Genomic DNA, 72,089 nt, shown 5'->3' with positions numbered 1-72,089 from the left:
AAAAGCAGTCCAACCATACTTCCTCCGCCAGGCCAAAGGCTTATTTGCATCCCAAGTTGAACAGTAAGCACTAACCGCATTCAAGTCCCACCCAACATTCTGCGGGTTATATAAATGATATGTTGCACGAACGTTTTGCGCGCTGCCCCCTGGAGTTGGAATTGGTCCACTTCCACTACACTGGCTCTGGCAACCTTGGCTAGGTGAACAATATTCCGGTGTCGATCCACACCATCCGAATTGGCTGCAACACAAATTCCCCCCACATAACGCTCCGCCCCTTTGCCTTCCGCACTGCTGTGCGTTAGCAACTGCGCCTATGCTAATGAAGAGGACCACAGCTAGTAAAATAGTACTACTACTTAGCTTCTCCATTTTCAAAACAGTTGCTATACTATGATTTATTTGATGTACGTTTCATCAAATAGCTTTGGGGGTTTTTTATAGGACTTTAATTTATATTTATTTATTTATTTATTATTTTGCTTGTGTCCGTGAAATTTGGGTGCTAGTGGCTGCTTAGACTGGCTTTGTTTTGATAGGCGTTGATTATTTTTAAGTCAATGTCACGAATTAATGCAGTAGGGATAAGATCAATGGAGAGAACTTAAGAACATGTAAAGAATTTACTTGGCTGTTTATATAAAATTAATAATTATGATGATATATGTTATTAAATACAATAACAAGATCATTATCTTCAAAAAAATTCTTTACTATTTTTAAACATCAAGTCTAATCAAAATAGATTAAACAGATTAAAATAAAACGAGAAAGTAACAAGTCAGATCTCATAAGAGTATAATAAAAAGTTTGTAATTTGTTGCAAGCAGAGAGTACATGGAACATTTTTATTTGATATTAACTAATGGCGGCTTTTAGAAGTGCACGACATGAGGCGGCTATAAACAAAAAATGTTGGAGTGCGTCATTTTCTCTAAGTATCTACTATCTAGAAGGAGTCCTCTTCGTTGAATTAAATTAATTATCCTTAATTAATATGGATTGTGGTGTAATAGTAAAATTATTTCATTCTTAATTAAAGGTCTCGAATTTAAGTTTTGAATATGAAAAAATTCTATTGAAAGCATTACTCCTGAATGAGTCCTATATTATGTGATTCAAATTTAGTCAGACCGAATATCATATGAAAAAAAAAAAAAAAAATTAATGGCCCTTTAAGATGCACTTGGGTGTCCGTCCCTACCATGTTTCAGTTTACGGATATTTTTTCTTTTAATCCCTCAAAATATAAATTTTGATATTAGTCTTTGTAATTATCTCCATTCAAATATATCGCAACCTTCATTTCTGATTCATCGACTTTTTTAAAATTTAACGAATAATAATGTACTAAACCATTAAAGTTCTAATGTAGTATGTTGATAATTATTTATATTTGAAGATAATATAATTTTATAAAAAACAAAATATTATATATTTCCTATATATAATAAGAAAAAAACATATATATTTTAACTATTTTGAAAGTGGAATTAATATGCATCGGGGTGTATAATACAGACTCAAATTAAAATTTAATTAGTAGTAATAATTAAGAGACGAAAAGTACCTTTCTTAAGTTTATTTTTTCTTCTGACCCACAAATGCCAACACATAATAGTACGTACAGCTGAATAAATGAGTTCAGTCTACCAGTTTCTGTATGCCTATTCCATCACACAATAAATCATGAAATTTAATAGCACCTGCTCCTAAATTTGCATCTTATTCTATTTGCTTATCACTACATGACGGAGTTAGAATTTATGAAAAATATATGATTGCACCATTAAGAAATAAATTTGCTTCTTATTCTATTTGCTTATCTCTACATGACGGAGTTAGAATTTCTGCAAAATATATGAGTGGACCACTAAGAAAGAAGTAAAAAGAAAGTGTTAAATGAGAATTAATTTTTATTTTTTAAGATAAATAACTCAATATCCAATCAAATGCACCGTGCATTATTTTCAGAGCATGAGTATCGAGTATCGACAAATAATATTAGATCAATTCTATAGGAAATAATACCTAAAATATATAGTTTTGCGGAGAGACCATGAATTCTCGACAGCAATAAAAATCTATACTCGGTATTATCTCACAAATGAAGTTTGAGAGGATAGGTTGTGTGTACATCTTACCTCTACCGTTGCAGATAGAGAGGTTGTTTATAATAAACCATCGATTCAAAAGAAATGTAACTGATGCAAAAAAGAAAAAGAGATGATAAAATAGCAATGTTTAAAATAAGTGCCTTATCAAATGTCTTTTCTAGGTCAATGAACATCACGTATAAGTCCCTTTTTTATATCCCTATATTGCTCCAACAATCTAATCTTATTACAAGATGGATGACTTTTATAGTAAAATATCCAGACATGAATATGAATTAGTTCTCAAAGATAGACACACCCCTCCTTATTCTTGTCTCGATCACTCTCCCCAAACTTTTATATAGCTTAGCAATTTAATATTTTTAGAGATAAGTATTAAAAATACATTTAAACTATCCCTCTTTTTTGAGTTTCATATCTAAACTATTGAGAGTGAGAGTTTCATACCTAAACTATCACTTTTATATATTATTTTTAAAAAAAATTCTATCCCGCCACATCTCATCCTCCGCTTCTAATTTTTTTTCTTGTTTTGTGTTAGATACATACACATAAATGAAGGGAAAAAAGATAATTTAGATGTGTTTTTAACACTTATCTCATATTTTTATAATTATTACAACTCTAAATCTCAACCTTGTTCTTATACATCATCATAATGCTCCATAAAAGACCATCAATTCACGTGTACCTTAATTTGGGCCTGAATCTGCGCCTATCCTTACTTATCCAGCCTTACAACTACTAATCTTTTCACATGGAGTTACATGAACTTGAGTCTGCTAATTTTTTATCAGGCATATTTCAATACGTTTCTAATGTTCTTTCTTAACGCAGACAACTTTATTGTTTTATTTTCAGTTTATATGGCATTATGTCTAATTTTTGACATTTCAAAAATTGGAAAAACATTTTACTTGTATAGATACTATTTTAATTTTCAAGAATTCAATTTCCTAAGACACAAATTTTACATTTTCTCTATCAAACTAATTTGTCAATTTTACATTTATATTTTCTTCAAGTAATATATATACGCCATATTAACATCTTAATTTAGTGTTTGATTAAATATTACTATGTAAAATGAAACAGATGAAGGATTATTTAATCAATGGACCGAAATAACTTTTATTTTATTCATTTCATGTATACTTTTACATTTATTTGGGTAGAGGATGAATTTTACACTCATCATAATAAAGATGGCCATATATATAGCTTCTCATTGTGTGTCAGCTACACTAGATCATGACGACAGAGAAACATTCAGATTAATTATCACCACAATCAACAAACTGGTAGTTCACAATAAGATGGCCTTGTTGATTTCCAATTCCGTCTGTATCGATCTGCCGGAAAACGTTAACGTCTAAGTCTAGTCCGCCGTTGCTGCATTGATCCACGATTCTCACTGTTGTCTGAGCTCCTGTACGTGTATTTGTCACCTATATACAAATCCGTTAATTAATTATAGACCAAGGTTATCGTTATATAGTTCAATAGGGGAAAATTATCAAACTAAATTTTAGTCTATATAATAGCAAGATGTTATTATATAGAACATTTAATGTGATATAATATGAAAGTTAGTTCAAAAGAAATTTTTCATCACTATAAAAAAATATTGTTATAGCAGACGATTATTATAAAAAGATTCGTTACTGTAACATGATCATCATTAAAAAAATATATATAGTAAGTAGTCCATATATATCTTACCCTTAAGCACCTTCCGCATGAGTCTCGACCACGAGGTCCGACTGGACCACAGAAAGCAGTCCAACCATATTTCTTCCGCCAGGCCAAAGGCTTATTAGCATCCCAAGTTGAACAGTAAGCACTAACGGCATTCAAGTCCCACCCAACATTCTGCGGGTTATATAAATGATACGTTGCACGAACGTTTTGCGCGCTACCACTTGGAGTTGGGGTTGATCCACTGCCACTGCAGCGACTCTGGCAGCCTTGGCTAGGTGAACAATATTCCGCTGTCGATCCACACCACCCGAATTGGCTGCAACACAAGTTCCCCCCACATAACGCTCCGCCCTTTTGCCTCCCACACTGCTGTGCGTTGGCAACTGCGGCTACGGTGATGAAGAGGACCAAAGATAGCAAAACAGTACTACTACTAATTAGCTTCTCCATTTTCAAAAAGAGTTAATTAGTATAATTAATTTGATCTTACTACTGACGGGTTTTAACTTTTTATAGCACATTTTTTCAACTTTATGGAGTAATATTTATTTTGATTTGGGACAGAACCGTAAAAAACTACGTGCTGCTTGTGTCATTTAAATTTTAGCGCTAGCTAGATAGCATGCTGCTTAGACTGAATTAGTTTGACAACTTAATTGAGTTGGAAATTTGGGATATGAAATAAATTGAAACTAACTTTATAATGTATTCTAGTGGGGAAACATTTGCGAGTGTAAGGAGGACATCGGAATTCTAGAATACTTCACTCGATACCATGTGCTCTTTCAACTATGCAGACTCGAAAAAAAGGAAAAGAAATATGTCAAGTACTCCATTTTTTAAGGCAATGTCATTAACTCACGTCGTCATGATGCAAAGGTGGAATGAGCATTTTAAGTTTATCGATTTGAATTCTAACAAAAAAAAAATGCCAAATTCTTGATAGATTATTTATAAATTTTTTAATATAAGTATAAAATCTGTATCAAAATTATTAAATTTTGTCGATGCGAAAGGATAGCTCTGCCCGGGGGATTAAAATTCAACAGAGAGGACTTTAGGGGACGTATACACTAGTAAGGCTATTGGAATGCTTTTAAAGTGAGTACTGAGGAGGCGGCAATTGACAAAAATGTTGGACTCAGTCGTTTCTCCAGGCATAAGCTAGAGGTTGGACATGCTATATAAAAGTCTAATTTTGAATCAACGTTTTAAATAGTTATTTTGAGATTATGATTTTAAATTCTAAATTGCTATTGAATATCAGCATTTATTCTTTCCTTTTCGTTTGGTCTGGGATTATCTTTTAGATATTTCAAAATATTGGAAACCATTTTACTTATATACTACTTTGAGTATTTTCAAGAATTCAAATTCTTTTAACTATTCAAAGTTTTAAACCAATAAGTAATGTTAAGTCTATCAAACTAGTTTTTCAATTATTCATTTATATTTACTCCAATTCTTTTATTATAATACGTAAGTCAAAATAACATTTTAAACTTTTTGTTAAATTAAATTAAATATCATTACATAAAATGAAACAAATAAAGAATTATTTGCTGAAATGGTTCGACTTTGTTGGACGAGACTTGTCGAGATGTCTCAATTCAAAATTACCTTTCTAAAATGCACAAATGCCATAATTTTAATTATTTATGCATTAACGTTAGACCCGAAACAAAATACGTTGCCTTTTATTTTTGCGATTAGATAAGGTTTGGCAGATGTGGAGTATAGGCATCTAGATTAATTTCTTGATTATGACTTGCTTCTAATTGTTAAACTCTTGACCGCAGATTTAATAGAATATGCATTTTTTAAAAAATATACAAAGTAAAAGCGGATTTAAAATTCAAAATTAATTTTAAATTTATGTACCATAAAAGAAATTGGTTAACCGGATGATATTATATAGAAAGAAACTTAGTTAAGTAGCAATATTATAAATTTTTTAAATAAAATACAAAATCTGTATCAAAAATATGTGTGATTATCATTGGGAGAAAGCCTCAAATATTTGTAAAGATCCAATCAGATCTTTATTTTGTGATTCTCGAAATATTTTATTTTGTATTTTTTTTCATTATAAAAATATTATAATGGGCCTAGGAAGCCAAACATTGGTTTTTCATCAAAATCCATCCAAGCCCATACCCAATATTTTCTTAATTTCCAACAATTCTGAAGAGAAAACTTACAATGAACTTGTGGGCTTTTATGTCCATCTGGGAATAAGTTGGCATTTTGCTTACCAAATGCATAAAATTCGTTCAACTTGAATCTCATATATTACAACCTAATTTAAAATTTTATAAAATCGAGTTTGTTCACATTGTTGCTAAATGTATCGGTGGATTCAAAACTTATATTTGATGGGTTCAATCTTTATATTTTTCGCACTGAACTCACTATACTTTTTGAAATTATAGATTCAAAATTTAATATCTTTAAAAAAATGTTATGAGAAAATTGAAGATGATATAAAAATTACTGATATCTTTACACATATAGCCGGATATATTTATTGTATACGTTTTCGATCGTTAACAATGTTATCCCTTTGTAATTGTTTGTAAAGATAGCCATGTATAATTATAAATAGTTGGTAGATCATGCTTTGATATCAAGGGATAAGATCCATATTCAAGTCAAGAGTGTATTATCTATATGCATTCTTTTGTCCAATCTCGCGACACAATAAAAACTTACTCACATGGAATACTTACTATTTACATCAAACCAAATAATTTAATTTTAGCAGTTAAAATCATCTTTTTTTGATTAAATAGACTATACCCGGTAAATTATGGGAAGATGTGAAACCAATTGATTGTCGTGATTCATGAATATGTCTCACTCATATCTAGGGAGTAGATACAACTTTTATTTAACAAATTCAACTAAATTCAATAGTTTTCGACATAAAATATAATATATATGTAAAAAGTCACTAAAGTTTACAAAAAATATTAAATTCTAAACCCATAATACTAAAATTACAACATGTATAATACTGAAAAATTTAGAAATTGAGTTTATTGAGTTTAAATCTTGAATCTGGATATTCTCATGAGTCACATTCTACCAATAATGTCGAAAGTGTTGTTTGACTTGTTTGTAAAGTGTCGAGTGGATATAGTAGACCAAGTTAAATGTATCTACTTATTATAAGCTATTTCAAATTGATAGCTAAAAAGGAGCAGTCGGGCTTTAATATGAATGAAAGGACAGTACGGTTTTGTTACAAGTCTCCATGCATGCATGAAAAAGATATATGTTACAGATAATATAATATGGAATAGACTAATCTACTAAAAATTGATGAATGAGGAAAGAGACAAAACATATATAGACAGCTCAACATAATTTAGATTTTTTAAAATTTTGTTCAAGAAAATAAGCTAGTAGTATTCCCTCCGCCATCTTTACTTGTCCAGTAGACTTGGCACAAGCTCACATCCCTTATAAAGCAAAAATAGAATAGCAATTTCACTATATCATTATTCTTGGAATATATTGAATTCGATGTTTTGGAAAATTATTGGGAAAATAACAATAGTTAATAATAAAAGGTAAATTAGAAACTAAGTGATTTTTTGAAGCACTTCTATTTAACAGAAAATAATCTCATCACATGAACTTAATAATAAGAAATTTTAACACAAAAAGTATTGGCTCATTGCAATATAACTCTAGTATTGCCCAAAGAAGTCTCAAACTGTGATATAAATGTAAGAATTTCACAACATGAATGTCACTAACACAAAATTAAGGAATTTAATTTGTGATTATATAGTGAATGCCATTAATACGGCTGGAAGCAAGGATATTGACTTATCCAGTGGCAGATCTAACAATTGATTCGATAGAATATAGTGTTTTAAGGCTGAACCCTACATATATATGTGAACTAAAACAAGTACACATTATGTTAGGTATATGTGTATGAATTGTGAAGAAAGTTTTATATATACTTATAAGGATTGGATACTCTTAGTGTGAAGCCTTTAGAGGAAAAAAATGCATATTTAGCTCAAAACGAACAATATCACACTAGACTAAAAGTATTTTTAGGCTAAAACAATTGATATTAAAGCCACTAATTTCGTCACACAAGTATGGAGATGAGGGGAGTGATAGCTAGCATGACCATGGGCGGAGGTAGAAAGGGTTGAGGGTAGGGGCAGATTTACGTTGATTGGATCCACCATTTAAAAAGAGAGAGAGAGAAATAATGTTTATGAATATTATTGTCCTCATTATTTAAAATAGTTATTTCAAATTATTTATTAATTTATAAAATTAAAAGGAAATTAATATTTTTTTTCTAGTTGACTCTTATAATTAATTCTTTTTAAAGTGTAAATAAATATATAAAGTCCAAAAACATGAATTAATAAATTTTTATATATTAAATTTATGAATTCTTACGTGTAAAAAGAAAAGTGCACAATAAAGGATTAGAATACAAGTGTCCTAGTGAGAAGGGAACAAAAAAGGCATTAAATGCACACGTGTGGCATTTAAGAAGAGGGATTGGTGAAAATAAATAGAAAGTATTAATTTCATTTAGCGAAAAGTAAGTGATTTTTTGGACAGAAAAATATGGATGACTGTGAGCTGTTTATGGGCCCAAAAAAACACACACGAGGGCCTTTTTTATTGTTTGTGGGCCCAAATGGGCCTAATAGTCAACACTCCCCTTTGTCTTCTAGCGGAGACACTATTGTGGAGATATCCTTTTCATTTAAGTTTTCTCTTTCATTGAAATTAAAATGGCCCATTTATTTAAATAATAGATATACACGTAGAAAATTTAGAAAAACCTGAATTTTCGGTAAAAATAACTGAAATGTAGGCAATAATGATTGAATTTCATGCAAAATTGAATAAACTTCATTCACGTCTGTTTGAACTTCACTGATGTGAAATATCAGATATTTTGTCTAAAGTTAGGCTTGAACTTTATATAGTGAATATATGAAGTTTGCTCAAATTGATTTGTATTATTATCAAGTAGAACGTGTGCGTCTGCTTATTCAACTTTATATAAGTTTAATTATTTATTTGTGCATATTCAAAATTAGAGGACACAAATACTAACTGAATTCAAGGTAAAAGAAAATGTTTATATGTTTTATTTATAAACTATGTCTCTTGTATTATGGAAGTCTAATGTAGGTCATAGAATGTAAATTTGAAATTTGTAAAAATGGTGGTTCATGTTAAACGGGTTGAACTATATGATTCATTGATTAATTTATCTTCACTCAATTCATGTTTGTCCATGTAAATTGAGCAAAGTTAGACGATAATATATTTATTGATTCAATTCATTTTCACACGATCACTTATCAATCCTAAATTATACTGACAACGGAGACAAAGTAAATTTTTGATTAAGAAAAAGCAAAATATATTCATATGTCAATATAATTTAACATGTAATATATATATATAAAAAAAAGTTTTAGCACAATATAATCAATGGACTCTCCTTGGACCTTAGCTCCGCCACTAGTTTAAACCATAAAAAACATGTTTGACAACCGTTTTAGAGAACAGAAAAGTGGACGGAGAGTAGAGACGACGGACGGAAAATTGTGCCATATGATTGCAAGATTGTAAAGAAGAAAGAAGTCCAATTATAAGGTGTGTTTGCTATCGGGAAAATATTTTCATGAAAAATATTATTTTTTTATTTGATAAGTAAATAAAAAAAATATTTTAAAAATATTTATATATATTTTAGACAAATATTATGAAGGGTGAAGGTAAAGATAGGGGTGATGGGGATTAGGGGCGAATTTATGTGCAAAAATATGGGGTACATGAACCCGTAGTCTCTAGTAAAATTAGATATTTTATATATTTTTTTTAAAACACTCATGCTACAAGAAAATTAAATGATACATTTGATTAAAGATTGAGTTATATTGTTATACTCTGGAATTTATCAAAACACCCCTAGAGGATAGCGTGCTCGCATAACGTATCACCCCTAACCGCAAAATTGTAATTTCAGAGAAGTGTGCGACCAGTCTGCGTTGCGGATTTGCCAGCCCATAGTGCAATTTTTCCCCAAATCTGGATAGAAACCTTTTTTCACGCAAATAAGCCATAAAACGCATACGTCGAATGCAATTTATGTTTTGTATATAAAACGCATTTCACGAATGCGATTTATGTGTATTTTTTTCTTACGTTTTTCAGTTTCAGTGAGAGGCATTTCGGTCATTTCTCCACCCATCATATACTTAACCCACATCGTTTTGAGGCCATTTTCGACCCCACATAAAACGCATTCCACAAATGCGATTTATGTGTATTTCTTTCTTACGTTTTTCAGTTTCAGTGAGAGGCATTTCGATCATTTCTCCACTCATCCTATACTTAACCCACACCATTTTGAGGCCGTTTTCGACCCCATATCAGTTCCTAAGCGTGATTTTCCTATCAATTATGCTCTTAAACTTTGAGAACTAGGACTGAGGAGAAAAGAAAAGGCTAGAGTTCAAAAAAATCAAGTCGAATTTTCAACGTTTGATTGTCCAATCTTCATCCAAGGTATGTAAGGCTAAACTAAATCATGAACCTTGTTCTTTCATGTTCTCCGTGATTGTGATAGATTTATTTGTGAATAAATTGAATCCCTATTATTGTATTTTTTGAAAATTTCCTTAAATTTAACATATTCTACATAATATTGTGTAATTGATGTTTTCTATGAAATTGTTTCTTGAACAAATGCTACTTATTTCATAAACTCTACTAGTATTTTGACTAATATTGAATGTATATGCCTAAGAATTGAGTCTGAAGTCTTGAACTTGTGAATTGCATGATTGTGATTGAGATGTGAGCACGATCATAGTATGAAACTTGATAGTCATTTATATTTTCATAATTGAACCCAAGTGAATGGTCTCAACTGAATGTTGTCATAAATGATTGTACAAACTATTTTTAAATAAATAATTGGGAATGACTGATAATTGATTGGTTGAAAGGATTGACTGGCTAGAACTGATGAACTGATAAAAGTCCATATGAGACTTATTGATTAGTTATATTGTGATTGATTATCTTATAAGCATTAAATCTTGGGGAGAATAAAACGCGTCGAATTGGGTAAGAGTAAGTAACAACTTGAACTTAATAACTCTGTAGCCAAAGGTAATAGAGGATTGAACCGTTAAGTCAGATGTTTTTCTACTTTTTTGTCCTGACATGATAGGACTTGATAGATTGTTGGATCGATGATTGATTGATTCGTTCTTTATCCTGATAAAGTATTGAACGGGCGTGGCAATAATGTCGTCTTGTTCTACTATCACTGGCTCATAAATAATGGTTGTTGGTTAAGAAAAACTCCCATGTAGGTCTTGATAGTACTCTAATTGGGATTGGATTGGATCGAATCAAATTGTATATAATTGATCTCTGTTTAAACCTTACTCTTGCTTTAGACTTATGACATCATGATTGAGTTCCTTACTTTTGATTGGGTTACTTGAGTTAATGTTATTCTATCTTACGCATGTTTTACTCTGCTGTATTATATACTCGTGTATTTCATGTACTGCCGTCCATTTGGGCCTATATTCTTTAATGATGCAGGGACATGTAATAGTGATCATCAACCGGCATACCGCTGAAGATCCTTTCCACATTCCAGCTGATTGGTGAGTTCTCCTTTCTTTTTGGAGGATTCCATTCTTTTATCATCTACTTTTAAAGTTTAGACTTTTACTTTTATTTTGATTAAGGTAGTCATGAACCTATCATTGGTACCACTTAGACAGTTGATAGAGGCTTGATAGACTAGATTGTTGATGTATTGATTGGATATTGTCTTTTGGCTAGTTTCATTTATACTAGTCTTGTTGACTGGATTAGATAGATTGTTGGCATTTGGCCTTATTCTATAAGTTATCTATTTGATTATCATGTTGAGCTATTTTCTTGATGAGTTATGTCTTCCGTTGATGGAGTGTTGATTGAATGAATGTGTGAACAGGCCAAGTGGTTCGCTTGGTGACTAGCAATAGTCTCTGAGTGTCAGTAACGCCTAGAGTATTCTTCTGGGGAGTGACATATATACCTAAAGGACTAGGGATCAATTTCACAATATACATTTTTTCCTCTTTTTATAGTGTACTCACGACATAGAAAATCTAAAGTCACCCCTATGGATCACATGTATGGAATGTCATTTGTGTAACGTAATTTATTTTTTCTTTGATCAAATATGAAAAAAAAAATCGTACATTTTAACTATTACAAGAAAGAACCCGAATGCCTAAAATAAAAAAGATTACCTCGAGACCCAAACCAAAGGTCCAACTAGGCCAAATTAAACATTTTGGAGCTAATGATGCTGACGGAATTCTCATAGGACAAATAATTCTTTAATTTTTATCAAAGTCAACTCTAGGCCTTTAAGCTTTCCAACATCTTGTCTAAGTGCTCAAATTCACACCAAAAGCCTCGAGATCCAAACTAAAGGTCGTTCTAGACCAAATTCAGCATTCTAGAGCAACCACGCTGAAGGAATTTCAATATGAGAATGTTTACCAAAGTCAAACTTTTGTCAAAACTTCAAAGGAAAAATGCTTAATTGCACAAACTACGAATGAAAGCCTTGAAACCTAAAAAAATCATCACTCTAGATTTAAATGGCCTTCCGACGCTGATGGAACTGATAGAAATCCCATCAGACACTCAAAACTCCATTTTTTGACTAAAGCCAAATCTTTCACTTAACAACTTCCCAAGAGAAGAAACTCACATCCAACTCAAATGAATGAAGTGACGACTGAATGATCATTTCAATAAAGCCATAAATAACTTAGGGTCGCTACATGAAAGCTTTAAATGCTGAAAAAATTGAGAAATGGAAGAAATGACTTGGAGGGTCTTTACAGTTAGTCATTTACAAAATAAAATTCCTTACAAGAAATTTGGAAAAAGACCTTAAGAATTTTGGAAAGGTTATCCTTCTAATTTAAAATATTTGAAAGTGTATGGGGTGTTTCATGAACCAATCTAGGCCCTAGGAGTGACACGACAATTAGAATTCTCCAAGAAACCCCAACCAAGCCTCTTAGCATATCATAAGCATACATATGACATCAATAAAGCAGAAACTCATAAGAAATCAAGAATATTGCATAATAACAAAGAAGTAAGAAAACATAGACTCCATACACATATCCAACATGTCTCTTCATGAACTAACATAGGTGGGGACTAGAACATATTCCTAGATCACCCTCAATCGAAAAAGTAATGACATAATATGGATAGTCTAAATGTATCACCATAGTCTAGGAATGACAATACATAAAAAAATAGACTTGGCTTGCTCTCGAAGCATGAGGATTCACCATACTAGATCACCAACTAGCCTCGAGAATAGGATGGACCGTCCCTATATTGGTTGTCCACTTGCTGAGTACTGTGTTGTTTGATACTCACCCCTTGATTCTACACTTGTGCAGATTGTGAGCTCAAACCTGCTTGATCTCTTAGTATTTTCTACTACATCCGAGGCTATCAATCCGAGTGTTGAGGTAGCTGTTACATCCATCTAGCGGACATCTCTTACTCTTTTATTATGTTTTATTCCTATTCTAGAGACAAAGACATTGTAACTGTATTTTCTTTCGTACTTCGGTAATTTATTAGTGGCTTGTATATGTGACAACCAGTCTTGGGGAATTTTAAGATTATTTATTTATTTTTAACTAAGTTAAACCTTGTTTTATCTCAATTACTTCTGCATTTATTTTCTGTTGAGTTTTAGGCTGACTTATCTCGGTGGATTGAGATGAGTGTCAGCACACCCGGACTTAGTTCGTGACAGAATGGTATCAGAGCCCAGGTTGATAGGTCTCACGTATATATAAGTCGAGTCTAAGTAAAGTCTTAAGGATCGGTACGGAGACATCTATACTTATCTTCGAGAGGCTATGAAGACTTTTAGGAAATATCTTCACCTTTTGATTCTCTATTGTGCGTCCTTGATCCGATCTACTTTCTATTGCCTCACTCCATTCTCTCATATATAGTGGTGACTCTTGCCTGATTTTATGTGTGTGTAGTTAAAATGTCATCACGTGGTCTAGATCTAATTTGGAGGTGTAAGTAATAAACTTATGAAAAGGGTGTATGGTGAGACTTGTAATACACGGTAATTTTAAAAAAGTAAGTAAGGTTATGGTTCAATAATGTACTTTGAGGATATGGTATAGAATGAGGAACAATGGTTTGGAGGATTATATGAACGTCTTATATTTCTGGATAGTGGTTAAGCATCGAGAATGATGCTTGTTTGGCCTACCCGATGTTTGAAGTGGTTCTGCAATTGAGAATGGTATAATTAGGGGAATGACTATATTGTAAGCACTGTGCCCTCGGAGACTACAAACCGTGAAGTTCATCGTAAAAGAATGAGTTACATAGTGTGTGATGAGGATGATTTTGCGCTAATCAAGATCAGAATTTCTACAGCGGTTAAATAGGGTGGATGTATATTAGGAAGGGTTATTATAAGTCTACTACTGTGGTACTTGTGATTCTTTGGTTAGGATTACAGGTTGTGTTGCTTCTGCTATTGACCTTACCTACTGAAGGGTGATATCGATTTTGACCGGAGACTGAAATGTGTTGGTAATGTATGACAGTTACGTAATGGATAGGAAGGTGTAGACTATCTAGATATGATCTTTACGGTGGGTATGATGTATTCTAGTGGTGGATCTATCAAGCTTTCACGGTGTGGTACTATTGGTATACAAAAATAAATACATCGATTATCAAGTGTGATTACTAACTACTTAAGGAGTAATCAATTGTATCATGTTCTCATATGATGAGATTTGATGTTGCATTCACATTTGAAAATCTAACTAGTGTGTTACTACGGACGCTTGGGTTAAGCACTGTTTATAAGAAAGATCTTAGTGATGGATTTTGGTATGATTAATGCATTTAGATTGTGAAGTATATCCCAAGAATTCTAAGTGAGGACTTGTAATTTAATCTTAAACTCCAAGGGAGTGGATCGATATGAGAATGATAAACTTATGGATAAAAAAAGTAGCAGTGAGTATACTTGTGTGAAGGCAATTAACAATTTTAGTGAGAATGCGCATAAAATTGGGTTATTCTATTGGAGTTGGTTGGTATAACTGGGTTTAAGGTGTCTTGTCGATTGAGAAGGTTGACTTCCAGATGATGGCAATGGTTATTGATCATAACGGTAATAAGAAATTTATGATGGATTATGATCAGGACATAACCATACTTTAAGGATTTGGGGTTAAATAGATCCGATATGCTAATAATGACTTGCAGGTATCTAAATAGTAATTTTCTACTATTTGGTGAGTGGCGTGGTTGTATGGAAAGTCATAGAATGTGTTGAGACACCGCTCGAAAAGAATTGAAAGAATCTAGATTCATAAATAAAAATAATTAGTAAAATGTAGTTTAGCCTTCGAAACAAGGCGAGAAAAATTATATTTACTCTGGTTGTAAGGGCCGAATATATCTTTAGAGAGAGTGGAGAATTAAATTTAGTAACACGTGGTTCTGTTTATTTTGCTCTGTTTATGGTGCCAGTGTTATGTGTTATTCATATGGGTTAATGATTATTGGATAAGATTTAAGAAATAACTCTATAGGCATTTGACTCGAGTGTGGTAATAAGTTCATTTGTGGTTTTGAGTTTGATAACTGGTATAATTAAATTTTAACGAAGAATACAATAAGATCAATACAGAGGTGATCAATGATAGCTAAGATACGTGATTTCATAAAGGTCTTCAATGTATGAGCTAATATTGATAGATAATGGAATTGGGTTACATGAATGAAATTTGAAATTCAAGTTGTTCATTTTAAGTCTACATTATGGCGGTAGGTTTTGTCAAAGTATAGATCGGCAAGATGAAAATTGATCGATCACATGGTGTATTGAGCAGTTGAAAGAACTTATGCAGGGTTTGGATTGTAGAGTTTATTGCTTTTGATCATTAAAAGGCCTAAGAAAGGGCTTTACTTAAAATTTTGATTCAAAAGAATAAGGTTGGTAAATGAGTTAGCAAAAGGAATAAGAGTCTGGTATATTAAATAGTTTAAGGTATTTGGAATTTGCTTCATGGGAAGCATCTAAGAAATGATAAAAAATAGGACACCATGTGTAGATCCTTAGTTCAAAGTTGAAGATTGTACAAATTTTTGCCTTTCTGTTTAGATATGACTATATAATGTCGATTGGTTCGACACAGACTTATGAGGGATGTAACAATGACTTTTCTGAAGGTTTGGTTTTGGTTTGAATGACAAATAGTGAGGTGTCGAACATTATGTGTTTTATATAGGGTTAGACTCTCAAATTATAGTAGGTGACTTATGGATGTACTACAAGATGAGATATAGTTCTTCATGGTTATTAAAGATATCAAATTGGATTGATACTACTCTGTTGATGGGTTATACGAACTATTGTGATGCGTTACATAGGCACTAAAGGGTAAATAGAGGCTATGTGCTCATAGTATATAGAATTATTCAGGTGACCAAGAATTTCTCTAAGTTTTGGTATGGGAACAGACTGATTGATTGTGGGTAGCAAAAAATTAAAGCGATGGAATCAGATGAATGAAAATATTTGATATAAGCACTATGGGAGAAGTATCTTGTGTTATTCGATCTTGATTTCGTACATTCTTATGTAACTACCCATTTTGTTTCGGACATGATTTGAAGTATGATTCGCTGCCTATGCCCACACGTATTTTTACTTTGGTAGATGGATCCCTAGTGGTTAATCGGTGTACCGATCCTGTGATATCTTTTTGGTAGGGTAGGATGCTTTTGCAAACTTGGTTATTTCAGTTGTGATAGATTTGGTGTTGTTAGGGATTGTTGAAGTATAATAGTGATTTTACATGCACAATTCTTTTTATAAGAATTTGTAGAAGAGCTACAATGAATACTTACAATTGTCCGACAGTCTTAAGATTCAACTCTCGTCGGGGTCTCGTTCTGGCTATGTATGGTAGAATGTGAGGGGCCAATGGGTCTAGTGTTACTGCTCTTAAGGGTTGTTTACAATCACAACTACTGATCTACCATTTTCGAAAGGCTCATATTCAATTTAATTAAGGTTTAACCCTAATTTTGAAATTCAGAAAATATGGGAGTTGACATGTTAAGTGGCATCAAGATTAGGAACGTGTTTATAGATTTGCTTAAATTTTTGGGTCTAGGCTAGACATATGGTAATAAAGGTATTTTTAGTTTCGAAAATCTTATTGTGACTATTTATTTTTACTAGATTACGTTGATTTGGAGGCCCAACAAAAAGGTAAGACTCAAATCCCGGAGTGATTGCTTTATTAATTAAGGCAAGTGAATTTCTAAACCTCAGTTTAAGCTTGTAGATGTTTGTATTTACTTGTTATGTGTACTGGAGAGTAATGATAATTGGATTGGGTTATTGACTGTATGATTGGCCTTTTAAAAATGGAGAAAAGGGGTATAAAATGGTGATCTAATGACATGTATTGGTAGAATTGATATGTTGTAATTATAAATTTATTTTGGACATGTGAAATGATTATGTTGATGTGAGATAGAAAACAATATTATTGTTGTCATGTTATTATCGTGAATTATATGAACATGAATTGATTGCATTGGTTCTGACATATTATGTTGAAATTGAAAATGATATAAAATAAAAGGATCGGGCCACATGCTCCATCGTAGGTATTATGAAACAAAGGGGTCAGACCATACGCTCTGTGGCAGGTATTATGAAACAAAAGAGTCAGACCATACGCTCTGTGGCAGGTATTATGAAATAAAGGGGTCGGGCCACACACTTCGTGGCAGGATATATATATTGAGGGGACGGGCCACACACTCTGTGGCAGGTTACATGGATAGAAATGTCCCCCATGGGTTTCAGACTGTAATTCAGCGGATGTGTACTGATAGGAAAGACATGCATCATCTCATTGCATTGCATCGCATTTGGTTTATATTTGTGAATTTGTGTTTACCCCTTTATGGCTCTGTATATGCTGAACTTGACTTGATATGATTCATTGATGAAACTATTGATGAGTGTTCGTGGACTGTATTACTGTTATTATTGTACAAGTGTAGAGTTGGGCTGGTTTTATGTAGGCTGTAGTTAAGGATGTTCGGTTGGAAGGACAAAAGTACTTGTATCTATTGAGCTTTTCTTAGTTTTGGTTGTCCACTTGCTGAGTACCATGTTGTTTGATACTCACCCCTTGATTCTACACTTGTGTAGGTTGTGAGCCCGAACCTGCCTGATCTCTTAGTATTTTCTACTACATCCGAGGCTATTATTTCGAGTGTTGAGGTAGCTGTTACATCCATCTAGCGAACACATCTTACTCTTTTATTATGTTTTATTCCTACTCTAGAGACAAAGACATTGTAACTGTATTTTCTTTCGTACTTCGATAATTTATTAGTGGCTTGTATATGTGACAACCAGTCTTGAGGGATTTTGAGATTATTTATTTATTTTTAACTAAGTTAAACCTTGTTTTATCTCAATTACATCTGCATTTACTTTCCGTTGAGTTTTAGGCTGACTTGTCTCGGTGGATTGAGATGAGTGTCATCACACCTGAATTCGGGTTGTGACAGTAATGCATAATAAAACCATGTTGTGCAAATGACCATTTCAAATAACATGATTAAGGAGGTAGTAAAATCATAAGTAGACATGAGAAGGGTCAATGCACAATAAGCCATAAGAGTATCATGTAAAAGTAGCGGCTAGGATTAGTCAAGTAAATGATCATAAGGGACCATACATATGTGGGATATAACCATAATAGAAAATAAAACCATGCGAGATATAACATTGAATTTTGGTGTCTCATCATTCAATGGAAAAAGAAAAATCTACTTACCAAGGTAGAATCTACCCCCACTAAGCGGGTAATTATGAACATGTGCTATGTGTGGATCCACTGGCTAGGCCATATTAGAAATAATCCTACGGTGGCAACTCAGTTAAGGAACTAGAGATTGCTACTAAGGACCCCTTGGGTCGAGTCCCCACCTCAAAGTCCTCTCGGTGCTAAGTCAATATCCCATGGAATTCATATCATTATCATAAATCATACTTGTCATAAATCATAAAATTATCATGTGAAAAGACAATCAAAACCTATCAATCCAATTTATAAAATTTGTTCATAAGAGTCTTTCTTCATACCCGGCCACCAATATAGCCGTTTAAATCTTGGTACATCTTAGTCACTCTAGGGTGAATAGAGAAACAAGACTAACCACTTACCAATCCGTGAAGAGTTGTGAGCCTGAACAAAGTACGAGGAATGAATATATATCTATGCATAGAAGTTGATGGTTGGCTGTTGCTCAACTGTTCTAGCGCAATGCAGTGGTGTTTGTTTCGGTCCGACAAAGATAGAATGCTTGATCGAAGATTCAGTACAATAGGTAGGAGGCGTATCTTGGTTCGTGAATAAAAAGAGCAGCTCGGTGCACTAAAGCTCCCGCTATGCACAGAATTCGGGAAAGGGCTCGACCACAAGGGTCTATTGTATGCAGTCTTACCTTGCATTTCTGCCAAAGACTGTTTCCAAAGCTTAAACCCATGACCTCCTGGTCACATAGCAGCAACTTTACCATGAACACATCTATAATGACAATATTTGAATTATCTGCTAAAATTTAAGGTTGATATGTTTCGAAAGTTACCACTTACCACGTGAGTTATTTTGAAAAGGATATCTTAAAATAGCAGCGACTTTGTCTAACTCTCCGGCCAACAAGAAAGTGATCAATTTTAGTAAAATCACTTTCAAAATTATTAGATAATAAGGTTGACCTTATCATACATGATAACCATCATAGAATATGGAAATTAAATTGGTTGAAATTCTTTTAATCTTAATTAAATGTCTGAAATTTAAATTTTGGCATGAAAAACATATTGATGATTAGGAATACTTTATCTTCGTACATATATAGTAAATTTACTCAAAACGACTATCGAATTAATTGAGCCAGTAAGTTTCAGATATCGAATAATTAAATGGAAAAAAAATCATCACACATACAAGTTGATTTTGTTACGTAAATTTGAAATGTTATTTATAAAACTTATTTTTTCTATTTTCATTAAAAAAATTATTTTTTTATTATTTTTAATGAACTTATTTTTCTAAAGAAAATGCTTCCCAGAACATTGTGATCATCCAAAACTAAAAAAATTGAAAAATGTTTTCTCCATATACCAAACACACCAGAATCTCTTTAGCTTGAGAAACTGTTGTTTTAGCTGTTTAGGAGAGAAGATACAAAAATCTAGTTTGTATCTTCAGAAGAAATAGAAAAAATTCAGCTAATCAGTGAAGGATAAAAGTTTATTCGTACTTGATATTCACATTAAATAATTCAATTTATTACGATTCACGATTAAGTCATTTTTAAGGTGAAAGTACTTTAATTAACTATGATGATAAAAATGTATGTAAATTAGAGATATGTCATAAACATATGTATATATGATAAATACTTTTAATTAACTATGGTGTTATGATAGTAAATCTATTAGATTAGTGTGAAGAAAGATCATATGGTAAGGAATATCAGTGAATGTGTAAATGTACTAAAAAGCCAGATGGCAATTGCCTTTACTTCTACGATAATAATAATGGTATGAGGTCTTTTTAGGAAAACGATGTGAATTTGGTTCAAAGTAAATAATAGCAAATCATATGATAATAAAAAAAAGGACAGTCCGGTGCATTTAAGCTCCCGTTATGCTCAGGGTTCGGGGAAGGGCCCGACCACAAGGGTCTATTATACGCAGCCTTACCTTGCATTTCTGCCAGAGGCTGTTTCCAAGGCTTGAACCCGTGACCTCCTGGTCACATGGCAGCAACTTTACCAGTTACTCCAAGGATGATAATAGTATTTTTAAAATTATTTTAGTTCTAACGCATTATATTATGATATCGACGGTGTTTGAACTAGTTTTGAGAAACTAAATTTTAAAGAATTTCTTTTGGAAAATAATATTTGGGAATCTATACTGTGTTCGAGAAGAATTGAGAAAATTAATAGACATTCTGTGACATCCCCTTGAATTTTACCTTTTGACTGTTAGTTGATCACTATATATCATATTCTTTCACTTTCTAGTTTCCAGTATATATTCAACTAACTTAAGTATCAAAGTTTGAACATTTTGATGTTCACTCAAAATATATTAAAATCCGATTAAATTTGAATTTGTATATTGCATAACTCATTTATAAGATGACGCTCCTAGTAGTATTTTTTCATTCACGTGGCCTCAATCTAAAATACAAACAAACATGAGACTTTTGATTAAAGATAAGAAAACTCTAATCATTCTATCAGAGTCTATATGAAGTGGTTCTTGTGAAATACATTTTCTGCTCATGAAATTATAAGATATTAAAAGCTTGTTGATGACTATTATATATTTTAGAAATAAATCAGCCTAGATCTATCATATATTAGCAAAAGTTCCAGAAGCAGAATTGATAGTTTTTTTTCTTTCTAATTAGCAAACTGTCAATGACTATTATATTTTCCTGTGACCATTAGTTTCTGCTACTCTGATCAAAATATAATTTCAAGACACGTTCTGAGCAAGCCTACCACAAAAACAAAATGAATTTTAAATGAAAGAATATTATTACTAAATCGTAATTTTGTTGCTTGTCATAGGGACAGATCGAAGAAGACCAAAATAATTTTCTTTTTCTTAAAAATAAAAAGATTGTTCATCTAAGGATAAAAAAGAAAAGAAAAAAAAGAGGAACCTCCAATTTTAATGTATAACAATATTTTTTTAAAAAAAACAAACAGGAGAAGGTGGAGAAGATCTCTTTATTCTTAATTAAAGATCTCAATTATAAGTATTAAAATGCAAAAACCTATGATAGTAGGAGGCGGATCTACAATACATACTACAAGTTTGGTATAGAATTCATCATCTTTGATCCAAAAACTTGTATTTTTATTAAGAAATTTACTTAATATATGTAAATGATTTTTTCCAAACCTAATATTTTTTTCTTCATCTCAATTAATCCGAGTCACTTTTTTTTTAACTCTGTCTTAATAAGAACATTACATTTTTATAATTAGAAACACTTTTAAATTTCCCTTTATACTCTTAAAGAATTTTTTTTTATAGACACATAAATGCTTAATGTTTGTTTCACACAATAAATTTTGAAAGTTTTTCTTCCTTTTTTAAACTTTGAGCTATTGTGTCTAATTAAACAGTGTCATGTAATTCAAAACTCATAATTTTAAGATCCAGAATTCGTCTCTGATTAGTAGAAAATACTTCCTCTTTCAATATAAATCCTTATGCAACATAAATTTAAATTAATCAAAGTATGAGTTTTAAATATACACTAATGTTGTACCAAAAACATAAAAGAAAGATAGTAGGGCAAAGAAATGAAATATTTATTGATAGAGGAAAGTAGAAGGGGATTTCTTGAATTATATTTGTAGGAACATTAGCTAGCTAAGGTTGTTTGAAGGAAAGATGGCATAAGAGATGGAGTTGGGTAAAGTTGAGGCTGGCGCACATGCCTTTGAGGGTTTCGATTTCTTTTTTGGGCCCTCTATTTATTCTCTTTGCTTCAATAAAGCTTAGCACATGTTTTCTCCTCTGTCTTTAAGACTTTTTTTTATTTTAAAAAAAAAAATTAAAACAAGGGGGAGGGGGGTGAAGATTTAAAATAAAGAATTAAAAAAAAATTAATTTATGCGTATCAATTTGAAAAGATTTCTGTTGACTTTGGAATAGTAGTTATAACTTTGGATGAGAGTAATACTTTTTATTCCCAATATCTTTATCACTAAAGATATATATATATCTAATATAGTTTGAATTATGAAGCATAGAAAGAATAAATTAAATCTATGTATATATAGTAGAAAACAAGAAAATAAATAATCTAAGAAAAAGTCTCATTAAATATATATATATATATAAAGAAATCTTGCTAAACTAAATGGAGTTTGGCCTTAGATGCATCCATGAGAGAGTACAAGTGTCATACAAATTTTTTTTTTTGGTGAGGGGTGTTGATTGGGTGATTTCTGATGACGATATAAGTGTATCTCATAAAATATAAATGTGATACAGCGAAATACAATGTATTGTTCTCTCTTTGATTTCATCACAAGACAAATTAATTAAGTACCATATATAGTGTATTAATTGTACTAATTAAATCCACCATTTGTATGCACCAACCCCCCACGATTTATCTTAAGCAAATTTATCTTGATTCTCAGTGAATTGTCTTTGTTCAATTTTATGAACGTGTTTTAGTTGTCTCAGCAAAACTAAGATGCATGATTTGTCAAGTGTTAATGTAGCCCATCATGAGTTTATGACATATATTTTTTTTTATAGTGAGTAAGGTATATATCAGATACTAATATTCTTATATGTTATATTTGAACTTGAAAGTATTTTAAAGACTCTAAGTCACTGAACTAACCTTCAGTCTTGTTGAGACTATAACTCATAGAGAAGAAAATTGAGTTATGGATGAAATCAAATATGCAGTATTTACATTATTACATAGTACATTTTAGAAAAGTTTAATTCGAACAATCACAACTATGAATTATATATTTTATCATTCATTAAATCAGAGGACTTCAACAATCAACACTCCTATTATGTATATATGTATGTGTAGACAGTGGATAGCTCCCGTGAGTGCTATGATAATTGATACTACATAATTTTAGTTTCGATCGAATGAATTTAGAATATTTTGAAGTGTCTATATAGCTTAAGACATATTTGAATGAGTTAGTTTTTTGGTTGCACACTCAATTGGTGTATAAAACCCACTTTGAAGCTCGAGTAATTTGAATATTCACATTAAAAAATTCTATTTTAAAAATAAAAAATATCCTATATATCAAGGGTGATTTATTTCTGAAACATTTAATTAAGAATCGAGCTGAAAGATACTTACCAATACAACAACTTTAATGAGAGTGAACTGACAAACTAGGTTGTCATGAGCGCCTCATTTTGAATTCTGATATATATAATATATATCTTGAGTAAATCTTCTCTTTTCATTTATCTTTATATTTGAGAAAGGCATGGCAATAAACAGTGTACAAACATCTAGAAGTATGTTACATGGTATAAGTTATTTGAACACAAGAATTAAGACAGGCAATTTAGGGGACATCCAGGTAAAAAAAAGATAAAAGCGTCTTGGCTCTTTCCTCAATCTTTTTGTTACTTTTTGCCTTTTTTCTTTTTGATTATTTTACCCTTTAATTAATTACTTTTTGTTTGCTGATAAAAAAGTTGTCATTGTTGTCCCCTTTAATGTCTCATCATACTGTTTATCTCATGATTTTTAATTGATTATTATTACCGGAAATAAAAAAGAAGGAAAAGAACAACAATAAGTGGAGCCTATCAAACAAAAAGCAAACGCAAAAAATAGTTGCCAACTTGCTTAATCCATTATTCCAAACAACAAAACAATTTATTTTATTTACATTAAAAAAATATAAATTAATCAAAAATCACAACACGTCACTCATGACATAAACTATCCAACAACCCGAGCCCAACCCGTTTAATCATTCACTTCCACGTGGCAAAATCCTTGCCGTCTAAAAAACACCTCAATTAACCAACACACTCTTCACATATTATTTATTTCATATATAGCATGCTTTCTCATACTCATAATACCCTTCTTCTTACACTTTCATTTTCACCTTAAAAATCTTCAAAAACACCAACAAAAAAATACAAAGAAGAGAAGAAAAAAGAAAGGAAAATATTTTATCGTTAGTCTGAAGGATTTTCCACATAAAAATCTTGAACAGAAGTATGACGAGCGTATTGGGTGTAGAGTGTGACAAAATCAGATTGGATTATGAAGCGGAGACGGAGCTGAGACTCGGCTTGCCCGGAGCCAATGGAAATGAAGTCGAATCGACTAATAAGAACAATGGCAAAAGAGTTTTTTCAGAAACTGTTGATTTGAAATTAAACATTTCTTCAAAGGATTCTAAGATGGATAATATTAATCAAGTTGATAACCTGAAGGAGAAGAAGAATAATATTGTTGTGCAAACCCCTAATGATCCTTCTAAGCCACCAGCCAAGTAAGTTATTAATTAATATTTAATTTCTCATTATATTAATTAATTGTTGCAAATAATATTTTGTAGTAGTAGTATCTATAGCAATATGGTGATTAAATTTTAAGTTTCATGCTTTGAGTATGCTTAGAGTTAGTAGTTTGGAGCGGAGCTAGAAGTCTGGATATGTATTCAGTTGAATCCAATAGTGTTTGGTCAAATAATATATTTATGTTGAGAAATTCATTAAATAAATATGTATACACATTAAATTTAGAATTCAGGTATTTACACTTGACGTATCTATTTAAATTTTTTAACCCAAAACATTAAAATCCCGGTTTTACCAATGCTTGGTAGTTCTTAAATAATATTTATCTTTTATGCTGAAGAGTATATGATAATTTAACTCTTAGGATATATTGCAATAAAAAAGGTTCATTTTATGCTCTTTTTTTTTGTAGTTTGATTATCACTTTTATACATTTTGTTCTCGTGCAAATTATAATTACTCCGTTTTTTGTGTTATAAATTACTTGGTTTGCATTGTAGATCATGCTAGTTGAATATATGTATCTTACTAATCTATGTTAGGGATCAAATATTGCACTAATGTGCCGTTTGACCTTAAGTTCCTAAATATTTTTGTTTAAGTTTTACTATGCGTTTGACCACAAAAATTTTCAATGTTTTATTGAAGTTTTAAAAAATATCACTTTGTATTTATAAGTTCTAAAAATTATTAAAAATATCCATAAGTTTATGTTATCATTTTATTAAGAACATGTTCTTTTAAAAAAAGCCTTATTACATAATTGATAACAATCAACAATGACAAAATAACAATATTGTCAAGAGCAATATATTAATCGAATTAAAAAAATAAATATTTTTTTTCCAATCTTGTCACTCAAACTATTCTTTTTCGGAGAGGTAATAACAAACTTTTTTTTAATAAAATCTCTTCACATTTTACGAACAATCTTTTTCCGACAGTTTCATTTCTAGATCAGATGACCAAGAACACAATGCGATTGAGTAAGTTGTTAGATAAATATTTAGTTGGATTAATAAATGATGGATGTTTTTATAAAATATAAAAGTTTCGTATAATTTTTAAATTTTTAAATCTTTTCAAGTTTCCAAGATATAGTTTTTTCTAGAACTTGAGATATTTGCTAAATTTCATTTTTTTCTCAAAAACTACTGGGGTCAAACGTTTACTAAGAAAATTGTTTGGATATGCCACTAAAAATATTATTATTTTTATAATCAAGCATCTACAAATCCTCATTTATGAGTTCGACTAAATTCAATAACTTTCTAGGAATCTCATATTTATATTAAAAATTTAAATAATACATAGAAATATTTTATTTGAAACTCAATATAATGCCTTTCTTAGTTTAAGAATCTATAAACTCAATCTTAACCCTGTCCCGAATTATTAGGAAATTTATTGAATAGCCAAGGAAATAGTAACATTGTTTCGTATAAGAGTAAAATTGCTTTTAATTGTTTTTCTAAAAAAATGTTTAAAAATGGAAAAAAATCTAAATGTTAGGTGTCAGAAGTGTAAACTATCTTTTTGAGAAATTTGGAGTTTAGGATATGGCTGTGGTTGTGTCTGGATGATGGGGAAAGCAACAAAACATTTGGAATCTTTTACTTTCATCACCCAACATTTTTAGTGGAAAACACATGGACCTTTTATTTATTATTTTTTCTCCTTTTTTCCCTTGTTGAAAATGTAATTAATTATTTTAGGAAAACAAATGTAGAGGTACTTTACAAAGTAGTATATCTTTTGTTACCTTTTGATGAGGCAAGGCATGTGTGTGCTTAGAAACATAATAATTTCATAAATGCTACTCCTAGTAATAATGCTATATAAAAGTACTTTACATCTTAGCTAAATCACTTTATTATAGAGTAGTTATCTTTTTTTTTTCAACAATAATTACTATTTGTGTCTCAATCCAAATAAATTATCAGAAAAGAAACTAGAATTTCAATTTTAAAGATTTTTGAATTTTAGAACAATGATCGATTAAAAGAGTTAATAACTGAGTATTAAATTAAATTTAATACATGTAATTTTTTTAGTTAAACAAAAATTACTTGAGTTCGAGCAAAAGACTTTTACCTCTAGGTCTCTATTAATTTTATGAATTCTCAGTGTTTATGTCATTTTCATTTTATTGGCACTAAGTAATCATAGGAGTAAATTTAGGGATCTTTAATATAATTTTTGTGATAATTTGTGGAAATAATTAATTAAGTGCATGGGACTAATTAATGTTAATTATTTCCATAACTTAGGGCACAAGTGGTGGGCTGGCCGCCAGTGAGATCATTCAGGAAGAATGTAGTGACTGTCCAGAAGAACACCACCGGGGCCGGCGAAATCTCCGGCACCGGCGCAGCTTTTGTGAAAGTTAGTGTTGACGGTGCACCGTACTTACGTAAAGTGGACTTGAAGATGTACAAAAGTTACCAACAACTCTCTGACGCACTTGGCAAATTGTTCAGCTCTTTTACCATTGGTAAATACTACTCCCTCCATCCGTTTTGATTTGTTTATCATGTTTTATTTGACACAAAATTTAAGAAAGTAAATAATTTTTTTAAACTTTGTAAGTCTCAAATTAAAGATATGTCAAATTTACTAAAATATTTTTTAATCTTGTGAGCGTAAACATATAGATCATGTGGAAAAATTAAAATTAAAAAATTGACAAAAAATGAATTAAAAAGAAAGATAGAATAAACATTTAAATGGATTTTAAATTAACAAAAATTTAAATTTAAAATTTTTTAATTAAAAATAAATGGATTTTATCCCTAGGCCACCACACCTTTGGTGGTGGGAAGCTTTTGTCCATTAAAATTATGGAGCAAATATATTTATTTTTCTTGATTTTGTCTTGACATAACAATTATTTTTTCTTGAAATTTGTGTAGGAAATTGTGGGACTCAAGGATTTAAGGATTTCATGAATGAGAGCAAATTGATAGACCTCTTAAGTGGTTCAGACTATGTACCAACTTATGAAGACAAGGATGGTGATTGGATGCTTGTTGGTGATGTACCTTGGGAGTAAGTTTCTAAATTCATGAATCTCAAATATCCATTCATTCATTTATTTTTCATCACACTTTTATTTTGTTATGTCAATTTGGTGATTAACTTTATTTTCTTACTTTTATTTTAGGATGTTTGTTGATTCATGCAAACGCTTAAGGATAATGAAAGGATCAGAGGCCATTGGACTAGGTAATTTTTATAACATACTTTTCTATTTTTATTTTATTATGTAAATTTGGTAATTAACTTAACGATTTTCTTATTCAAATTCTTTCACTAAAATAAATGTTTATACTTTTTTCAGCACCAAGAGCAGTGGAGAAATGCAAGAGCAGGAGCTGAACTTGATGTTCCAATTAATTGTTCATTGTTTTTTTTTTCCATGGTCAAATTATATATTGACCTTGGAGTTTCTAAGTCTATTGTAATTTGAAGGTTTATATCTATCTATATATATATATATATATGTGAAAAAATTATGAAAAATGTTTTATCTATATAGATCTGAATAGTTGTCATCTGTGTATGACAGCCTCATATTAGTTGGAGCCCAATTTTGGGAATCTTGGAATTTATATTATATGTGTGGCCCTGTGTATAAGTGACACTTGAAGTTATCTAATAAATTGAAGACAAGTAACATGACACATTCAAAGTTATTGGGAGGCAAGGCCATGTGCTTTGCTAATGGGGACAAACTTAAAGGGATCGCAATTATTTCAATCACTAGTGTTTGTTGGCCATCAATTATTTATTTTGTGTGTCGCCATCCCCATTATTTAGTTTGCTACATTTTGAGGTCTTATATGTCATTTCTTGTTGTTTCGATGCATGCTCAAAATATTAAATTAAAACAAATATAGAGATGAAATTGTGAGGATTAGTTCCAATTTATTTTTTATAATCGTGGTGTGCGGATTAGTTTGCATACACCTTAATAGATGATCAGTTTGTATACATTTTAACAGATGATCAGTTCGCATACATTTTTGCATATACTTTTACACAAGTCATCTCTCATTAACAATAAGTACCTAAAAATCCAATATCATCCAATATTACTACTTAGATCTACGTTGCCACGATATTATTCTATAGAAGCGGGCGGTTTAGAAGTTCGGCCCGGTTTTTTTTTATCAACTTTGAGAGAAGGAATAATAGTACTTGATGATGATTTTTGAGATGCAATGTATCCTATGGCTGAGCCATTATTACCAAGGAATTTCAATTGATATCCTTACATTTGAAAAATTACGCTATATTGTAATAAGTAAACAAAATAATTTACATATACTTATTGAATTCTCTTGATATCTTTTTGTATTTATTTTTTATATTTTAGTTCTTACTTGTGAAAATACTAATTATGGATAAGAATAAGAATAAGTAGAGAAACATCAGAAAATTTTAAATTTGTCATCTTAAATACAATGTGAATTGTGGCTATGTTTTAAAAAAAAGAGACATTTAGCGGCTACCTGGATAAATTTTCTAGAAGATTGGGTCATTTTACTAGAACTTGCCTATTAAAAGTCCAAGAAATTGAATTGTTCACAGGCTTGATGGTTTGTTGGGCTGATCTGATCCGATCCATAATATAATAGGGCTGGATTAGAATTAGACTTTTTAAAAAGTCCGATCTGAATAAGTTCACTGGCCTGTGAGGCTTGAACAAGAAAAAATTATTTGATTGAGTGTTTTTTAAAAATTAATTATTGATTTTAGTGATATTTTTTATTTATTATCATTTATAGCAATACATAGCAATATTATGATAAATCTACACTTGTATTAAAAGTGAATTATGCATACAATATAAATGTATTATAAGTGTTTTAAAATATATATTATGTTTGTGTAGTAAGAAACTAACATAATGTATTATAAATCTATTAAAGTATGTGATAAATATATTATCCATCTATAAAACTTGTATTATATATGTTTTATAAATAGTTCTCTGCAATATGTATTAAAACTGTATTATAAGTGTTCAGTGAAAATTTTTTTTATTGCTATAGATGGTAAATATTTTCTTAATATCGTATATTTATGTAAGTTTCCCCTTGTTCTGGGGTAGATTGATTAACAACTTGCCTTTTGATTAAATATTTTATTTAAGTTGTTGTGGTATTTTTATTTTGTCATTTATGTTTCCATTGACATATATGTTTTGCTCATGTTGGTTTTATTTAAACGGAAAAGGTTCAAAATTATCCCTGAACTTTGAAAAATAGTTTATTCATGCCTTCGTTATACTTTAGGGCCAATTATACCCTTATTGTTATATTTTGGGCCAAATATGCCATTGAGTATAACAGAGTGCCACGTGTCGGCCTCTCGGTGGACAACTTATTTTTCCTTTTAAATATGTTTTTTTATTTATTTTTAAATCTGTTTTTTATTTGTTTTTAAATCTGTTTTTAAATTATTATTTTTTAAATCTATTTTTTAAAATATGTTAATTTTAAAAAACAGATTTTTTTTTTAAAAAAAGATAAAAAAACAGATTTTTAAAAAAAAGATTTTTTTTAAAAAAGATAAAAAAACAGATTTTAAAATAAAAAAGATAAAAAACAGATTTTTTAAAAAAAAGATTAAAAAAGATTTTAAAATAAAAAGATTTTAAATCTGTTTTTAAAATTTATTTTTTAAAATATGTTTTTTTTATTTGTTTTTAAAATCTTTCTTTTTTTTAAATCTTTTTTTTATCTTTTTAAAAAAAAATCTGTTTTTTAAAAATTAACATATTTTAAAAAATAGATTTAAAAAAATAAATTTTAAAAACATATTTAAAAACAAATAAAAAACAGATTTAAAAACAAATAAAAAACACATTTAAAAGGAAAAATAAGTTGTCCACTGAGAGGTCGACACGTGGCACTCTGTTATACTCAAGGGCATATTTGGCCCAAAGTATAACAATAAGGGTATAATTGGCCCTAAAGTATAACGAAGGGCATTAATAAACTATTTTTCAAAATTCAGGGGTAATTTTGACCCTTTTCCGTTATTTAAAATTCTGCAACTTAGATTTCCGTTACTCCCTTAATTTCAATTCATTTATTTTAGTTTGATTGGACGTAAAAATTAAGGAAAAAAATATAATTTTTTAATTTATTTTTTATGATTTTAAATTTAAAAAATATATATATAATATATCTTTTAATATTGCATAAAATAGCATGATTTATCTTTCAAATTAGCTAATTTTTAATTTTTATTCTTTAGCAATCGAACATATTCTTTATTTGTGGGAAAATCAAAACTAAGATGACAAGGATTGTGTATTTTGAATGAAGATTACTTATTACAGGTGAGAAAGATGAGATGTCGTCTATATTTTTGCAAGAGTCCAGTTATTGAAAAAAAATCTTTAATTTTATTCTATATTAATTAAATTTTTAAGATAATGCACATATATTAAAAAAAATATTCAAGGACAAAATTTAAATCATATTTTCCTCTATTATCTTTTTGTTTAATCAACATTATAAAGATGATTAAATGTGAAATCATAAATATAAATAGTCTTAATTGGAGTGTAGTTTACTCCTAGAAAATTACAAAACTTCATTAATGGAAAGGATAAACATGAAAAAAAATCCAAACTTTTTTCTTGAACTTTGAACAATTCAACTATTTTGAACAATGAAAAAAACTTTAAAAATTCAGTTAATATGAAATAGAAGAAGTACCATGTGTTTCGCAGGTCGATGCAGATTTCAAGATTGATTAATAATAATTTCATTATCATTATGCTTCACGCTTTGAATAAAACGAAGAGTACGAGCTTAAAAATTCAGCTTCTCACATGCTAATATGGATGTTGGTTGGGCCTTAGATTCTCTTTATTGTTTACGAGATACTCTCCGTAAACAACAAATTTTTGAGTTGAGAAAAATAAATAATCAGGACCGAAAAATTGGAGTAACACAGTGTAATATTTGATTTCAAAATGTAGTGTGTGTTACAATCTCTATAATAATCCTCTGATTCTTCAAATAATGTGAAATATGTTGAACTTGAATTTGATTTAGAGTCAAGGGCGGCTTGAACAGCTTGATCTTGAATCTTCGTTTCCAAATTTAGATTTGAATTATTCATCACGAGCACTTGTACGGTTATGACGAGTAATAAATATGAACAAGTAACTTGATCTTGAACTTTTTGATATTTGCTTTCGTTCTTGATCTTGAACTTGGACTTGAATTTGATTACTTGAACTTTGTAACTTTGTAGAGAATTTGCAGTTTTTGATCCACGAGCTCTCTTCTTGCTTCTTGTTCTTCAACCCCCCCCCCCTTATGAGAATAACGAGGACCCCTATTTATAGTTGTAAAGAGTGGTATGAGGGTGCGATTTGGTTGGTTGGTTTGAACTGATCAATCAGATTTCTTTGGTGAAGAGCTTTAATTTGATTGGTCAGAACATGTCACATATACACGTGGCATTATTCTAGTGACTTATTTAATTTGACTTGGATTGCCACATAACTTTAACACGTGACATGATTTTAGTGGCTTATTTAATTTGATTTGGATCGCCACATAACTTTGGCACATGACATTATTCTAGTGGCTTATTTAATTTGACTTGGATTGCCACATAACTTTAACACGTGATATGATTTTAGTGGCTTATTTAATTTGATTTGGATCGCCACATAACTTTGGCACATGACATAATTCTAGTGGCTTATTTAATTTGACTTGGATTGCCACATAACTTTGATACGTGGCATATAAATGGGCCTCTAGGATGAGATGATATTGAGCTTAACAAAATGGGGTCATCTTTATAGCCCAAATCAATGGATTTAGATTTTTAATTAAATCCACATTTATTGGACTTAAATAATTGACCAATTTTATTAATCCAAAATATTTATTTGGACTAATATATCTTGAATTTAATAAAAATTAAATCATTTTATAAATTTATATTTAATAAATTTTAAATGATTACACTCGCAACAAACTTTGGATCCCATTGTGGCCCTAATTATGATTGAATTATATCGATCTCTTATTTTTATTACTCTTTTTTTCCAATTATAACTCTCCACTTCAAATTTAGCATTGATTTAATAAAGGACGAGGTTTTATCTCATACATACCTAATAGGTATAAGTTTTGTAGAAACTAAAATCATATTGTGAGCAAACTTATAAACCATTATGCTATGAAAAAAAAAGTTCAAAAAAGGAAAAAGGTGCAAATGACCAGCCAAGATCTTAAAAGGTTGACACTAGCCGGTTCTTTTTCTGCAGGGGTTAAAGTTTGCTTACGGAAACATAGGAGTAAAGTCTGAACATTCTCACTTGTGCCCAAGCCATCGTCTTCTCTCGTGCAATCGAAAATGCAGCAGGTGAGTCTACTAAACCCTAACTTATACCCTTTCACCATTTGAGCTTTCTTCTAAGAAATACTTATTATTGTTGACTTGTGGAAAAAAGGCTGGAACCTCGGGCTCCGAAGTGGAGGTAACATGGGAAGATCAGCAGAATATTAACAAATTTGGCAGATTGAATAATCGTCTTCACGAACTCAATGATGAAATCAAAACTGCCAAGGTAATCGCTCTTTTTTTCCCAACATTTCCACTTTTAGTAGGTTTGTGTATATATTTGCGGTTCGAAATTGGATGGACGAAAGGAAATCCGATGCAGTAGTGGAATCAGGATGATTCATATCCATTCCAATTTTCGATCCAATGATAAAATTGGAATAATTTGTTACTTCAAGACCTGTTCAGGGTTCTTTGAAGCTAGAATTTCTTTAAATTATGATTCTTATGACGTGTATAAGTGACAAAAGTTAAGCCTTAATTCCAACTAGTCGATATGATCGATATTTAATGAGTGATTCTTTGCTTTCACTGTGTTGTATTTAGTTAAGTGCACATTCTTTTCGTTGACATTATAGGTCTTTGAAGACAACCTTGTCTACATGGTTTATTAGGTCTACTTTGTTCATTTTGTCACCTTCAATCATTATATTGTCACACCTATGAACCGGTGCATATAAAAGTCTGCATATGATTTGTCGAAAATTGTCAAAAGGAGGTGGTTTTGTAGAAAATTGTTGGTCCAACAATCAACATTCTTCATGTTTATGAAAATCATTACTTTTATAAGCTTTCTTGTTTGCTTTGAGGACCATACACGTTGACAATGCTCTCTTCCCTTTTTGTTTGTTTGGAATATAATGGTACCTCTCTATATTTAGAAATAATTTACTTTAAACTTTTCATTTTACCCTTAATATCATGATTTAATGGCCACATAACTTCCATGGCTTTCTTAAGACTATAAGTTCAAAAAAGTTCTTTCTTAAACTTCTTGCCCAGTCAACATGTTCACACAAAATGAAGCGGAGGGAGTACATGAATTCAAGCATCGAGAAATTTGTTCTAGTCAATGAAATGTTCACTTTCCTCTATTTGTCCCTTGAACATGAGCAGCACAAAGTCATTCACAGATCACTTATCATTCCCAATCGTTTGACCACTGTTGCGGACTTAAAACAATCAAATTTATAAATGTGTCTCCTCTTTAACATTTTAAACTTCTGATGAGATGGTTCACATAATTTAACATGGTATTGGAGTCTTTTTGTATTATAGCTGACTCTGTCCTGTCTTTTGTACAAATTGCATCTTCTTGATGCCCTTTCTATAAAATCTATTACTTCATCAAAAAAAAAAAAAATTGACATGGCATTGGAGCAGTTTTTTTCAATGAAGTAAGAAAGTTTCATTAATGGCATCAGGTAGATGCACAAGCAAAAGTACAAAAGAAAGATTGTGATTACTCCGATTAGAGTAGTTATTAGATGCTGACTCAGAGTCTCATCACCAATTGTCAAAATATTTCTACGTGATTGGCCGAAGAAAAAGATTCAGGCTTGTGTGTGAGAGGGCATGTTTGCATACCTAAAATATGTAAGTAAAAGTGCAATTATTCCACGAACAAACTTTTAAATGTGCATCTAGTAACTCTATTCCACCTGCATGGCAGTCGACTTTTGTGGATACGACAACGAACTAGTTACAATTGTGTTTTGTAAATATGTGCAAAAGTAATAGTTAGAATATGTATATAGAGATCTCATACCAAATCTATAACATGAATTAGTATTGTCATGAGTTCTATGATTTTTTTAAATTGTGGGAATTTCATCTTCTTAAAGATTTATATCATTGGGACAATCTGAACTAGAAAGTGGGTCAAATAATATGGGATGGAGTGAGTACGTTGAAACTATGAGGTTCATCAAAATTTAAGCGTTCTTTGTGACTGTGTGGACAGACTTCTAGTTTGCTTATTATTTGTTGAGGTTATTTTCATTTTCCAGAAGATTGAACATTTACATTCTAAATTTTAGAAGAGTATGGGCTAGGAAAGGAAGGAAAAATTGTTCTCCTAAGCTAATGAGCAAGTGTTTTCTCATTTTTACCTGTAAACCTCAGTCATAGAAGGGCCCTTTCTTTATGCTTATAACAAAAATAAATGGAATGATGAGTTCCATTTAAGGCATCTGCCGTATATCCACTTACACATACCAGGGAGAGGTGAATCTTCTGATTCTGATGCTTAGTCTATTCCTCCCCGAGTATCTGTATTACACATGTTCTCTCATTCTGTATGTTTAGATATTATTTTTCAAATGCATCTACGTGCTAAGCCGAGGATCTTCCGGAAATAGCCTCAAGTAGTGGTAAGGTCTGGATACATTCTACCTTCTCCAGACCCTACTTGTGGGATTTCACTGAATATGTTGTTGTTGTTGCATCTATGTGCTGAAGCAGAAAAAGGTTCTCAGGTTCTATCAAAATAATGAATGCTTTCGGTTGTTATGAATTATGATGATACATATTCAAAAGCTTATAAATGAGGGAGTCTGTGAGTAAGCAAAGTTCAGCCCCAATATTTTGATGTAGTCAACCTATCAGTTTGCTTATATTTTGGTGAAGTGCAAAAAAAATGTACTAGCTAGTGTGTACAGGTAAACAGTGGATCTTGGATGGGAAGATTTCCTTCTTTGCCTTGAAAAAATGAAGTCTAAAGGTAGTTAATACTTAAGTGCAAGTTTCGATTATATTAGGTGGTTAACATAGGGATTTTGGAGGAAACAGTTTTGGGTGTAAATATTACTGCTGCAAGTGATGGAGAGACCATAGAGAGACAAGACCCTTAGGCTAGTAAGAATAGACTGTCAAAAATAAATGCCATACTTAATGAGCAAACTATATGAAGAAAATTGCTAATCATGGCAATCTTATGATGGTAATCTGCTTGGTAGTTGAAACCAAACTTAATGGTCTTGAGCTTTGGAAGCACCAATGGCATACTTGGACTGTTGGTTCATCAAATTCCATTAGAATCTGGATACCTGGTTGGAGCGGTTCATTCTGCCCTCATAATAGATGAATTTGAAATTTTGACCTCAAGACCTTATCAGAGCACATATATATGCATGTGTAGAGATATACTTATATATAGTGCATTAGATCCAGAGGTTCCAGAACATTTTTTAATAGAAATTACAACATATATCATGAACCGAGGAGAATAAGCCTAAGAATTGAAACACCTAAGTTTAGCAATCCAGCATATTTTCACTAGAACTATATTGCAATCAATATATGTATCTACCTTTGTTTAGCTTGCATATTAAGTTATTAACTATTATAAACATATATTTTGTCCATGAAACAGAATGTATGATAAAACCTCATTGGTCCAGTCCCTTCTAGATTTATATTTGGGCCAGGTTTGATTAACTGTCTCAATAAATTTACATACCTTTTGAATTTTTCCAAGGTCAATCATTATTTACTTTTGAAGAATAGAGATTTTATTGCTTTGACATAAAAATCAGTTGATACAATATTCTTGATGTAAGATACTTATCAGGAAAAAGATTTCTGGATGTAGTTACTGTTTGCTAGAATAATATGATTGTATTTACTTGACAAATAAATTGGACTATTTAAAATTAGAGTAATTTTGAAAAGAATAATTTTTCTTTTTGATATACAGTGTGAATACTAGCTGCAATAGTCTCTGGTTTAAGACTCTTGAATACTGTCTGCAATCAAACACATCAGCTGATAACATTCTGGACATAGTAATACCATTCACTAGAATTGTATGTGTTGCATTTACTCGACAAATTAACAGAAAACTTTAGAACCGAGTATGATTTTGAAAAAGATCATGAGATTCTTTATGACATACAATATGTATCTGCATACTAGCTATGGAACACTTGACTAATGTCCAAATTGTCACTTTAGGATTATAGTTCTAAAATTTTCTGGTCAATTATATTCGCATAGACTAGTTAGATGTATGAAAGGATGCTGGATGCTTTCTTTTGTCCTGCTATGCATTTAGTGTTGCAGTTTTCCTTTTTTTTTTTTACATCTTTTTCTACTATTAATTTACTGTTATGAGTGTTACCTTGATACTTCAAAAAAAGACGTCTTACAAATTTATTTCTATGGTTAAATTTCTCCTTTGTCAGGAAAAATGCGAAAACCTTGAGGATGCAAGCAATGAGCTTATTCTGACCGATGAAGAGATAGTGCGCTTCCAGATAGGGGAAGTTTTTGCTCACGTGCCAAAGGATGAAGTGGAGAGCAGGATAGAGAAAATGCAAGAGGAGACTAGCAAGAACTTGGAGAAACTAGAGGAAGAGAAGGAATCAATAGTTGCCCAGATGGCTGAACTTAAGAAGATATTATATGGGAAATTCAAGGATTCAATCAATCTTGAGGAAGACTAGTAAAATTTCATAATTTTTCGTGTGCAACTTCGTTTGAATTTGCTGTTGGTTGAAGGCTGTTCCTCTTTATTGGATTTTTCCATGTCTTGTGTCCTTAACAGTTTGAGATTCTTCATTGCCTCAACAATATTATAAACATGCAGGTCTTATGTTCTCTGCACCTTTATTTTTAACCCCTTCTTGCTGTGCTTTAAATCAAACCTTTTCTTATATAAGAAATCTATTTTGAAGCTCAAAACCAAAGTTGAAGTAGCAACAGAACAAAAGATGACTAATTGCCAAATAGAGATGATTTGGCCAGTGTCATTCTAAATAGATTTTGTCAATTGGCTTACCCAAATATATGTTGTGCTTTTTGTTCAAAATTGAAAATTTCAAAAGGTATGTATCAAGGTTAAAGGTAAAGGAGAAAACTACGTTAAAATCTCGATAAAGTAATAATCTTACTAAATGAATATTTTTTTTCGGTCCCGACTTTGGCCAGTTATATTAAAGTAATATTCTCGCTAAATGCATTAGATGATAATTAAAAATAAAGTATTAAAGATCAAAAAAAAATATAAAGTAATTATTATTAGAATACATCAAGAATTTATATATATATATATATATATATATATATATATATATATATTTAAATCAATCAATAATACTAGACTAATAACTATTTCTTTTTAAAATATGATTCTATAGTTGATTATTTTTTCTTCCCACCAAAACCAAAATTAATCGCATCCTTAACTATTTTTTATCTCATTTGACAAATACTTTGCCGACCTTTTGAGAGTGTGCGATATTGTTGATTGACTAATAATCAAATCAATCTTTTGTTTCACCTCTATGCTTGCAAATCTTTTTGGCTAATAGTTGGATTTTCTTTCTTATGCTCACATATTATTTTATTGGTTAAAGATGATTTTTGTACGCCTTTCAAATGATGAGAAGACATTATACTTGAATTATGATTTTTAAACATCTAGCTTTTTCTTTTTTTAGTTAACATAAAATCTCTTCATATTCTATATACATGAATACAATTAGAAACATTAAACTTTACTATATTCGCTTAACTTTCCTAGATTTAAATAATAAATATGCAAAGACTACACTTTTTAGTTTTCTAAATTTAAACTTTTAAAATTTTTAATTCAAATATATTTTTTTCTTATGGCACATACTCTCTAAAATAATAAATATTTATTTATCGATAAATAAATATTTTATGCATTTATGAATAAACTAATAATCTCGATAAGTAATATTTTTTTCCGATCCCAAGCATATGTATTTATAGAGGTTTTACTGTATTTTGAAACCAAGCAAATATAATTGTGAAACTTTTAAAAAAAAAATATATGTACATTAATTTTTTCAACCTAATAAATCAGTGTATCTAAACTAGAAAATCAAGAATTTCTAAACCCACCAACCAATCTAGTTCCAAGGTCACGTTTTTCTTATAGGATATATTGAAGTCTTGTACGGAATAAAAAAAAGGGTAGTCCGATGCACTTAAGTTTTTGCTATACACAGGATTCGGAAAGAGCCCGACCATAAGGATTTATGTACAGCCTTACCTTGTATTTTTGCCAGAAGCTATTTCCAAGACTTGAACCCGTACCTCGTTAGTCACATGGAAGCAACTTTATCAGTTATTCTAATGCTGTCATTCAAGTCTCGTACAAAATCAATTATTAATATACTAAAATATTAATACCCACAAGGTCAGCAGAAGCCGTATACCCAATAAGAAATTTCCCAAAATTATCTCTTCTTGTTACAATAGTCCAACACAATCTTGAAGGTCTTAGCATCAAGAAAATCCAAAAAATAAAAAAGAGGAAGCTTTCTCCAAGATTCAGAAAAATGGCAGCAATAATCTCATCTTCTGCTGCTGCTGCTGTTACAACTCTCTCTTTATCCTTCTCAGCAAAACCCATTTCATCTTCTTCTCCTTCTCTGTTTGTTACAACACCCAAGATTCAAACTTTATGTTCCTCCAGCTCACTTTTCTTCAACAGCAACAGTGCACTGTTTCTGGGTCCTCCTAGAACTACAAGAAAAGTAAGCATCAACAGAAAAAGGGGTCTTTCTTGTTACTGTTTATTTGGGCTTGGAGTCCCTGAACTGGCGGTGATTGCTGGTGTTGCGGCCCTTGTTTTTGGGCCGAAGCAGTTGCCTGAAGTTGGCCGCACTATTGGCAAGACCGTCAAAAGTTTTCAACAGGTTACATTTCCTCCAGAAAAATTAGTCATTTGATTGGATAGATAATTACACAATCAGGTCATTTATTAGTTAATCACATGTAAGTCTCTATGATTAGCTGAAATTAGTAGTCTGGTATGGTAACTAACCTGCTAATCTGATATAAATATCTATCATTTAGTTAACCGTGCTTCAATTAGAAATAGAATTAATTCAGCTACTGGAAATAATGTTTAGAGATTTAGTAACTTGTAGGAAAATTGGAACTTTTTTGATTTCAGAATGGTGGTAATTCATAAGAATTTTGATCAAAGATCATGTTTTTTTCTTTTCTTTTAGAGTTTGAAAAGGGTTACTATGGGATAGAGGATGTTTTTGTACATTTTGCGTGTCTGATTGATTTTGGTCTGAACGGTGTGTCGGTTTTTTAAGTTTGGGCTTTGGGAATGAGTTTAGTCTCTTATGGGTGAAAAAGTGAGGGCTAAAAGGTGGAGAAAAGAAGTCTCAAACCTCTAATCGACCCGGACACATTAATTGTTCTTGATGTGGAGATAAGATTTGAGATTTCGTGGGACGACTGAACGAGTTCTTTCTATGAGCTTGGCTGGAAAGAGAAATTGAAATAAAAACAATTGTGCTGGTTGTAATAGATGTTGGCCTTTTTGATTTCTTTTGTTCTTCCAACATAGGGAGAGAAGGGGTTTTCCCCATTTCTGCTGAGATTTTGTCTGTGAGGGGAAATAATTTTCAGAAGATAAATTCTAATGCCTTGTGGGATTTCACTGGGTTGTTGTTGTTGTAAATTCTAATGCCTCTAGGTAATTGACATAGTCATTAAATCTGCATTTGATTCTACGAACAAGTTAGAAAAGGAGGCATTGTATCTTGGATAATGCGCGTCTTCGATAAAATTTCAAATATTATGCATGTGCAAGAAGGAAAGCGAACTATCAGATGACCATAAGCTTATAAAGCAAGCTTGAACCTTTAGGATGAGGGTTGTAAAACCACTAAAAAAAATATACAGATAAACATATTAGTGCACCTGACATCTTAGATGAAGCGTCTAGAAGTTACTTCAATCATCAGGCTAAGATGCACGTATTTTTTCCAATTTCATTAAGGGGAATCAGAATGCTTTTTGATTGTGAGATAAGTTTGGTACTTCATTTGGGGTTTCAAGTGTATATTGTTACTAGTAAGCTCTTACCAAAGTTGAGTTGGGCAAAATTCAGAGTTGAAATCCTTTGATCGTAATCAGAAGATATCCATCCTAAGTAATGGTGCAAATGTATTGATAATTAAATGATGTTTCTATATAATGTGCTGGACTTCCATTACACTTAAGATTCTGAAGTTTAGCTTAAAATGCTGTAGATGAAAAGCATTTCGAAAATCAAGGCAAATCATGGATTAAGTTATGTGATCTATTTTGGTGGCTGGTTGAGTATAGGAGCAGTCAGAATTTTCAAAATAACATCTCTGGTGCGATCTTTCTGTTTGGCTTCAGAATTCCTGTGTTTCTAGCGGGGTTTGGTGACATAAATTTTTGGCTGGTGAAACATTTGCACATCAATACATGGAAGACCACATTCTTGAAGACTGATAGACATCTTACTTATCCTCCTCACGAGAAGGGCCCTACTCAAGAATTAGTACGTCTTAACAAAAATGACAAGGTTTGGGAGAAAAGGCATAACCTGCTTCTGCGACTAAATTGGAGTGAAAACACCCATGTATACAAATACGATGGATATGCCTGTTGCTTTTTTTGGATTTTTCTTGAAGATTGAAGAATTTTTGGGATCATTTAGTAGTTGTTAGGAAGTTTACTTCATTTCTATTCTCAGTAGTATAGCTTATATCTGTTGCCAAGAAAATGGAAGAACAGGAAGATAAAATACAAGATTGGTCAGGCCAGCCTCCACAGACAGTCTACATATTGCTGATCATACATTTCCCCAGCTGAAGCTATGTTTGTGAATACATCATAGTTTGGAAGCGTTGGTAGGAAAAACAATGAAGATATGAGCAAGTACAATTAGTTAAATTGATGCATCTCTGTAAGTGTTGTTTGAGATAAAGAAAGTAGAACTATGAAGATCGCTCTACTAGCACAAATAATATTAGGTTGCCACTGAACCTACTTCCCTGCTTCATAAGGTATTGGTGACTTCAGTATTCTGGTTATCAGCCTTGTTTTGAGACTCGGTTAACCTGTTGTGTGTGTTTTTTTGATGGAAGAGAGTTGTATTGAGGGTGTCAATCAGGGAGATGGCTGGTCTATCAAGATATGGGAAGATAAGTGACTCTGAAGATGGGTAACTCGGTGAGTCAGTGTTACTACTCTCTGGAGCTCTTTAATAGAGTTGCTGATCTCTCTTGATCATGATGGTTATTGGTAGGTGTCAATTGTGATTCCATCCTAAGGAGCTGGTAGGATGGATGATACAACTACAACATACTCCGTGTAATCCCACAAGTGGTGTCTAGGGTAAGATGGATGATGAGTTTAGCATTTCACAAAGTGAAGGTATATGTAAAATCAGACTATGGGTTTAAAGGGAGTTCATGAAAAGGAGGGGAAATCAATATAAAGACAATTACCTACCAAGGTTGACCTAGTAAGGGCAGTAAGTAAAAAAAACAAAACTTACTCGTAAAGAGTGCTGGATTATATTGAGAACTGAAGCGGAAGCTTGCACATGATTATAAGAGAGTGAAAGACTAAGAAAATATGAGAGTATTTTTTTTGATGTCTTCAACTAAAGATTACAAGTCTTTAAATAGACTGAGAAGAGATAAGGGAGATCTAAAGGCTTGGCTCTGATTGGCTGCCTCGGATTGCCTTATCTTCTGAGGAGGTCCACTGCTTTTGATGAGTGGTCTTCTTTTTTAAAGTTGTCGGCCATCTTTACTTTATTAAAGTTGATGGCAATAGCTTTTCCAATTTTCCTGAATAAGACAAATTTGCTTTCGCTGAAGGGGTCCAGTTGATTTTTAATCAAAAGAAATTCCGTCTCTTTGAGACTCTTCTTTTTCTTTCTAGATAATTCTGACACTTTGTGCCTCTATCTGAAAGACTAGTTATTCCGAGTTTTAATACTCTCAACTAGGATTAATTAATCAAATGGAAGTAAATATGATTGTGCTAAAGCTTTTGGTTTTAGCATATCATCGTTGTCATCACTTTGAGATGAGGCTTCTTCTAGAAGTTGAAGGATTTCATCTTCATTTGGATCATCGTCCAATTTAGATAATGCCTTTTGTAATCTTTTCTTTAAATCACTCTTTGGTGATTTCTTTGTTAAGGACGACGGACCCTTTTGAGAAGGTTGTTGAGTCTCCTTTGGAGCTGGTGACCATCCTTTGATAAGAATCTCCTTACACAAGTATTTAATCCTGTCAAATTCTACAATTATAAAAGTCCAACTGATAATGTAGGAAATTCTTTTTTGAATAAAGTATTTGCACATTTGGATGTGCTCAGTCAAGGTTGAAATTCCTTGATCAATTTGAAACTGACCAAATTTTTCAGAAAATAATTTTGGCATATATTGATAATTTCCATCAAAGCAATGCCACCATTCATAGAGCCATCTTGGGATGATTGATTTGGATAATTCAGGACTTATTTTACGAACCAAGTATGGGTAGATGGACGTAAATACATAAAATTAAACCATGCATTTTTATAGTCAAACCAATTATAAGTTTGAGGTCGGTGCTCTCTAGAAAAGTTGATATGAGTGTGCAGATGATCCACCTGCCATTCAAAAGGGGTTAAAATCCTTTTAATTGTGAATTTTGAAAATGCAATGCTATTTGGGTCTGTTTTACCAGAGAGTTCATGCTCTATGTCAATAGAGCCAGTATCAACCAAAATGAATTCATAGAACTTTCTGGTTTTGAGTGGATTCTCAGTATCCACGTGATTCCTGTTGGTGTCGACTGGTTTAATGAGGTGTTTAACCTCGTAGCCTTCATACTACTTGTCTAATGCAAGGATATGAGAAACCTGCAAAGAAATAAAGTCAAACTTTTCTCTTTCTTTGGATTTCGGACTGGAAGTTTGGGTTGCTGTTGTCGGCACAACAACTTCTACAAAGCTTTCATGACAGTTGTCTTTTGTTTGTGTCTGGGAAAATCTTTGTTTTCCTGATGGGGAGTAAGAACTGGGCTCTTGAGTCTGAGCAAAAGGTTTTTTCATTATTAACATGTTAGACGAGGTGCTCGGAGGCAATGGAGGGTAAGTTGTAGGATTTATTGGCGGTAATTGTGCCAAGATTGAGTATCTGTTTGGTGGTGGTGGTCTAGTCAATTCTGGCCTAATGCTAAATGGTCTTGCTGAAGTAGTTTTGGCTACTTCCTTCCCTTTGAAGGGTCCTCTAACTTGTGCTCCTGGCCTCATAATTTGCCGTGCAAAAATTCCCTTGTTAGGATGTCTGGGAGAGAATTTCCTTCTCCCTTTAAGATATTCAATTTGAAAATCAAAACTCGATAACAAGGCTTGCCACCTAGCAAATATCTGTTTAGACACAGGATTTTTGACATCCTTTTGAAGAATATCCTTAGCAGATTTACAGTCGACACGAAGCAGGAATTCTTTATTAATTAAATCATCCTGAAATTTAATAATACATAAAACTATAGTTTATTCAACTAATATTAGAAGTTCTTGCTATAGTTTTAAAGAGTCTCAAAGAGACGGAATTTCTTTTGATTAAAAATCAACTGGACCCCTTCACCGAAAGCAAATTTGTCTTATTCAGGAAAATTGGAAAAGCTATTGCCATCAACTTTAATAAAGTAAAGATAGCCGATAACTTTAAAAAAGAAGACCACTCATTAAAAGCAGTGGACCCTCTCAGAAGATAAGGCAATCCGAGGCAGCCAATCAGAGCCAAGCCTTTAGATCTCCCTTATCTCTTCTCAGTCTATTTAAAGACTTGTAATCTTTAGTTGAAAACATCAGAAAAAATACTCTCATATTTTCTCTTAGTCATTCACTCTCTTATAATCATGTGCAAGCTTCCGCTTCAGTTCTCAATATAATCCGGCACTTTTTACGAGTAAGTTTTGTTTTTTTTTACTTACTGCCCTTGAAATGGTATCAACGTCATGTTGTTGCTATTATTAGCCATGTGTAGCTAAAAATCTTTGCCTAGATTATGCTTACGTTCATGATTCGTTTATAATAACTTAGTTTTTTAGTAAGATTATGTTTTGCTTATTGCATGTTAGTTTCTTGCTCTTTGACCATAAAAATGGAGGTTATATCTAGTGGTTAAGGTGAGGTTTCGAGATCTTGTCAAGTAGTTCCGATGTCAATAGGCGGTCGTTTAGCCGAAAGGACAGGCGTTTTAGACTACAATGTGGTTTATTTGACAAACTCGTATAATATCCAAGATTCCTTAGTGTAATATCCTTGTTATTACTCCATGATTACTTTCAAAGACTTAGAAATTTATATGCAATAATTCGTAGATGGCTTTACTAAGAATGAATAGTTATTGTTAACTTATTATTGAACAAAGCATAGACAAAGGCATATTCTCTCTCGTGAATAATCACCAGTATACTGTTAATAGTATTAATTTGTCTATCTCTAAGGTAGAAAATGATTTGCAAAATTGGTCTATTCCCAAAGAACCTTTTGAAAAGATTACCAGCTAGGTAATTTTTCTATGTTTAAAAAATATAATATCAACACTTGTGAATCAACAATTGCTATTAATAATTCTCTTGAGACTATCAAGTTGTTGATTGCTGCTAATATTGATAGATATAAGGAGTTTAAGTTCCTTCATATCGGTCTTGTTCAAGTAGCTGTGAAACCTCTTTTCTGTAAAGGTTTGAATATTCCCATTTGTCTGCTCCTTAGAGATGATAGACTGCTTAATTTTGATGATTCTCTGTTAGGAGTTCTAGAAAGTAACCTCGCCAACGGCCCGGTATACTTTAACTGTTTTTCCAATTTCTCGGTAGATATCCATGATCCAAACGTTATGGATACCCTGACGCTTAACGTCAAAACCAAGAACATGAATAGTAAACTAGACACCAGAGAAATAGTTGTAATATATAGGGTATATTACAAGCTAATGAAAACCACTATAGCCCCAAAGGCTATAGCCACTAGCGTCAAAGGAGTAACTATGCTCATGGAAGCAAACCAAGAGCACAGTACTACCTTCGTCCCTAGGCTCCTTAAATGGGACGACAACCTTTATGAATATTACTTTAAGAACCTCAAACAAAATCAGCCGCAGTTTATAATTCATGGTACTGACTATTCTCACCAGTTCTATTTAGTAGTAGGATACATGGATACTTTTGTTGAGTTGGGGTACCTATATAATAAATGTAGAACTTTAAGGAATATAATACAAGTTACATACTAAACACTGGTGACCTGAAGGGAGAGTAGGATTAGATATAACAGATGGAGGAGAATATCTGAAATCAAAAGTCAAGATTGGGAAGCACGTATAGAAGGGGACTTGAAGTCGGTGGTTGATGACATAACAAACTCTTAAGTGGTTTGAGACTAACTTTGATCCGAACACATGAAAATGACAATGGACTACACGAATTGCTCAAGAAGGTTTATTGTTCCTATTCACATGTGAGAATAGCCTCTCCCCGGTTCTTAAGTCCCTGCTACACTCTGTATTATATGGACTCCTTTACGGGGTATCTGATATGGGTATGTGTAAGTATCTAATAAAGATACATGCAACTTATTGCTGGTTGTTGATGCATTTGTGAAGAATCTGCTCCAAGTACACACTCATATCACTTCCGTTCAACGTGGGTACAAGCAAGGCCAACAAATATAAACCACATTCAATTTTTTTAAATGATGGGAGAATGGTAAATGCTTAAAACTCAATCCGTAGTTCCACAAGACTTCCCCTGTTCTCAAGTGCTGAGATGTTAGTTTAAGACTTGTATGAAATAGAGATAATCCCATAGGAAGATGTCTGTTTAGATTAATATAAGGTACTCTTTTAGTCATCATACTTTTGGTTCAACTTTCTTGAAGGCTATAGAAGGTGATCTTGTTAAGGTGCTGCATTACATAGTTCCTAACATATCTCATAATACAGGCTGCAAAGGAGTTTGAAACCGAGTTAAAAAAGGAGCCTGATGCCTCTGCTGAGCCCCCAGTCGAAAAGGCCATAGAGGGTAGTCAAGAAGAGAAACAAGACCCAAAGGTTTCAAGCACCAAGGAGAGTTCATAAATGCAGTTTGCCTCTAGCTATAGCTTTTAGTTTTTACTGTTTCTTCAGCATGATTGTTTCTTGTATTTGACTAGTTGTATTGAGCTATTGTGTGTGATATACATTCCTACGTTTTCCCTCATTGACAGGTTAAGATCAAAATTAGGTAAGTTATCAATGCCTTAGCTCCAATTCTTCATTAATTCGATATAGTTGCATATTCAGCTGTATTCCAGTAAAATCTGTGACTGCAACATCCCTTAATACACACACCAAAAAATAAAAAAGTTCCCCTTGTTGTACAAGCATGCAAGGAATTTTACATGTGATTTTTAAGAACTTACATGGGTCATTTACCCAAGTCAAAAAATAAATTTATCTCTTCTACAATTGAAAAATACAACTATGCCACAGCTCCAAACTAATAACAGCTGGTATCCACTCAATTTCACGCGGGGAAAATTAGAGAAACACATTTTCTGCTATTACTGTAGAGAAACACATATCCAACTGTCTGACAATGTTGCTACTTACAAAAATTTAGGGGAAAAAAAAATTAAGCCTTCACTTCCCACAATTTACAACATTAAGTGACCCGTGATTCCATCTAATTGCAGCTGAGCTTATCGTCTGACCATCAAGAACAGATCTGTGTATCATTCAAAGATTTGTACCATTTGAAGCAAGACGCGAATAGATCTATGTTACCTGTACAAGGGAGCCTGCATATACCAGAAAACAGAAAACCTAGTTTACCTCCCCAGCCAAATCCCAGCTGGTAAGCCACATCCAAAAACTACGCTTGCTGGTTCTTCTGGTTAATTTTGCAGGGCAATTTTTCGGGTAGTCAGCACTACATATACGCATTGTTTAGAGCTACTTTGTTGAAATATCTGTTTCACGATCCAATGCCTGCAGCAACCCCACCACCATCCCTCAGCCCCTGAAGGTAGGCATGCAGTGTTCGTTGAACACTGTCTGCTACAACCCTTAATCTTCCCTGATTCGCATCACCAGCAGAATTTCCATTCACTTCTACAGTTCGAGCTACTCTTTGTTTGCATCTTTCCCAATCATCAACTCTCAGCCAGCAAGCCCGTCCACCATGGCTCCCCTCCATTCCTAGAAACAATACATTTGGATTCTCACCAAATGCATATTTCAACCTAACAGACACACAGTAAGGCAACCAAGCAGCACCACCAGCGGCGTTAATATGAGGTATGTGTGCATGATCAAGAACAACCGTCAGTGCAAAATCGACAGAATTGTGAGCCCGATCATAGTGAATATTGCTTTTGGATGCGGATGAATTTTCTGAGCTACCAACAATACTATATCCAGCATGATTCTCAAGGCACAATTCAATACGGGATTTTTGTGTAGGGACCATATCACCCCCTTGCACTTGAGACAACCCTTTCTTCCATGCAATGAGTTTCAGGAATTCTCTCAAAACAGAAATAGGTAACGTCAAAAGTGTAATGAATGATGCAACACGAGAAGCGTCATATGGCTCTGACGCAACACGGCGGCTGAAGTAATCACATATTTCTCCTATTTCTGATTGAGTTAATTCCTCCTGGGCATTTCCGGGATTTTGCTGTTGCTGCTGTTGCGACTGATGAAACCTCTTGACACTAATAACTTGCAAGAGAAGTTGAACCCTGTGAACGCTAACAGCAAATACATAGCCCCTGCAGCAACAAAAAGATCAGGAAATAGGAACTCAAGATCACAAAAAATTATACATGCTCAAAAGAACCAAATAAAACTAGTTAACACCACAGCGGTTGTCAGTAGAATATATTGAAACAGCAGTAACTTTTCTAGACATAAAAGTTCACCGTAAAAAACATCAGACGAAGATATTTCAAAGATGGGATATATTATTCAGATTATACACTTTAAAAGCACAGAGCTTTCTAGCCAATTGAAACAGAGTGCTAACAAATTTAAGATACTAAGCAGAACAGATTGAACATCAAATACAGTAAAAAGGGCAGCCCGGTGCACTAAAGCTCCCGCTATGCGCGGGGTCCGGGGAAGGGCCTGACCACAAGGGTCTATTGTACGCAGCCTTGCCTTGCATTTCTGCCAGAGGCTGTTTCCAAGGCTTGAACCCGTGACCTCCTGGTCACATGGCAGCAACTTTACCAGTTACTCCAAGAAATTATGTGAAACCAAAATGGACAAAACTCAGGTGAGATTTTAAAAAAAAACTAGACTGAGCTTAATGAAATTAGCCAGGTCAGGGAAAATGGTGCTAAACGTAAAAGCCATGAGCACAAAAACCACAAAGAAACATGATATACATGTTGTTCTCAGACTCTTCTTTTACAATAGACTCGCCTGACTCCAAAAATATAACATTAAAGAGTATGAAGCCACAAAAAAAAATCTGCATAAGATTCGGATATTTATCGGGGAGGGGGGGGGGTATAACATTACTTCTTTGAGCTAATCGTAAGAAAACATGCTGAATAAGCTACATTACATGATTATTTTACTGTAAAGCCTCAACACTCATAACATAACTAGAGTTCGACCTACTCCAAGCACAATGAATGATTAAGGAAGACAATCAAAGCTAAGTATCAATGCTTGAATGACAATGAATACATGCAAAACAATTCAAGCAAAAATAAGAAATCAAAATCCAAGCTAAAGGTAGGAAAACAAACAGAACCGGAAAAATGGTAAACACGACTTCAGAAGGGTTCATTTCATGCATAGCCAGTGAAAATTCTTTTAAGTCGCGTCCAATGTAGAGGAAAATGTGAGAACTAAGAATTTGGAGATTCTCTTCAAATTCCAGGTTTACACACATCCAATTTAGAGGACATGTGAGAATTGAGATTCTGGAGGTCCCTTTCCATTCCCAAGTTCTCTCCACTACTATTCCGTCAGCAGGAAGATTGGACAGGGACTAGTATAACACAGAATGATTGGAACCTTACCCCACGAAGAAGCGTAAGGCTGGCTGCTCCTGATCCAAATTCAGCAATGCACCTTCATTATCTTTCAGAATTGATCCCAAAATTTCCTTCAGAAGGTCCGGCAACTGAGCAAAGAGCCACAGCACCCCAAGGTATTTTAGAATGCCTCTGAGAACCTTCTTAAGAGCAACAAGAGGAACCCATCCACCACCATACCCTCCATCATCGCCAAGTCCAATAATTGCAGTATTTAGCTCTCCTCTGACATGTGCAGGTACACCAGTACCAGATGGTCTGCGCAAAGGCATCCCTGCATTCACCGATGCTGCTGGAAGACCATTTGCAGTACGGTTGAAACTAGTTAGAGCGTTTGCTGGACGAGCTAATCCAGTAGAATTAGAGAGATTAGTCCTGTTTGTATTTGCAGCTGGAAGTTGTGAACCAGCACTTAAACTATTTGAGTTAGTCAATCCAACTGCTTGTTGAGAACCAGTAAAGCTAGAGTCAATTCCATTCAGCTCCTGGGCAACATGTTCCATGATGAAAGGTCGAAATTGTGGACATGGCAGAGATCCTCCAACTTCTGGCCCCCCTTTAGGTGGTGTTGCTGGTTGCAACCAAACCTGATCTCCAGCAAAGCACCTCATGTCAACAGCAAATTTTTTTCGATAAATGATGCGAATCCAGTAAGGACCACGAAGTACCACAGAAACATCTATTGGCAGCAGTGAACTCGGAACAATGCCAGGACCACCTCTTCCAGCAGCTGCAGCTGCAGCTGCCAACATTGCAGCACTAGGATGGCTGTGTGTGCCAAGTGTACCCACAGTAGCTGGAACAGGATTAACTCCAGGTCCGGGTGCAGGTTGATTTATGCTAGAGCTTACATTGCTTGGTAAAGATGGAACATAACCAGTCTGCTTTGCAACAGAAGAAATAGGCGCTGCAACACCAGGAACACCAGAAACAGGAGCTGCTCGTGCCGGCCGCGTTGCCGCAGCAAGTGCATGCAAAGGTCCTGCAGTGAGACGGATGCAGTCCAAAAGGGATGCAACTTCAGCACCATTGATGAAATCTTCAAGAAACTGTGGTTTGTCAAACCAGAAAAATGGAAGTCATTAAGTTAGGAAACGCAGTGGAAGTTTTGAGCTTAAAATATGGATGTCTGAAAATGCGTATAATTGAAGAAGATAAAACAAAATAGAAAGGCAATGCCCCTACATGCAGAATCTTTCACAGGACTTCCCTAGCTTAAACCGCAACAATGTAACGGATCATGGTATAATTCAAGCTCTCAAAAAAAGGCCAATTATAGGCTCATAAGCATTTTTAGGCTCATGGTATTGCAGACAAGAAAAACAAAAGAATAAAAGGAGACGAGAAAAACAGAACAACTCATACGTAATAAAATAGAAACCAAACCTTTGTATGTGGCCAAAGTTGATCAGGTGAAACATGCATTGTGCAGCCCTCTTTACCAGATTCCCATTCAACCACGAAGCGAGCAAGCACCCCAGAACCGAAACTGAACCAGAGACTCATCAGTCCTACTGCCTCAATTCTGAATTGCTTTCTCATCTGTTCGGAAATTCTATCAGTTGCATCAGTAGCGCCTTTAAGTGCAGATGGTGCTTTACTTTCAGAATTAGCATTATTTTCTTCACACTTCTCATCAGCCCTAGCACCAAGCAACTTTCGCATTCCAATTGCAAATGTTCGAGCATTAGATAGTCTTTGGATATCAGCCACTAACTTCTTTATACTATCAGCATTAACCGAATAATAGCTCAAAACAACACCTTCACAATCATAACGAATATGAGAATCTGCATCAGATGTATTGGCAATCCGAATGCCAGAATCCCATGGAGTACTATTGCTTCCTCTCTGAAGCTCCCACAAATCCTGGAAGTGCTGGTCATTAATTTTCACATCCCAGTACATACTTCCAGGTCTACCTAGCCTCAGGCATATATGTTGCCAGGTGTCATCTCTGGCAAATGGAACTCGGAACCATAAGTTCGAGGATGCACTTCTAAGACCCACTTCTTCAACATATGGGATGTCAAGTGCCTCCATCTGACTAGTAAGCCGGGCATGTTTGATACATAGTGAGCAATGCCTGACTACATGAAGAAGGGAAGAAACATATATACTAGAAGGTGCATTCCCTTTATTAGCTTCAGCTATAAGACTTCCATAGCTACACTCTTCAGTTTTACCAGAAATATCTGAAGAAATAAGCATCAGTGACTTAGGTAGATGGGTGCCAGAAGACTCCACAAGTTTTCTTCGCTTATATGATCCTTCATTGGACTGCATTGATTTAAGTGATGGAAGTGAATCCAACAAATCTGACAATGTACGCTTCCTGGGCAAAATGTTATATCTGGAAGCTGCATCTTGCTCTGACTTTGTACATGTTGCTGAATCTATTGTTTGGGCTGGCAAAAAAATAAAAGGCAACACAGTTCTGAGAAAATTGCATCAAAAATAACCATGCCCCCTGAGCATTGAATTTTTTTGTTATTAACTATTTTTTTTTTTGGGGGGGGGGGGGGGGGGGGGGGCTACAGCAGACAGATGTATATACACAACCACGTAAAGATATATAAAAGACATTCTCAGAGGTGATTTGACTTACATCCGGGACTTAAAACCAATGAGTTAGAGTCAGAAGTCCTGAAACCACCTGGTAGAGTTCCCCCAGCAGAGTTTCTAAGGCCACTAGCTTTTCCACTTGATGCAGAGACTCGCTGTGGTGGAGATAGGAGCCGAGCTGACCGATTTGCAGATACAGTCAGCTGGTCTTCATCCAACGATGTATAAGATCCAACTCCTGCAGAGTGAGGTGATTGGAGAGAAGTCAAATCTTGCTCAGACTTCGAAGATGACAACTTTTTCCCAATTTGAGTCGCAGCTAATGAACCAACTGAACCTGATTGTATGACGCCCTTGTACATGGAGTTACTGTAGTTTGCTGTTCCTCGATCCCACTTAGGTGACAGTGTTCCAACTTTAAGACTCTGATAATTAGAAACACCAGAGCCAAAATGAGATGCAGGAGAAGCACTGAATGTTGATGGAGGAATTTGACCAGAGAAAGAAGGGACAGAGGACCCTTTCTCAAGTTCGAATACTTCATCAACAATAGAACAAAATGTTGATTGCACAGTGGAAGCAACTATAGAGCCTTCCAAGCTGAAGTCGGCAAGAAGACTATTTTCAGATGTTTGGTGACTGCTGCCATCACTAGGTAAAACTGACAGCAGTTTCTTGCTGTTGAGAAGACTCAAATTGAGCTCGTCCTCACATATCTGCATCCTACCAATGTCAATAGTTTTTACACGAACCACGTTACTCAGATCAGCAAGAGATTGAGCTTTTGCTGGAGAATCTGACTGACTTTCTAGCAATTTGAACACAGGTTTGAAATCTTTGTCAAGTTCCATCAGCAAAAAGTATGAGCTTCCACATTCTGGAAAACCCATAAGCAACAAATTCGTACCAAAAGAAATGCTCTTTGGCACCTTAACTGCCACAGACCCATGTTCAAAGACCTGGGATTTGAATTCATATATCATATAATCATTAAAAAAGCTAAACTCATCAATTACCACTAGATAAGCTTAAATGATTTATAATTAAACTCCTAAATGCAAACATTAAACTTTGATCCAGCCACTGCATCTACAGTACTTATGCAGCAAGATAAATAATCAAAGAAAATGGCAATTCATAATCAAGTTATGCGAGAAGCATAAGCCATACCAAGGCAAGCTGGCCAGGACACCACGGTTATTTAAAAAAAAGTAAAACAAAATAATAATCGCTCCACACACCAATTAAAAAAAATTATAGCTCCATGCCACCTAATGCTTAAGCAAAGCCTATGAATTTAGTACCACTCCTGAATGTCAAAGGAAAGCAACTGGCAGAAAATTCAAGACAAAGGAATGCTGAATATAACAATAAAGCCTCTCTCTCCAAATTAATAAACAGAATATTCTAATAGCCAAAAGACAGGGAAAAAAGAGATAAAAGATACATGCATACCTCAAGGCCTAAGAACTTTCCAATGCACGCAAACAAATGTAAAATGCTTTTGCTTCTCAAGCTAATAAAAGCCTCAGCAGCTGACATACTTCCCTGGTTTAGGGCCTCTTCAGACTCAACAACTACTGATGATGATATAACATTCTTGGATGAGTGAAGAATGAAGCGTCCATTCCTGGAATATGAGAAATAGTTAAGAGTTCACCGGAAAAAAATAGCATTTCAATTCTTGCTTCCTGACCAGGATTCTCAAAGAGAGATCCACACAACAGTGCGCTCGAAGCGTGTTGCATACATCAAAGCACTTAAGAGTTAAGACCGTAGATAATCTCCAAAGACAAGTATCGCATCATGGGTGAAGCCATGCACTCTAAAGAAGTGTGCGCTTCAAACAATGATGTTTTGTTGGTTTTTGAATCTCAACTTTGAGAAATTGGATTAATATCGTCATTATTGTATATTGGGTGTCGAATTTAGTTATTTAATTACAATGTCATTGTTGTAATACTAACTTCATAAATATTTGGTATCTATAGTGTTTGCGCTTATCAGCTTTTAAAAGATTGAACACCCCACCCCCACCACACACCCCAGGGGTCCTTAAGTGCAGCCACCAAGGCATTAAGGCATACACCTCATACAAGGACACTTAACTGTTAAGTCATGTTACAGATCTCACAAGGATGGAAAGCAAGCTTGAAACTTGGCTATGGAAATCGAAAAGCGCCACACATGGTTGCTTGCTTCACATGAATAGTGAGCAAACGAGTGAGTCTTATGCATGAGAACTTGCAGAAAAAAGGAGTAATACTGACACACCATATAAAAGATGTTTGTTATCAGGAAAAAAGCTGAGACTGTCAGCCATTTATTTTTGAACTGTTTTCTGCTACTGTTCTGAGTTGGGATTTATTTTCAGTACAATTGGCATGTGGTGGGCTATGCCAAGGATCCACTGAGCTGTTGAAGTGTTGGAAAAGAAAAATGTCTGACAAGAAAGAAGAAGAATCAGTGAAATACTGTATCTGCTGCCAGCTGGTGGACTAATGGTAGAGAGAAATCAAAGATGTTTCGAAGACTAGCAAACAACACTCAGAAGCTGAAATCAAATTGTAGTTTTGTTAATTTGGATGTAGAATGGAACAAGTAGATGAGGCTGATCATTCTTGAGATGTTAGAATCACTACAGGCCTAGTCAGGGGTATGTACTTTTGCTAGAAGTATTTTTTGCTTCTTCTGTAAAGTTACGACAGCACATTCTTAGCGCTGATTCTTATTATAAATTACAAAATACCTTACCTCTCAGAAAAAGGCAAACACCTCATCACCAATGGACGTTGTACTGAACAGGCAACACTAAACAACAAAATTTTCAATTAGAAATTTTTCAAATTCTTTATTCCATACACTTAGCATTTGTACTTGTAGTTATTTTTCTTTAAATACATATGTGTTACTTAATTAACTTTATTTGCGGCTTTATAGACTAAATTCCACGCTTTATTTGTGTTTTGCACTTAAATCCCCAATAAACCTTAGCGCCTTTTTCCATTTCTTTCCTTGATAACACTGAAACAAAGAAGATCACCAAAACAAAGAAGATAGAAGGATGATAACACTTAATATAATTTTTTTTCACAAGCTGATATTCAAAAAGCCTTGGTAAATAGTTTAAATTGAAAATTAAGCATGGACGAGGAAAAGATTACAAGACGGATTCCGTGGGCTGACGTTATTTGTCCATACCTTCCAAAGATAAATAGAGTTTTCCATCCCCCTAAATCTCATGTCCAAGTTGATTCCAGGTGACCCAATGTCTCTTTGACGAGCTATTGTGGTTTGGCTTCAGGTTTAATCAACTTATCAGTTCAATGTTTTTTGCTCTAGTATCACCATTTACGAGGAGAGAGGAAAAGAAGAGAGGATAATTGAATGTAGTTTTGTGGAAAGGAAAAAATAGTCCCTCCTATTATTAACATTTTTTTTTACTTAAGACACTTCAACCATTCACTGGTATCGAGCAAATCTAGCCAAGGCTAAGGCACATGTGAAGAAATTGGGATTTGAACAACCACTTCAATAACCACTAGGCACTCACCCGTGTATACTGCTCTATTATTAATATATTGTTAGTGTACTATTTAAAAGAACATGTCAACCTGTCATTTCACAAACCAGTTTAGATTAGGAAATATCCGAAATTGGAAGTTTGCTTCTTTTGGTGTTTTCCATGTATAAACTCACAAAAAATGTCCTTGACCCTTTCAAACAATGACCTTTCTGGCCCTCATCCTCAACAAAATGTTGGACCTCAGCACTCTGCACCCAAGGGCATATGTCCTGGTGGCCTTCCCTTTCTACCAGAGAGCTTCATAGGCGTTGTCTGGTTCCTCAGCAAACGTTTGGATTGGTACAGATAGAAGGAAGACAAATAACAAGCTGGGATCAGTTTTGGTCTTTTCCCAGCAGACATGAGGCGGAATCAGAGTAAGAGGAAGAGCAGACTTGAGGTCGATTTACGTTCTTTTCTGGTGCACAACTGTATGCTGACCAGTGTTGTCAAAGGAACGCTTAAGCCCTAAAGCGAGGCTCAAACGTGTTGAGCATTTTGCCTCGCTTAATGTGTGCTTCAATATCGTCATGAAGGTTCTGAGGCATACTTTTCCTTGCCAATGAGCCTCTTCAGAAGAAGCAATACCAAACAATTAATATTTCACTTGATTGTAATTTTTTCAGCTTCTTTGTTCATATATTTGTCATTCATGCTTATAATTTTATTTTTTTATGAAGTGAGATTTCAATAAGGCATCCAGTAGATGCAAAGATACATTCATGCTTATAATTATGAAGCTTGGACTTGGACTAACCATATATCTTTGTATTTTTTCTCCCTTTTTATAGCCTTTTTCCATTAAAGCTCACACTTTATTTGCACTTAAAGCCCCAACAGACCATAGAGCTTTTTTGCGCTTTTTTGCTTTTTTGCTTTTGATAACACTGATGCTGATCCGAGAAAAAGACTACCACGGACTTGGCAAACCAAACTCAGCGAAAGTGTGAATGGTCCCAGGGTTATGCGAACAAGTCAAGTGTAGCAATTGGTCTACCAAATCTTAATAGGAGATAACTATTCCAACACTTCCCTCACAGATACTCATTTTGATTTCATGCCAATACTTGGTGGCACATAATTAGAGCACAGATACCAACATTTTCCATGTTAGTTGAAGATAAAAAGTTAAAAACCCCAGGTGAAATCAATTTCCAACGATAAAAGGAAAAAGAGAAAACCTTATGTTTATTGCAAGGGTGAAAAACGATGAGCCGAAGGCACGTACACGCAGGACTTCCTGGCCTTGATATTCCCTGCTGTCAAACTTTTTATCCTTCTGCAAATAGGAAACAGTTGAGCAACAGCTAAAGAAGGAAAAAGTTTATCATGCAAATATAGTACCAGAAAGTCTAGACTAGATTAGGGACCTTCAGGAAAGATTACAAGTATACTTCATTACTTACAAATAGCATCTGGATTCTAGATCTCAGCTTGGTTTTCTTAAAACAACATACAACTTTATAACATATGCAAAAAGGATCCACCAAAGTTGGTCCCCTTGTCCAGACTTAAGAAGTAATCGCAGCACTTTAACAACAACAACAACAACATACCCAGTTTAAAATCGCAGCACTTTAACATGCAACAAAAAAAAGCTCTGGAACTCAGTCACCTAATATCTCCACCTTTTGGTTTTCGGTAGAGATGATAATTCGAGCAACAATATGACTCTTCTTAATGATTTAATTGGGCTTCCTCACTGTTGCATTTTTGTTAACTATATATGCTCTTTGAGAATAAACTAAAATCAACGACAAAGGAGACTGCTAATCAATTACATCGTGTGCAACAATGCACAATTTACTATTCGCTAGTCTATATAGTATGTCATACCAAGGAATAATTCTGTAAGTGGATAACAAAGAAACTTACCTTTGCATATGAATTGCCTACAGTGGCAATAAATAGAACTATTTCTATACAGACGTATCTTTTTCCTAAAGATTGTAAATAAGTAGACCTCACTTATCAAAAATAAATGTCAACAGGTAGACCTTAATACCCTTATCTGCATGGACGAAAATAAGGCATACCCCTCACATCTCCTAAACCTTGCCTCACAACACATTGGTTGGAATAGAAGTGACCTCAGTAGCTCGAGTCATGTGTAATATTGAGTTAGCACACGTTTTTTTTTCTTTTCCTTTTATCTTTTTCCCGTGATTGGTAAGTTAGCACACAGTTCGTGAGCTGTTTTACCGACCAACTATGTATTTGGTAAACCGGTAATTGGTTGTTACCAGCCTCTAAACGCCACATCTCAATTATTTGCGTAGTTATTCACAGTTAGCCCCTAGCTTGTAAACAGAAAATACACATAGCACAGTAATTTAGATGCTTGATCCTCCACCCAACAGCAACCAAACAAGCTAGTGCCCCTACTTGAAGATTTTTATGAACACACTCTGTTTCCAACTTTTAGACCCATGTGCAAAGGTACATACATAAAGCAGCCTAAATGAAACAGAACTCCCTCCAAATTTTCTAAGCATTGGGAAAACTGGCAAGTTCTTTCCTACGTAACAGCTGGAAACTTCTAACTTAGATTCCTCAACTCTTTCTTCCTTGAATATCATTGTAATGCTACTTCTCTGACATTCTTAAATTCTTAATTATCATTTATCAAGAGTCCATCGGTTATCACAACTCTACCTTATCAGACTTGTAATGCAGGAAACAGATGACATAATGACAAAAATAGCTATTTGTGGGAGAAGGCAGAGATTGACTTGATCGGTTTTATCCTTGCTAACCCATACATCAAATTTCTTTTTAACTTGGTGGTTAAGAGAGAGGCAGATCTTTAAAACAACATGACATAGATGTATACTAACTAATATGGAACTTATGACTTGCATGAGCTCTCAAAAATTCCAAGAGATATGTTAAAATAACAAACCTTTCGAGAATCGGCAAGCATTTCTTCTACATGGCATTGAAGCTGAACATCGCCGGGAACTCTACAGATCTGACCATTTTTCTCAAGTTCTTTAAAAATCTCTAGCAAACGAGTATAGCGATTGCAGCATATCACCCTTAGCAGCAACTTCTCAATGTCAATACAACTCTGGTCAAGGGAAAATTCTGCTTCTTTTCCTGTCAGAGGATCAATAACAAATGTGCTATGAAGACACTTAATTCGCAGATCCGGTCCAGGTTCAATTTTTATAAATGGGCATGTTCCAATTTCGGATGTTCCAGAGTTCTTATCCAAATCCAACCAATACAAAATCTTCAGCCCAGGAGTACGCAAACTGGCAGAGTCAGACTCCCCATCTTGTGATGTTTGTGAGGAGCCAGCACTACCACCCTGTCCAGTACTACCATCAGTTATGAGCTCAAAACGGATAGCATCTTTCCACCTGCCCTGACGAAGTGTTTGCACTTGCCTTATGACTGTGTCCATAACAAGTGCCACACAAAGCTCATGCAAGATGGAGTATAAGGTCATAAATGGATGGTCTGCAGCAGCCATTCTGCGTTCTAAATCATCACCAAGAGCATGCCGCCGAAAGTCATCCAGCTTCTTAGGGCCACTTCTCTCACCAACAAGGAGCTCCATATGCAATATCCTCCACATTGACAAGTGTCCTCGGTAACCAAGGGTAACTAGAACCTTAAATTCTCCATCCACACGAAGCAGAACAGTACCATCAGAAACTTTGACTTCAGTAATGTCCTTAGGAAGCGAAACTTCAAGGAGTTTCGACCTAACCAGTGCGTCTAATTTCTTTAATGCTGGTTTTTGCTGGTCGTCATTTAATGTGCTCTGCGAGCCTACATCTTCAATACATTTTGGCAAACGCTCATAACTTCCAGTAAGAAGAACTTCAACAGCTGAAGGAACATCATAGATGGGAGCACGAGCTTGTTGTAGTCCTTCATGCATAAAAAACAACGAGTCGGCAGCTTGGGTGAAACATGTATCATGACTAGATAAAGTTGATGCAAGTTGCTGACTGTATTGTATCAAGGGGACCTGCAAACCAGAAAATTGTGTTGGTAAAGAAATTTAATTACGGAGTATGAACTGCAGTTTCTAGGAGATCGATGATGAAGTATATATGGCCTACCATTAATTCCAAAGGTCCAGGAAGATTTGACAACCATATTTCTACTGTCATCTAGATACTGAATATAATATAAGATCTTTCCTTTCAGAAAAGACAAATGAAGAAATGAAGACATGAAAGGGAGAAAAAGACATGAAGACAAACCTTGTACTTACCATTACCAACATATACCTCGAAAAAGTTTACTAAATCAAAGATTAAAGGTTCAAATGATGCTACAGAAAGTTGTTTGAAGCAGGACCTACAGGCAAGTCATTGCTCTTTTGGTATGACAGTAGTTCTATTGTTCACATCCCTCCCTATTTCTTTTTCTCTTTCTCCCAAGATTAGAAAAGAGATAGTCCTATTGTTCCTGGTTTGTCCTTTCCATGTTTTTGTGGTAATTTACTGTGAGGTGAAAAAGATCTGGTAGTTTTAGAGTGTGAAGAGTGATTGTTGAATGCCTTTTTGAAATTAGGTGGACTGTGTTGTGTAAAATTGTGTACAGATGTTAGGACATATTGAGGCATTTTAGTGGTGGTTCGTTGGCATCAATGGAGAAGAGGAGTTCACGGTGGTTTAAGTGGTGGACGGAGACGTTGGTCAAAAAAATGTGATTGTAAGTTGTGAATCATGAAAACTTGGAGAGGAATGGAGGTTTTTAGTTATTTGGGGAAGTGGTGTTACCGATAAAGACGGAAGGTTATGGTGATGTATCTGATGTAAGAAATGGAGAGAGGTGATCAAGGGATAGAGACAGTGAGGGAGGAATGTAGTGAAAAAGGAAAGAGATTGGAAATTTTAAAATAAAGTAAAAATAAGTGATGTGTCATTAAAAATCTGATGTGGATGATAATATGTCATTTTCATTGTGCGTTTAAAGTTCACGTGAAGTCAAAGGGGTTTAAAACATTTTGTTTCATTGAGTCTAAATGTTTAGTTGACAAAGTCGTGAATAGAAGGGTCCAACTGACAATCCGAGCCAAGTACAAGGGTCTCCTAGGTCATTCAGCCTTTCATCAAATAACCTGTTGGTACAACTTGAACAGAGCATTGAGCAATCTTAAAACCTTCGAAGCTGTCCTCAACCTTTTTTTTCTTTTGGAAAAGTGTCCTCGACACTCGCTATAACTAGAACTCTTCCACCCTAACTGTCCCGGTTTTAAGTTTTAAATTGCTCCTCGTAATCTATCTTTTCCCAATTCCTAAAACCACATCACCCTACTCATTCCACAGCTACCTTTCTAAACTTCATCAAGATCCATTTTTCTCCATTCCAACTCTCCAATTTCACAAAAACAAACACATGACCCTATACATTCTGTCACTACTCTCTAAATCCATCAACAAGAGAGAAAATCTTCTTTCTTACATTCCAATTCTCAAATCCTGAAACAAAACAAGCCCTACAAGTATACCACTACTCTTCGGACACGTCAACAAAGAAGAAAGAAACTGCACTTCTTATATTCCACAATGAACTCAAACATCGAATCCCCATCGGCCTAATCCAGGAAAGAAAATTTTACCAGTACCTATGCTGGTGGGAGGTAATAGATACCTTTGGAGTAAAGGTGGGCACAAACTGGGAAAACCCACCATTATATTTAAACAATAAACAAACAAAAAAAAGAACTAGTCTTCAATCTTCAATGCATCAACATACAGACAGAATGAGAGAATGAAGAATTCAAAAAGAGAAAGCAACCTGCTGGCACCACTTGGAGAGGACATTGAGACGGAGCATTCGTTGCTGAGTCTTAACTACGTATTTAAGAATCCCAATTTTCTTCTCAGAATCGGATAGATTAGATGACTTGCACTTCTCCACCAACTCCTTCAACGTAACATACGACTCCTCAGCTGCTCGGCTTACCAGTGCCGAGAAATCCACCGTCTGCTGCCCTAATTCCCCCATCTCCGCAAAACCCTTCTCCGATGAAACTCCGACGATCCCAAAACCCCAAATTCCTACTTTAGCAATGCCATTTAATGAAAAATTGACCGTGATTTAATTACAATTAGGGTTTCGAAAAAATTGTGGAATTTGAAACTATGAATTCCGACCTGTAGGGGAGAATGGATGACGCCGAGTGTTGTTTTATTTTTTCCCCTTTTTGATAGATCGGATGTCTGAAGGGAGGCGTAACGGCGGAAGGGAGAGGGTGCGTGCAATTAGAAAATGGTACTGGTCGAAGAGAAGTCAAAACTTATAAAACCTTTAAAAAGGTCCATTTGACCAAGTTTATAAAATTGGTTTATTTTGGAACAACTTTTGTTTCTAAGTTTTGAACATGTACATGAAAAATTTGTATTTAGCTAAATTGTAAAGTGCTTTCATAAGAATTATTGAAATACTTTATGTTCCATTATTTTTCCCAATAAATACAAAAGATATTTTAAATTTAGTACTTATATATAAAAATTATAATTTTGTTTTTCTCTTTAAAGCAAATATTTAATGATCATTTCTTTATTATTTATCATGTTTTTGATTTCATCCATGATCTGGATCATCCTCCATGGAACTCAAATTTAATGAATAGTTTTTGAGTTTGCTTTTGGTATGATCTTGTTAAAATCCTTTGCCATGTGATATTGAAGTCCAATTAGTAAAGTCGGACTATGTGCCCAATTGCTTGTTCCAAGTCTAGATGGAAGGAATATGTCATTATGAACTTGCCCACATAGTTCCTTTTTACTACAAACCAGCTTCACCATTTTCTTTTAAGCAGTTATCTTCGTTATTTAATTTACTATAAGCAATGGTGGCTTCGTCCATTTTGGTTTCATGGATTGTTGTACCCATTTGCTCATCAATAAGTTCTGACCATTGTTTTCAAACATTATTCAATTGCAACTTTCCAAACTTTAGACATGCTATGTTCACAGTAATAAACAAGGTCAGTAGCTTTGATACTTGAATAGATGGAGCTTTGTTCTCGTGTCTAAAACACACCTAAATCTCTAGAATTTTTCAGTGATAAAAAAAACAAAATTTTAACAAAGGAATGAAAGAGACCGGGTAAATCCCTTTTTTCCTCCCTATATTACTCTGTCACTCTCTTTATGAGATATATGGTTTCTGCAATCAAACGCTTCAACATAAATTCAAATTAGTTCTTGGTGATAAAACACTCTTCCTTATCATCTTCTCTGTCACCCTCTCTCAAACTTTCATAGTGTGATTTAGCAGGTTAATGCCCCTATAGCTGTTACAATTTTGAATATCACATTTTTTCCTATACAACTAGATCATCGTAAATTCGTACTCCACATATATTCTTCAGAAATTTTTAATACCTTTAAAGTGACATTAAATAAACATATATAGTTCTTACAGACATGTTATGCCTAAATTATTTCAAAATTCTTGAAATCTTATCACGTCTAATCCCCTAATTATCTTCATCTTATGATAACCTTCTAAAACTTGATACCCTTACAATACCTATAATACCGACGACTCTTAAAGTGCTCTAAATTACCTAGCATGATATTCATGTCCCACTCTTCATTCCAGAGTTAATGCAAATATGTCTGTCATCTTCGTTCATTCAAGAGTCTAATGTGTGTCTCTTCCGTCAATACTCATCTTCCTTATCTTCAATGGACTTCGCTTGGTCCAGGTCGCGAACCCTCTACTCTCTCGCCATTGCGAGCCTATGCAACTTCTTATCCCAATCTTTTGTCATGAATTTCATCATCAAAGCAGTCAAATGTTGTCTTTTTTAACAGATATAATCGCTAACTTCACTTTCTCCTTCATTGCCTCATACCCCCCACTCCCCCCCCCTCGTATTCGCCATATTTTTCTTCTCGTCTCTACTCCCCAACAACTCCATGTAAGTTGTCTTCTAAGCTTCCATCTTTTCTTGGATCGGTCCACTCTACCACCAATCCCCTTGATGTCTATCAATGTTACTACTTGAAACTTTCAACACCTCTTTAACTATTTGCCTATTGTAATTTATTGTCATATCTAGCATCTCAACTGCTCTCCTAAGCCCATATCGCCACGAACTTCTCCCCCATTTCTTGAGCTACGACAATAGACAAGCCTTCCCCTCCCCTACCCCCCCCCTACACACACACTTGATCCTTGATAGATCATACAAGACCGGCTTCATCTTTCTCGTAAAGCAATTTTACATCGTTAACCATTTTAATCATTGGAAAATTACCCCTTATAAAGTGTGTGTAATGTCTAAATCATGTGCAGAAAACCATTTTGTACGAACCATAAAGTGTGTTTCACTTTGTTCCCTCAACTTGCCCAATCAAAATGTATGGAATATACTATTGTCTTCTTTTTTTTCAATAAATAAAAATATTAAAAATGGCCAGAACAAGACATAACTTTATTCCTTTAAAGTGAAGAAAAGCAATTGGTAAATAGGGGCCACGAAAACTATGTGGGCCATGAAAGACTACGTGGGCCGCGTTTCATATCTATCCACAATTCATCAAATGGGCCACACCCCAAAGAAAGGTTTATCCAATAGGAAAACAATGCGACCATCGGAAAAAAGAAGTCTCTTCCTATTGGCCAATAACGATTAACGACAAGTCGTCTAAATAAAACCTGTAAAATTACGAAAATATTTTTTATTTGAAAATATTTTACACTGTGGTTAATATATCCATACCTAGACTTCATTCGTACAAAAAATATTTCCAACTACTGCTAGAATGACATTATATTTTTTTCATTTTTGTTAAATATTTAGGAGCCCATATTACCTTTTCATTTTTCAAAATAACATTAAGGATTTTATTTTTTTAACTCAAAGCTTCAATGTTATTTCATTATTATTACTTGGATAATGGACCACTTACTTTTTCCCCATTGAACTCAAAAAATGACCCTTAACTCTTAACACGTACCAAGTGTTATGACCCGCCACTTGATCTTGAAGAAGGTAGAAGAATCTAGAGTCTTGGAGAGGTTAGTGGAAGACTCTAGATCATTATAGAAACTTGTAGAGAAGTCTTGAAAGACTTAGAATTCTCTAGAGTGTGTAGAGAATTCTAGAGAGGGACTTTTTTGTAAATATGGAGGGACTTGTATAGCAATATTTATTTACACTTGAGCCCCTTAGGAGTAGTATAAATAGAGGGGGCATTCATTTGTAGCAAACCATCAAGCAAACAAGTATTCTTCCAAGCAATACAAAAGCCTTCTTCATAAAAGCTCTCTTGTCTTTCTTACAATCTAGCATTCCCTTAGCGATCTAGTCTTAAAGGCTTACTTGAGCTTACAAGATCGTAAAAGATTCGTGAGTAAGTTGTCAAGTGCCGCACGGAGGTCTTAGTTGAAGTCTAAGTCCGTGACAACGTGGTATCAGAGCGAGGTTCTACTAAGGGATATGGCAAGTGAGGGAGACATCAACGCCACTACCGCCACCAACGTCAAGCAAGATGTTGGAAGGAAGCACCGCAAGGGAAAGAAAAACTCTAAGAGAAATGAGGAGGTGCCGCTTGAGCCTACACCAAGCGAGGCCCTAACATCCTACTCACCTTCGGCCACTGAGGTGAGTGACGATGAGCGAGGCGAGGAGCCCGTGGACGTCACACCCGGCATGGAGTGGATTGCAAGGGTGGATGCTGCCCGGCAAGCAGTGGAGATATTAGGCAAGCGCTTGAACAAGGTCGACGGCAAGTTCAAGTCCCTAGAGGAGTTCACCCTTGAGGAGAACGACAACATCCGGAAGGAGTTGGAGGTGCGCAAGGCTGCCGAGTACGAGATGAAGGAGGTGATCACTTCCTTGGAGTGTCGGCTCATGGACGCGCTAAGCACGGTGGAGACCATGAAGGCCGAGATGGCAGCACTCAAAGGAGACATAGATGCTGGGAGATGCATGACATCCAGTGCGGACCGGGAGGCCAAGATTGAGGCTCCCAAGCCACCGATGTTCAAAGGTGCCCGTGATGCACAAGAGGTGGAGAACTTCCTTTGGCACTTGGAGAATTACTTCAAGTGTAACAAAGTGAAGAACGATGAGACGAGGATCAACACAGCCGTACTATACCTCTCGGAGATGGCCATGTTATGGTGGAAGCGCAAGGAGTCCGAGATCGGGAAAGGGCTATGCACCATCAACACCTGGGAGCAATTCCGGGACGAGTTTAAGAAGGCCTTCTTCCCCAATAACGTCATCTATGAGGCCAAACGCAAGTTCCGGGAGCTGAAGCATACGGGTAGCATACGGGCTTACGTGAAAGAGTTCACTACCCTTACGCTTCAAATCCCCAACCTTACAGATGAAGATATGCTCTTCCACTTCATGGATGGACTGCAGAGTTGGGCCAAGACGGAGTTGGAACGCCGGCAAGTCAACACCATCGATGAGGCCATCACCCAAGCCGAAGCCTTGACGGACTTTAAGCATGACAGGCATGACAGAGGCAAGGGCAAAGAAATAAGGAGTAGTCATGCCAAAGGTGGGGGAGATCGTGGCAAAGGCAAAGAGCAACATCCTCCACCCAAGAGCCATGATTCCAGCAAGTCCGACGGCAGGAGGTTCGGGCGACAAAGCTATGCCGAGAGAAAGGAGCAGACCTCGAAGGGCAGCGGCTGCTACATATGCGGAGGTCCTCACGGCTACGCTAGGTGTCCGGAGATGAAGAACCTTGGTGCCATTCTACGGGAGCGGAAGGACAAGGAGGTGGACCAAGGGCAGGGTTCGGACACGACTCAGCTAGGCATGATCGGGCTATGTGGAGCCATCACGAAGCAAGCTGAGAAGGCAGGAGACTACTCTGCCCAATATGTTGACATATCCATCAACGGACGACCAGCTCGTGCCATGGTGGATTCTGGAGCAGAAGCCAACATCATGACCAAGACGGCGGCAGCAAGGTTGGGGCTAAGTTACGGGCCAAGCAACACCCGCCTGAAGACGGTCAATGCACCATTGAATCCCGTGTGCGGAGTCGCTCATGGAGTGGACATCACGTTGGGAAAGTGGCAAGGTAAGACAAGCTTCACTGTCGCCCCCTTAGATATCTTTGATATCATCCTTGGACAGGAGTTCTTCCAACGGTACCACACGATGATCGATCCCTACCTCCAACAACTCTTGGTAATGGAGCGAGAGGGACCCTGCATGGTACCTCTAGTCAAGATGCCAAAGAAGGAAGGACAAACCCACCTGTCGGCCATGCAGCTTGTGAAGGGCCTAAAGAAGGGGGAGCCGACGTTCGTAGCCACCATTGCGAGCTTGGATGAAGGCAATGGTGCTAAGGAGACATTGCCACCTTGCATAGAGAAGGTGCTTGAAGAAAACAAAGATGTGATGCCCGAAGAGTTGCCAAGACACCTACCTCCAAGGCGCGAGGTAGACCACAGGATCGAGCTGGAGCCAGGAGCAAGGCCGCCCGCATACCCACCATACCGCATGGCTCCACCCGAGTTAGAGGAGCTGAGGAAGCAGTTGAAGGAGCTCCTCGAGGCCGGTCATATCCGTCCATCCAAGGCACCTTATGGCGCGCCGGTATTGTTTCAGAAGAAGAAGGATGGCTCGTTGCGCCTATGCATAGACTATCGGGCGCTCAATAAGGTGACCGTGAAGAACAAGTATCCCATCCCGCTCATTGCCGACTTGTTTGATAGACTTGGACAAGCCAAGTACTTCACCAAGGTGGATTTAAGGAAGGGCTACTACCAGGTACGCATAGCAGAGGGAGATGAACCGAAGACCACATGTGTAACGAGGTACGGAGCTTACGAGTGGTTGGTGATGCCCTTCGGCCTAACCAACGCACCCGCCACCTTTTGCACACTAATGAACAAGATCTTCCACCCCTACCTAGATCAGTTTGTAGTAGTCTACTTGGATGACATAGTCATCTATAGCAACACCTTGGAGGAGCACGTGGAACATCTAAAGAAAGTGTTCCAAGTCTTGCGCGAGAACGAGCTCTTCATCAAGCGGGAGAAGTGCGAGTTTGCCCAACATGAAGTGCACTTCTTGGGACATGTTATCAGCCAGGGAGAGCTACGGATGGACGAAGCAAAAGTTCGGGCCATCAAAGAGTGGGAGGCGCCCACAAAGGTAACCGAACTTAGATCTTTTCTTGGACTTGCTAACTATTACCGCAGGTTCATTAGCGCCTACTCCGCCAAAGCCGCTCCACTTACTGAGCTATTGAAGAAGAATAAGCCGTGGGTCTGGAGCGAGGAGTGCATGGAGGCCTTTGAAGACCTCAAGGCTGCCGTGACAGAGGAGCCGGTCCTAGCGTTGCCTGACTTCTCCAAGACATTCGAAGTGCATACGGACGCCTCTGACTATGCCATTGGAGGAGTATTGATGCAAGAGAGGCACCCTATCGCCTTCGAGAGTCGCAAGCTGAACGAGACAGAACGGCGGTACACCGTACAGGAGAAGGAGATGACAGCCATCGTCCATTGCCTACGCACATGGAGACACTACTTACTTGGCTCCAAATTCTTAGTCAAGACCGACAACGTGGCCACTAGCTACTTCCAGTCGCAGAAGAAACTCACCCCGAAGCAAGCTAGGTGGCAAGACTTCTTGGCCGAGTTTGATTATGAACTGGAGTACAAGCCGGGCAAAGGCAATGTTGTGGCCGATGCCCTTAGCAGGAAGTTCGAGCTGGCGGCCATCACCACAGCACATTGCGACATCCAAGATGCAATCAAGGATGGTCTACAGCATGACCCCGAGGCAAAGAAGCTTATGGAGTTAGCCGTTCAGGGCAAGACAAGGCGCTTCTGGGTAGAAGATGGACTCTTGCTTACCGCCGGGCGAAGGATCTATGTGCCGAAATTCGGGACTATCAGGCGACGAATCATGAAGGAAAGTCACGACACATTATGGGCCGGACATCCAGGGCAGCGTCGCACGAGGGCATTGATTGAGGCGATTTACTACTGGCCACGCATGCGGGACGATATTGAATGCTATGTACAGACTTGTCTTGTGTGCCAGCAAGACAAAGTAGAGCAGCGCCAACCAGGAGGACTCTTGGAGCCCCTGCCCATAGCGGAGCGTCCATGGGAGAGCGTGACCATGGACTTCATCACATGCTTACCGAAGTCCGACGGGTACGGGACGATTATGGTCGTGGTGGACAGGTTCTCCAAATATGCCAGCTTCATGCCCGCCACGGCAGGTTGCACTGCTAAGGAAGCTGCCAGGCTATTTTTCAAGAATGTGGTGAAGTATTGGGGATTGCCAAGACATATCATTAGCGACAGAGATCCACGCTTCACCGGGAACTTTTGGAGAGAATTGTTTGAAATTCTTGGCACAAAATTACATTTCTCCACTAGTTTCCACCCGCAGACGGACGGCCAGACGGAGCGAGTCAATGCCTTACTGGAGTGCTACTTGAGGCACTTTGTGAGCTCCCATCAGAAAGATTGGGCGAGACTACTGGACGTAGCCCAATTCTCTTACAACCTACAGCGGAGTGAGGCCACAGGGCGAACACCATTCGAGCTAGCCACAGGCCAACAGCCACAAACTCCACATTCACTACCGGCCGCGTTCGAGGGCAAGAGTTTAGGGGCTTATCACATGGCCAAGGGATTTGAGGAGCAGCTCGACACTGCCAAGTCTTATTTGGACAAGGCAGCGAAGAAGATGAAGAAGTTTGCCGACCGCAAGCGTCGTCCCACGGATTACCAAGTTGGAGACATGGTCTTGGTCAAGTTCAACCCCAGGCAATTCAAGGCGTTGCGAGGCATGCATCAAAGCTTAGTGCGAAAGTACGAGGGCCCGTTCAGGATCGTTGCCAAGGTTGGCAAGATCTCTTATAGGTTGGAGCTACCACCGCATATTAAGGTTCATCCAGTCTTCCATGCCAGCGTCCTCAAGCCGTACCATGTGGACAAGGATGATCCTAGCCGAGGAGAATCAAGTCGGGCGCCACTCACAATCACCGCCTCCCATGATCGAGACATCGAGGCTATTGTGGACTACCAAGCCAAGCGAAAACAGGGACAACAGGCCACTGCTATGTTCTTAGTCCATTGGAAGGGACAATCTCCGGAGGAGGCCACCTGGGAGAGATATGAAGACCTGTGGCAGTTCAGGAACAAAATTCGGGAGTTCTTGCAGCAGCAGTGCGCCGCGGTCGTCGCCACATCAGGTGGGGGAGAGTGTTATGACCCGCCACTTGATCTTGAAGAAGGTAGAAGAATCTAGAGTCTTGGAGAGGTTAGTGGAAGACTCTAGATCCTTATAGAAACTTGTAGAGAAGTCTTGAAAGACTTAGAATTCTCTAGAGTGTGTAGAGAATTCTAGAGAGGGACTTTTTTGTAAATATGGAGGGACTTGTATAGCAATATTTATTTACACTTGAGCCCCTTAGGAGTAGTATAAATAGAGGGGGCATTCATTTGTAGCAAACCATCAAGCAAACAAGTATTCTTCCAAGCAATACAAAAGCCTTCTTCATAAAAGCTCTCTTGTCTTTCTTACAATCTAGCATTCCCTTAGCGATCTAGTCTTAAAGGCTTACTTGAGCTTACAAGATCGTAAAAGATTCGTGAGTAAGTTGTCAAGTGTCGCACGGAGGTCTTAGTTGAAGTCTAAGTCCGTGACACAAGGGACAAAAAAAACAGGGAAAAAGTTTCGAATTAATGGGATTGTAAATGCATTTAATACAAGTAAAGTGATTCCAATGAGTAATATCTGCTGTCCACGTTTCACGCGGTTATAAGAAAAATAATAAATTATCATATTTCATTATTTATATATATATATATATATATGACAGTTCATTCATTTTTCTTTAATATGTAAAATAGATTTTTTTTGATTTTTTTTAAGTACAAACCTTTTATATGTACATAATAAAATAAAAAATTAGAATATATGAGTGGTGAAGTAAATAAAATAATTAGAGGTTACATTTTGAAATTATAATTTATTGTATTATGTTGAAAATATTATTTTTTGTTTTAATTTTCTTTATTTTTTGTAGGAGTACGAAACTCTATGGAAACACTGATTTCTTTAAAAAAGACTTTTGAACTTTTACATTGTGACTTTATTATTACATATGTTTACTATAGTCTTTTACACATTAAATAAAAAAATTGTGAAAATGAAACAAATAGGAGTTATGAATAATATTTAAGAGCAGAAGTTATACAGAGATATGAGTTACTAACAGCTTGAATAAAAAGGCAGCCCGGTGCACTAAAATTTTCACTATGCGCAGGATCCGGGGAAGCCCCGATCACAAGGATCTATTGTACGCAACCTTACCTTATATTTCTGCCAAAGGCTGTATCCAAGGCTTGAACGTGTGACTTCCTAGTCACATTACAATAATTTTAGCAGTTACTCCAAGGCTCGTTACTAACAACATGAATGTATAACATTAATAGACATTAAATACATTAATCATTATGCATTAATATTTTTTGTAAAAATAAATATGCACAACAAAAATAAGGGAGGAAATCAATTAAAAAGAGAAAAAGAGATAAACGATTTGGCTGTATAAAAGATGTGTTGGATGGCTACAAAAATCACAATTAAATAATATATAGACAGAGATTTTTATAGTTATGTAGTTAAGACATACAAAAAACAATC

General features: G+C 34.9%; 4 protein-coding genes and 1 pseudogene across 7 annotated transcripts in view; 3 read left to right on the top strand and 2 right to left on the bottom strand.

Moving 5' to 3' along the window:
- Positions 1-4,290, bottom strand: part of LOC129884015 (uncharacterized) — a 6,177-nt pseudogene extending 1,887 nt beyond the window's left edge. The window contains exons 1-3 of the transcript XR_008765949.1: positions 3,843-4,290; positions 3,388-3,568; positions 1-411 (exon numbers count right to left, since the gene is read on the bottom strand). The exon at positions 1-411 is cut by the window's left edge and continues 51 nt beyond it. The product of XR_008765949.1 is annotated as an uncharacterized LOC129884015 (transcript). The remainder of the gene's footprint in view (positions 412-3,387; positions 3,569-3,842) is intronic.
- Positions 4,291-24,630: 20,340 nt separating this feature from the next.
- On the top strand, positions 24,631-28,775 carry LOC129886335 (auxin-responsive protein IAA16). The gene is made up of 5 exons (XM_055960983.1): positions 24,631-25,064; positions 27,363-27,586; positions 28,005-28,140; positions 28,256-28,317; positions 28,433-28,775. Exons 1-5 carry the CDS (start codon positions 24,787-24,789, stop codon positions 28,468-28,470), a joined length of 738 nt encoding a protein of 245 aa, XP_055816958.1. The 5' UTR covers positions 24,631-24,786; the 3' UTR covers positions 28,471-28,775.
- A 4,555-nt stretch (positions 28,776-33,330) lies between these two features.
- Positions 33,331-38,095, top strand: LOC129886333 (prefoldin subunit 4). The gene is made up of 3 exons (XM_055960982.1): positions 33,331-33,498; positions 33,587-33,703; positions 37,662-38,095. The coding sequence occupies exons 1-3, from the start codon at positions 33,490-33,492 to the stop codon at positions 37,920-37,922; spliced, it is 387 nt and encodes a 128-aa protein (XP_055816957.1). The 5' UTR covers positions 33,331-33,489; the 3' UTR covers positions 37,923-38,095.
- A 1,552-nt stretch (positions 38,096-39,647) lies between these two features.
- LOC129886332 (sec-independent protein translocase protein TATA, chloroplastic) lies at positions 39,648-47,538 on the top strand. The gene is made up of 2 exons (XM_055960981.1): positions 39,648-40,148; positions 47,240-47,538. The coding sequence occupies exons 1-2, from the start codon at positions 39,789-39,791 to the stop codon at positions 47,372-47,374; spliced, it is 495 nt and encodes a 164-aa protein (XP_055816956.1). The 5' UTR covers positions 39,648-39,788; the 3' UTR covers positions 47,375-47,538.
- Positions 47,539-47,705: 167 nt separating this feature from the next.
- Positions 47,706-62,719, bottom strand: LOC129886331 (mediator of RNA polymerase II transcription subunit 14). Of its 3 annotated transcripts, XM_055960980.1 has the most exons (9): positions 62,222-62,718; positions 59,361-60,440; positions 57,640-57,737; positions 54,349-54,523; positions 53,231-53,852; positions 52,937-53,131; positions 51,715-52,736; positions 50,314-51,377; positions 47,706-49,050 (listed from the first exon to the last, which is right to left on the bottom strand). In XM_055960980.1, exons 1-9 carry the CDS (start codon positions 62,429-62,431, stop codon positions 48,252-48,254), a joined length of 5,265 nt encoding a protein of 1,754 aa, XP_055816955.1. In that variant the 5' UTR covers positions 62,432-62,718; the 3' UTR covers positions 47,706-48,251. The 3 variants fall into 3 exon arrangements, with proteins under 3 accessions (XP_055816955.1, XP_055816954.1, XP_055816953.1); XM_055960979.1 differs by having other exon boundaries at positions 52,985-53,852; positions 62,222-62,719; XM_055960978.1 differs by having other exon boundaries at positions 52,937-53,852.
- Positions 62,720-72,089: the final 9,370 nt, after the last annotated feature.

This window comes from Solanum dulcamara, chromosome 4, assembly GCF_947179165.1.
Source record: "Solanum dulcamara chromosome 4, daSolDulc1.2, whole genome shotgun sequence".
In the NCBI taxonomy this organism is placed as follows: domain Eukaryota; kingdom Viridiplantae; phylum Streptophyta; class Magnoliopsida; order Solanales; family Solanaceae; genus Solanum; species Solanum dulcamara.
This window is presented reverse-complemented; position numbering and strand designations above follow the sequence as displayed.

What these genes read in the sequence shown, in the direction of transcription:
- LOC129886333 (XM_055960982.1), top strand. An exon ending in ATGAAATCAAAACTGCCAAG is followed by an intron (nt 33,704 to 37,661) that starts GTAATCGCTCTT and finishes CTCCTTTGTCAG; the next exon opens with GAAAAATGCGAAAACCTTGA.
- LOC129886335 (XM_055960983.1), top strand. Translation starts at nt 24,787, where the DNA reads ATGACGAGCGTATTGGGTGTAGAGTGTGACAAAATCAGATTGGATTAT. An exon ending in GTTCAGCTCTTTTACCATTG is followed by an intron (nt 27,587 to 28,004) that starts GTAAATACTACT and finishes AAATTTGTGTAG; the next exon opens with GAAATTGTGGGACTCAAGGA. An exon ending in GTTGGTGATGTACCTTGGGA is followed by an intron (nt 28,141 to 28,255) that starts GTAAGTTTCTAA and finishes CTTTTATTTTAG; the next exon opens with GATGTTTGTTGATTCATGCA.
- LOC129886332 (XM_055960981.1), top strand. Translation starts at nt 39,789, where the DNA reads ATGGCAGCAATAATCTCATCTTCTGCTGCTGCTGCTGTTACAACTCTC. An exon ending in CCGTCAAAAGTTTTCAACAG is followed by an intron (nt 40,149 to 47,239) that starts GTTACATTTCCT and finishes CTCATAATACAG; the next exon opens with GCTGCAAAGGAGTTTGAAAC.
- LOC129886331 (XM_055960978.1), bottom strand. Translation starts at nt 62,431, where the DNA reads ATGGGGGAATTAGGGCAGCAGACGGTGGATTTCTCGGCACTGGTAAGC. An exon ending in TGCTTGCCGATTCTCGAAAG is followed by an intron (nt 57,738 to 59,360) that starts GTTTGTTATTTT and finishes TCCTATTTGCAG; the next exon opens with AAGGATAAAAAGTTTGACAG. An exon ending in ACCCTTGCAATAAACATAAG is followed by an intron (nt 54,524 to 57,639) that starts GTTTTCTCTTTT and finishes CTCATATTCCAG; the next exon opens with GAATGGACGCTTCATTCTTC.